Here is a 60,948-nt window from a genome sequence, read left to right on the forward strand (position 1 = left end):
CTAGAATGTTAAGACCATGTGCAGCTGCTTTTTATCTTAAGGTCTGCCAAGACCAGTCATCTAATATTTTCTTTGCTTGCATATTTAACCTGTTCATTAGGCACCTTATATGTAAGAGATTTGCCTTGTATCTAAAATAATTCATGTGTATTATCCCCAGTGTATTCCTTTTGAGAAATGGAATGCAAATGTCTTTCAATAACTGAAAGACATTGAAAGAGTAACACACAATTTTTTTAAGACCCACATTCCACTTTCGCTTTTTCTTCTTTTATCTTCATTTTAGTAATGAAAAGAACAGAAGTTTCTGAGAATTCTGCTAATTAAACAAGTTCAGAGCAATGGATCATTTAAGAAGAAATTATTAATTAAATGGCTGGTGGCTCAGACGGTAAAGCGTCTGCCTGGAATGCAGGAGACCTGGGTTCAATCCCTGGGTTGGGAAGATCCTCTGGAGAAGGAAATGGCAGCCCACTCCAGTATGCTTGCCTGGAAAATTCCATGGACTGAGGAGCCTGGTGGGCTACAGTCCATGGGGTTGCAAAGAGTTGGACAAAACTGAGCGACTTCACTTTCACTGCCCAGTTAAAATCATTCATAACTAAACTGTGAGGTGCTGGACTGACTTGTGAATTGCTTGAAGACAAAGTTCATGACCACATTTGTCTGAATTCCTGGTACCTGATGAAAAATTGGTGTTCAATAAATACCTGCTGAATCAAAACATGAATGGATAAGTGAATGAATGAATGCTGTGCTTCCTGCAGCTTTAGAGTTGAAAGTGGCATACTTGGCAGCAGAATAAACCAATAAGTGTCTTCTCCAATTGTTAGGCTAAAATTGAATTCAAAAATGAAAGGGCTGACGTCAATGAACTGCCCAATGACATTTAATGAAGTATTAGTTTTACACAGGGAGAAATTTTACTTGTGTGTTTCATCCATCCTTCACTCCCACTTATCCAACTTGTTTAAAGATTTTTGTTTATATTTGGTCATAATTTGACTTTTGGTCATTGATGATTCATATGGGCATTCTTAAGTGATTCAGAAATGTGCTGCACCCAGGTGACCTATCACTTTTGGAATACCTTTTCCAGTTCTGACACTGCACAATTTTATCTAGAATGCAAATCTCATTCAGTCACAGCTACTGGCTGTGATACAGCTACTGGCCAGCTGTGGCCAGCTGTGGCCAGCTGTGGCCAGATACAGCTACTGGCCAGCAGGAAGTTATTTACTGCACATGTAAAATGGATTTGTAAAATACTAACCCTTTATATGGGCAATCCAGTGAAAGTAAAAGTCACTCAGTGAGTGTCAGACTCGTTTTGACCCCTTGCACTATACACTCCATGGAATTCTCCAGGCCAGGAGTGGGTAGCCATTCCCTTCTCCAGGGGTTCTTCCCAAGCCAGGGATCGAATCCAGGTCTCCCGCATTGCAGGCTGATGTTTTACCAGCTAAAACACCAGGGGAATCCAGAATGGTTGTTAAAAAATACGAAGGTCAGGATATTCCCTGACAGTCCCATGGTTAGGACTTGGAGTTTCCGCTGCAGAGGGCACAGGTTCGATCCCTGGTCAGGGAACTAAGATCTCACAAGCTATGCAGTAAGGCCAATACACACACACACACACACACACGTATATATGTACTATATATATATATATATATATGAATACATGCACGTATATGAATAATGCATTCGTTCCTGCATTATAAAGAAGGGTTATAAAACTTGCCATATTTTTACTCTAAAACCATCACTCATCACCGTCACTCATCAGTGATCCTTATTGGCCATTCACTAGCTACATAGTCCAGTATTAGGAACTGAAAAAAAGAAATCCTACATTTGAGGGGATTGCCAACATCTGCTGGATCATCGAAAAAGCAAGAGAGGTCCAGAAAAACATCTATTTCTGCTTTATTGACTATGCCAAAGCCTTTGACTGCGTGGATCACAATAAACTGTGGAAAATTCTGAAAGAGACGGGAATACCAGACCACTTGACCTGCCTCTTGAGAAACCTGTATGCAGGTCAGGAAGCAACAGTTAGAACTGGACATGGAACAATAGACTGGTTCCAAATAGGAAAAGAAGTACGTCAAGGCTGTATATTGTCAGCCTGATTATTTAACTTATATGCAGAGTACATCATGAGAAACACTGGGCTGGAAGAAGCACAAGCTGGAATCAAGATTGCTGGGAGAAATATCAGTAACCTCAGATATGCAGATGATATCACCCTTATGGCAGAAAGCAAAGAACTAAAGAGCCTCTTGATGAAAGTGAAAGAGGAGAGTGAAAAAGTTGGCCTAAAACTCAACATTCAGAAAACTAAAATCATGGCATCTGGTGCCATCACTTCATGGGAAACAGATGGGGAAACAGTGGCAGACTTTATTTTTTTGGGCTCCAAAATCACTGCAGATGGTGATTGCAGCCATGAAATTAAAAGACGCTTATTCCTTGGAAGGAAAGTTATGACCAACTTAGACAGCATATTCAAAAGCGGAGATATTACTTTGCCAACAAAGTTCCGTCTAGTCAAGGCTATGGTTTTTCCAGTGGTCATGTATGGATGCGAGAGTTGGACTGTGAAGAAAGCTGAGGGCCAAAGAATTGATGCTTTTGAATTGTGGTGTTGGAGAAGACTCTTGAGAGTCTCTTGGACTGCAAGGAGATCCAACCAGTCCATCCTAAAGGAGACCAGTCCTGGGTGTTCATTGGAAGGACTGATGCTGAGGCTGAAACTCCAATACTTTGGCCACCTGATGCGGAGAGTTGACTCATTGGAAAAGACTCTGATGCTGGGAGGGATTGGGGGACAACAGAGGATAAAATGGTTGTATGGCATCAATGACTTGATGCACATGAGTTTGGGTGAACTCTGGGAATTGGTGATAGACAGAGAAGCCTGGCGTGCTGCGATTCATGGGGTCACAAAGAGTCAGACAGAACTGAACAACTGAACTGAACTGAACTGAACATTTGAGGGGATTAAAATCTAATCAGAAACACACAACACTATACAAAAAAGTGAAAACGACAAAGTATTTATCTTTAAGTTCTAAATGAACATGTCTAAAGACTTACCTGTGATAAGGCAAGTGAAATCTGAGATGTTACATTCTACTGGAATAAGTCTTTTATCAGTGCTGTGGGCATTTTGTTTGTTTGTTTGTTTTGTTTTGTTTTTCTGAGCTCTTAGTTCCTTGATTAGAGATGCAACCCTGAGCCTCCAGGAACAGAATCCTAACTACTGGCCCGCCGTGGAATTTGCTGTGGGTGTTTTCTATGAGCAGTCTTAATAGGCTTCCACAGTATTTATTTACTTATTTCTGCACCAAGTCTAGGAAAACTCCTGCCACCTTAAAATCTACCATTTGGATGCAAGCATAGTCATTAAATAGGAGCTACTCCAAAGTCCTAATGTTATATTTCCAAGTTTTCTTTGTTTTATAAAAAGTATTTATTCATTTGACTGTGCCGGATCTTAGTTTCAGGATCTTTGATCTTCATTGCAGCAGTTGGGACCTTTAGTTGTGGCATGTGGAATCTAGTTCCCTGACTAGGGATTGAACCTGGGCCCCTGCATTAGAAGCTCAGTCTTAGCCATTGGACCACCAGGGAGTGGTGGTCCCTATAGATTTTCTTAAGCCTACAGATTTATTCCTTTTTCCCTTCATGTCAATGGCAGAGTAACTACTTGACATTTAACTTCTGCCACTTGTACTTTAGATCCCAGTCTCCCTTGCAAGAGGCTCATTTCTCCTGCTTCCTTCTGTCAGTTCCTTCCTACCTCCTTTTAGGTATACTCAAGTCAATTTCTCACCTCATCAAAATAAGAAAATTCCTCTGAACTTCTTAGCCCCAATATCTACTGCCCCCTTTCCCTTTTAGGCTCCACTTCAAAGAATAGTTTTATCTTCTTTATAGTCTCATCATTTATAAACGCACTCCAATCTGGTGTACCCCCAAATTCTTTTGCAAAGGTCACCAATGAAAGGTCCTTCTCACTCAATCCAATTAACACTTTTAAAGTCGTACCTAACCTCATCAGAACATTTCATCATAACATAATTTTTGAATATTCTGGACTTCCCTGATGGTGTAGTGGATAAGACTCTGCCTGCCAATGCAGGGGACACAGTTTCGATCCCTGATCCCAGAAGATTCCACGTGCTTTGGAGCAACTAAGCCCGGGCACCACAACTCCTGAGCCTGGGCTCTAGAGCCTGTGCTCTGAAACAAGAGATGACATGACAATGAGAAGCCCACACACCACAACAAGGAGTAGTCCCTGACTGCGGCAACTAGAGAAAGTCCACAGCAATGCAGACCCAGGGCAGCCAAAATATAAAATTAAAAATTTTTGAATAGTCCCTTCTTTTTAAAGCACAGTCTTCCTTAGTTTTCCATAATGATAGTGTCTCCTCAACACCTACCTCTTCTTTTTCGACAGGACCTGAAGTCTTCCTCAAATATCTGCTGATGCTGTATTCCAGCAGTTATCCCATTTTCTACTACCAGTAGGTTGATTTAGGAGAGTACAGATGACTTAATTATAGCTCACAAGGTATACGAACTCTGGCAGAGGGCTATTGGTCAGCCCTCTCAGCCCTTGAAGGAGTTGAAGTGATGTCTAAAGCTGTGATTTAGTCATCTTAGGTAAAAAGGAGAGTCAGTATAACGTAGTAGTTGACAGCATGAACTCTGGAGTCTGCTGTTCAAATATCAGCTCCCCAAGATGCTATTTTATAACCTGGGTAAAATACTTAATCTCTCTGTGCTGATCTTTTCCCATCTGTAAATTGGGAATGGAACTGCCTAAGAGGACTAAGGTGAGGCTTCAGTAAGTTATTTTTTATGAAACAGTGGGACTGGTACTGAAACTGTATAACTCAGACTGGGACCTGAACTCAGCCTAAACACAGATTGGGACTTGACAGTCTTTTAACTGAGATCAGACATCTCATCTCAGGACTTAGTTAAGCTCAGCTTCTTGATGTCTCATCACAGAAAGAATTCAATGAGAGACAAGTTGATAGGTAAGAAGTGAATTTATTTAGAGAGAAACACGTTCCACAGAGAAACACACTCCACGGAGAAACACACTCCACAGAGTGTGGGCCATCTCAGAAGGCAAGAGGCCATAGGGTATGCAGGGTTGTCAGTTTTTATAGGGGTGGATAATTTCATAGGCTAATGAGTGAGAGGAGTATTCCAGCTATTTTGGGGAAGGGGTGGGGATTTCCAGAAACTGAACCACTACCCACTTTTTGACCATTTATGGTCAGTCTCGGACCAGTTGCGGCACCTGTGGGTGTGTCATTTAGCTAATGCATTACAATGAGCATATACTGAGGCCTGAGGTCTACTAGAAGTGGAATCTTCTGCCATATTGGATCTAGTTGGGCCTAACCTGTTTATGTCGTGTCCAATGGCTATGTCATTCTTTTGAAGGTTGTATCCTGCCTCCTTCCCTCCAGTTTCAGTATAGAGTATTTGTTTAAGGAAAAATAAAAAATACCTGAGGACAAAAGCCAATAGAGTGGAGAGTAGGCAGAGTGAGTGTGGATTCTGGAGGCCTCATGAGCCACTGAATTGCCGCCTTCCAGATAATAAGTTGTCTTGGTAAAAAATAAATCCATATCTTTAAAGCTATGTTTGGTAGGATATTCTGTATCCTAAATGACACCTCTCACTCTCCTAGTTTTCTTTTATTGTATATTTAATTTCTTCTCTTTGTTGTATTTGAAAGTACCTCAAGCACAGTCTATCCCTTGGCTTATAGTGGATTCATAACCATTCCATTGCTAGGCCTGCTCCCCAGTCATCTCAGCAGGTTTCATGGCCCCAGTTACTATATAGTAATGACCTCAAAATAGAAATGTATGACACAGATCTCTCTTCTGAGCTCAACTCTTATGCAAAATTATTATCGTATCTCCATAGGTGTCTCAGAGGCAACTCAAATTCAGCATTTTCAAAAAGGGCTCATTCTCTCTCTTCCCATCAACTCAAAAGCCAGCCTTCCATCCATGCTCCCTTCCTTACTGAATGCATCACTATATCCCTAGAGGCCTAACCCACAAATTCAAGTCTTATCCTTAATTCCTTCTCTCCTTCAACCATCCAATATCCAAATCAACCATTAGATCTAATCAAGAAATTCCATAGCTGCAGCAAAGTGAGCAAAAGGGAGAGCCTAGGTGGAAATAAATTCAGAGAGATAAAGACCCTATGGCAAAGGCCCCTTGATTAAATGGGAAACCACAGGAAGGGCAGGAACCACAGGAACAAAGGCATAAAATGGGATCTGCTTTCTTTTAAAATAATAGGCTGAAGGGGGCCAAGGGAAAAAGCAGGCAAATTAGAAGTTATTAAAATAATGCAGATGAGCAATGAAAGTAGCTTTGCCTAGGATTGCTGTTATGATGTTGGTAATAAATGATTCCATTGTATGTTTAAGGAAGAATCCATTTGATTTGTTAACAGATTTAAGTGAGGTTGAAAGAGAAAGGGATTAAAGATTACATTAAGGTTTTGGTCCTGAGTAACTTAAGTAACTTAACTTTTGACCTCTGGGTCAGAAAGATCCCCTGGAGAAGGAAATGACAACCTGCTCCACTATTCTTGCCTGGAAAATTCCATAGACAGAGGAGCCTGCCAGGCTACAGTCAATGGGGTAGCGCATACACACACACACACACACACACAAGTATAGTGTTACCATTAAGTGACACAGGGGAAGATTACATAAAAAACAGATTTGGGGAGTGCTAGTGAGATGTCTGGAATTCCATCACCTCCACTAGCTTTGTTCGTAGTGATGCTTTCTAAGGCCCACTTGACTTCACATTCCAGGATGTCTGGCTCTAGGTCAGTGATCACACCATCGTGATTATCTGGGTCGTGAAGATCTTTTTTGTACAGTTCTTCTGTGTATTCTTGCCATCTTTTCTGAATATCTTCTGCTTCTGTTAGGTCCATACCATTTCTGTCCTTTATTGAGCCCATCTTTGCATGAAATGTTCCTTTGGTATCTCTGATTTTCTTGAAGAGATCTCTAGTCTTTCCCATTCTGTTGTTTTCCTCTATTTCTTTGCATTGATCGCTGAGGAAGGCTTTCTTATCTCTTCTTGCTATTTTTTGGAACTCTGCATTCAGATGCTTATATCTTTCCTTTTCTCCTTTGCTTTTCGCTTCTCTTCTTTTCACAGCTATTTGTAAGGCCTCCCCAGATAGCCATTTTGCTTTTTTGCATTTCTTTTCCACGGGGATGGTCTTGATCCCTCTCTCCTGTACAATGTCACAAACCTCATTCCATAGCTCATCAGGCACTCTATCTATCAGATCTAGGCCCTTAAATCTATTTCTCACTTCCACTGTATAATCATAAGGGATTTGATTTAGGTCATACCTGAATGGTCTATTGGTTTTCCCTACTTTCTTCAATTTCAGTCTGAATTTGGCAATAAGGAGTTCATGGTCTGAGTCACAGTCAGCTCCTTGGTCTTGTTTTTGCTGAGTGTGTAGAGCTTCTCCATCTTTGGCTGCAAAGAATATAATCAATCTGATTTTGGTGTTGACCATCTGGTGATGTCCATGTATAGAGCCTTCTCTTGTGTTGTTAGAAGAGGGTGTTTGTTATGACCAGTGCATTTTCTTGGCAAAACTCTATTAGTCTTTGCCCTGCTTCATTCTGTGTTCCAAGGCCAAATTTGCCTGTTACTCCAGGTGTTTCTTGACTTCCTACTTTGGCTTTCAGTCCCCTATAATGAAAAGGACATCTTTTTTTGGGTGTTCATTCTAAAAGGTCTTGTAGGTCTTCATAGAACCATTCAACTTCAGCTTCTTCAGCATTACTGGTTGGGGCATAGACTTGGATTACTGTGATATTGAATGGTTTGCCTTGGAAACGAACAGAGATCATTCTGTCGTTTTTGAGATTGCATCCAAGTACTGCATTTTGGACTCTTTTGTTGACCATGATGGCCATTCCATTTCTTCTGAGGGATTCCTGCCCACAGTAGTAGATATAATGGTCATCTGAGTTAAATTCACCCATTCCAGTCCATTTCAGTTCGCTGATTCCTAGAAGGTCGACATTCACTCTTGCCATCTCTTGTTTGACCACTTCCAATTTGCCTTGATTCATGGACCTGACATTCCAGTTTCCTATGCAATATTACTCTTTACAGCATCGGACCTTGCTTCTATCACCAGTCACATCCACAGCTGGGTATTCTTTTTGCTTTGGCTCCATCCCTTCATTCTTTCTGGAGTTATTTCTCCACTGATCTCCAGTAGCATATTGGGCACCTACTGACCTGGGGAGTTCCTCTTTCAGTATCCTATCATTTTGCCTTTTCGTACTGTTCATGGGGTTCTCAAGGCAAGAATACTGAAGTGGTTTGCCCTTCCCTTCTCCAGTGGACCACATTCTGTCAGATCTCTCCACCATGACCCACCCATCTTGGGTTGCCCCACGGGCATGGCTTAGTTTCATTGAGTTAGGCAAGGCTGTGGTCCTAGTGTGATTAGATTGACTAGTTTTCTGTGAGTATGGTTTCAGTGTGTTTGCCCTCTGATGCCCTCTTGCAACACCTACTGTCTTACTTGGGTTTCTCTTACCTTGGGCTTGGGGTATCTCTTCACAGCTGTTCCAGCAAAGCGCAGCCATTGCTCCTTACCTTAGACAAGGGGTATCTCCTCACTGCCACCCTTCCTGACCTTCAACGTGGCATAGCTCCTCTGGGCCCTCCTGCGCCCGCACAGCCATGGCTCCTTGGATGTGGGGTTGAGCTATTTCAAATCTTGAAAGATGATGCTGTGAAAGTGCTGCACTCAATATGCCAGCACATTTAGAAAACTCAGCAGTGGCCACAGGACTGGAAAAAGTCAGTTTTCATTCCAATCCCAAAGAAAGGCAATGCCAAAGAATGCTCAAACTACCACACAATTGCACTCATCTCACACGCTAGTAAAGTAATGCTCAAAATTCTCCAAGCCAGGCTTCAGCAATATGTGAACCATGAACTTCCTGATGTTCAAGCTGGTTTTAGAAAAGGCAGAGGAACCAGAGATCAAATTGCCAACATCTGCTGGATCATAGAAAAAGCAAGACAGTTCCAGAAAAACATCTATTTCTGCTTTATTGACTATGCCAAAGCCTTTGACTGTGTGGATCACAATAAACTGTGGAAAATTCTGAACGAGATGGGAATACCAGACCACCTAATCTGCCTCTTGAGAAATTTGTATGCAGGTCAGGAAGCAACAGTTAGAACTGGACATGGAACAACAGACTGGTTCCAAATAGGAAAAGGAGTACGTCAAGGCTGTATATTGTCACCCTGTTTATTTAACTTATATGCAGAGTACATCATGAGAAACGCTGGGCTGGAAGAAGCACAAGCTGGAATCAAGATTGCCGGGAGAAATATCAATAACCTCAGCTATGCAGATGACACCACCTTTATGGCAGAAAGTGAAGAGGAACTCAAAAGCCTCTTGATGAAAGTGAAAGATGAGAGTGAAAAAGTTGGCTTAAAGCTCAATATTCAGAAAACAAAGATCATGGCATCCGGTCCCATCACTTCATGGGAAATAGATGGGGAAACAGTGGAAACAGTGTCAGACTTTATTTTTTTGGGCTCCAAAATCACTACAGATGGTGATTGCAGCCATGAAATTAAAAGACGCTTACTCCTTGGAAGGAAAGTTATGACCAACCTAGATAGCATATTCAAAAGCAGAGACATTACTTTGCCAACAAAGGTTCATCTAGTCCAGGCTATGGTTTTTCCTGTGGTCATGTATGGATGTGAGAGTTGGACTGTGAAGAAGGCTGAGCCCCGAAGAATTGATGCTTTTGAACTGTGGTGTTGGAGAAGACTCTTGCCAGTCCCTTGGACTGCAAGGAGATCCAACCAGTCCATTCTGAAGGAGATCAGCCCTGGGATTTCTTTGGAAGGAATGATGCTAAAGGTGAAACTCCAGTACTTTGGTCACCTCATGCAAAGAGTTGACTCATTGGAAAAGACTCTGATGCTGGGAGGGATTGGGGGCAAGAGGAGAATGGGATGACAGAGGATGAGATGGCTGGATGGCATCACCGACTCGATGGACGTGAGTCTGAGTGAACTCCGGGAGTTGGTGATGGACAGGGAGGTCTGGTGTGCTGCGATTCATGGGGTCGCAGAGTCGGACACGACTGAGCAACTGATCTGATCTTATCTGATCTGAGTGAGATGTCTGTTATTAATATGTTAAGTTCAGGATGTCCTTTTGTTATTGTCTAGTTGTTAAGTCCTGCCTGACTCTTTGCTACCCCAAGGACTGCAGCACGCCAGGCTCCCCTGTTCCTCCACTATCTCCCAGAGTTTGCTCAAATTCATCTCCATTGAGTCAGTGATGCTGTCTCATCATCTCATCCTCCACTGCCCCTTTCTTCTATTGCCTTCAATTTTTCCCAGTAACAGGGTCTTTTTCAATGAGTCATCTCTTCACATCAGGTGGCCAAAATATTGGAGCTTCAGCATCAGTCCTTCCAAAGAAGTATTCAGGGTTGATTTCCTTTAGGATTGCCTGCTTTGATTTCCTAGCTGTCCTAGGGACTCTCAAGAGTCTTCGTGTAGCATTTAAGTAGACTGTTCAGGATACAAGTCTGGATTCGGATGAAACTGGATATATAATCAAGAAATTTAGTGAAGAGATAAAAGTCTGAGGACTGAGCCTTGGAGCACCCGTATTCTTCAGAGCTTCTAAGGAACAAAGGAGATGACTCAGTAAGATAAGATAGCAGGAAAGCCAGGAGATCAGGATGTAAAAGTGAAGCGAAGAAAGGTTTACAAAGATAGGGAAACAAGGTTACTGATAGGCCAAGGAAGATTAAGAAGGAAAACTAGTTACCTTCAGGTTTAGCGGGATACCTGGGTTCGATCCCTGGGTTGGGAAGATCCCCTGGAGAAGGAAATGGCCACCCACTCCAGTATTCTTGCTTGGAGAATCCAATGGATGGAGGAGCCTGGTAGGCTACAGTCCATGGGGTCACAAAGAGTCAGACACGACTGAGCTACTTAACTTTCTTTCTTTTCAGGTTTAGCACCATGGAGGACAATGGCAGTCAGTTCAGTCTCTCAGTTGTGTCCCACTCTGCGACCCCATGGACTGCAGCATGCCATCCAACCATCTCGTCCTCTGTCGTCCCCTTCTCCTCCCACCTTCAATCTTTCCCAGCATCAGGGTCTTTTCAAATGAGTAAGTTCTTCACATCATGTGGCCAAAGTATTGGAGTTTCAGCTTCAGCAAAGTATCGGAGTTTCAGGACAATGGCGATCCTGCCTAAATTCTACTTACTTTAAGGTTTCATTTTAGACTTTACCTGGGGAAGTCTTCCATGACTCTGCAAAACTGGATTAAGGATCCCTAATGTATGCTATATCACACCTGTAATTTTACACTTAGTCTAAAGTTTTGAAGTTGCCCTTTTATTTATCAATCTTTGTCTCTAAACCATGTGTGCCTCAAAGGCAAAAACTTGTGATCACTGCTGTGCCTTGCACAATGACTGGCAAGGAGCAGGGACAATACTTGCCAAATGAATTTTTAAAGAAATGTTTATTTACTTATTTTTGGCTGCGCTGGTGTGTGTGGGCTTCCTCTAGTTGGGATAAGTGCAGATACAGTTGGTTGCAGTACTTGGGCTTCTCATTTTGGTGGCTTCTCTTATTGGGGAGCAGGGATCTAGGGCACTCCTGCTTCAGTAGGTGGAGTGCGTGGGCTTAGCTGCCCCGTGGCATGTGGAATCTTCCCAGCCTAGTGATTGAACTGATGTCTCCTGCATTGGCAGGTGTATTCTTTACCACTGTGCCACCTGGGAATCCCAGACCACCAGGGAAGTCCTGCCCAGTGAAATTTAATTGAATTGCCAGAAGGCCAGGTGAAGGGAAAAAAAAAGGGGGGGGTAGGATATAATAGGGAGTAGCCAGATATAGCAAGCACGAATGACACATCCCTGGATGACAAAGATCCTCATTTAGGTTACTTCCGATTCAGAGAAGCTTGTTAGGACAACCCAAAATGAGCTTCTAGTAGAATATTTAGGTGTGTCCGTTCCCTGAAGGCAGAAGAACAGCCCAAAGCCAGCTAAGCAAATTAGTGGGTAGCTGTCATTAGTCAGCCCTGCCCACTTCAACAATACCTTATCAATGGACAGCTTGTAATTCTCCTAAAGTTTTCATCAAGAAGAAAAGGAAGGCAATGAAAAGTGTACAGTTCAATTCTACACATCTACTAATTGAAAAGTTGGCCAGGCTTCACTGAAACCAAATGCTTTTTTGGAAATCAAGAAGTGTGAATTGGTTTCCTTACCGTTTTTAAAAATGTATACAATTTTTTCTCATATGTCCTTGTAGGGTGGTAATATTTCTAAAAATAAGCTGTAGGACTACAGTAATATTGATTAAATTAACAATTACATAGTGTGTGCACGTGTGTATGTGTGTGCGCACACTCAGTTACTCAGTTGTGTCCGACTCTTTGTGACCCCACTGACTGCAGCCCACCCATCTCCTGTGTCCATGGAATTTTCCAAGCAAGAATACTGGGGCAGGTTGCCATTTCCTAATCCAGGCAATCTTCCTGACCCAGGGATCAAATCCACATCTCTTGTGTCTCCTGCATTAGCAGGTGGGTTCTTTACCATTGCACCACTTGGGAAACCCAGTTACAAAGTAATATTATTCATAATTACAAGATTAAATGGTCATTATAGTAGGTCACTTCAATTTTAAGAGAATAAATGGTATATAGTAATAATGAAAATGATTCTAACCCTACATGTCTTGTTTATAGGATTTATGGGAAATTGGTTAAGTTCATTTCTACAGGCAAAAACAGACCTTTAATTTTGAAATTTTATATACGAAGTCAATTTTTAAAGGATTGCCTTTACTGAATTACCAAGTCACTCTCTTAAAAAGCATCTTCAACATATTAAAGTTTAATTATATATCTGTGCAACTACACCAATATCTCTCAGATTATATATCTATATATGTATATATGTCACATGTATTTGACAAGACTTAACCTATATAATTCTCCTTGGAGTAGAAATGGCAACCCAATCCTATATTGTTGCCTGAAAAATTCCATGGACAGACAAGCCTGGTGGGCTACAGTCCATGGGGTCACAAAGAGTTGGACAGGACTGAGGGACTGAGCATGTACATGCATACTTACCCCATATAATTCTAGGAACAGCACTGAGACAATTACAGCTGGAGCAGAGTAGAGAGATTGCATCAAAGGAGAGAGACTAGCTAGAGACTGTGTGTATATATAGAAATAGAAATTGAGTTAAAGATAATAAATTTATATATAATAAATTTATTATACATAATAACTTTTTATCTATATAAAATAAATGTATATATATAAATTAAAGTCATAAGTACTCTTTCTAGATTGAACAAAACCATTCAGTATGACATAAATAAAATATAAAAGCAAAGGTCTCAATTTTTTTTTTTTGGCCTCAGGATCTTAGTTCCCTGATCAGGGATTGAATACTGGTCTCAGCAGTGAAAGCACCAAAAGTCCTAACCACTGGGCAGTCAGGGAATTCCCCCAAATTTCCTAGCAGTGGTTATAGAAGAATATGAAGAGTGACTACAAAGTAAGATGACTCATTTTTAAATATCAGATTATCAGAAATCATTCATCTGAATGCATATCAGTCCCTTCAAAGAAGTAAATTTGGTGGTTATCAGCACTGAGCTCTGAATTGATTTATCCAATGCTTGTTCAAATTTTTCTGTCCTCTTTGGGAATTTTGAGTAGTACAGTATAATTTCAGTAAATGTTTTATATGCTGAGGGGATCAAAGTACCAGAAAATGTTCATTTGGGTGCATTGGTACTAGTGTTAAAAATCCTTTTACCCCTATACAGTTATGTAGACTTTATAGAGAAGGCAATGGCACCCCACTCCAGTACTCTTGCCATGAAAATCCCAGGGACGGGGGAGCCTGGTGGGCTGCCGTCTATGGGGTCGCACAGAGTCGGACACGACTGAAGCAACTTAGCAGCAGCAGCAGCAGACTTCTTTAAATATCTGTGTAGTGGTGTCCCGGTTTGAGAACATAATCTGATCATTTCATTTGAGAAACCTTGTAACAGAAGTCATTTTCGCATCCATTCTGCTTGCATTGCTTTTTCCTACTGCTCTCCCCTCTTTTCTAGAACTTGTGCCACAGCATAGTAAAGTGGAAGAGAAAAGACTGACCACATCTGAAAACTAAAACACCAGCACAAACAATACAGGCTGTGATCTTATTATCAGAATCTAAATCGCTCAACATAAAGTAGCCTCTCCCTGAACCGTCTCTGCTTTCTGATCTCTGGAGTTCTTTTTCAGACTTGTCTCCATCACATTAGCTCATTTGTTTGCTTGCTTGTTTATTGTCTGTCTCTGTGGTCCTCCTATTTTTCTTTTTCCCAAGCATTGTTGCTTCCTGAAAGCAACAAATTTTTATAGAGATGTGACTCCTTGTTCACTCCTGTATGCTCTGTGCCCAGAAGAATGCTTAATATACATTGAGTGTTCAGTAAATATGAATTGAATGAATAAGGATATGAATGAATACTCAAATATTAGATAAAATAAAATGCTGCATACATTATTGTTTCTTTCAAAATGCTATTGGCTTCTGAAATAATACTAGAGAGCAATAAAATTTTGTAGTTATGTAGTAATCTGAAGAATTTTTTCACTTTTCCCTATCTTCTTTCCCAAACGCATCTCCAATTCCATTTTAAACACACTCCCTAATAAAAGCATCTCCAGGATACTGAGGTTTGCATGACATAGCTGTAAATTAGGCCAATATTTCAATTTTCTTTCCCTCTTTCTCTTTCCTTTCTCCCTTCCTTCCATGTTTACCTCATTTTGAATCAATCCATCTCTCTTCAAAATCAGGTAGCAAGTAAATGTTTTATCAGAATAGAGGAAGACAATTCAAACTTCTTAATTAGAGACAAAGATTAGTAACTTAGTTTCTCTTGCCTGTGCTTGCTACAGGAAGATTAGACAAATATATCTGGATAAGTTTTTCAAAAAAGTGCTGAATCTACCCACCTCTACTTTTCTCCTTGGGTGTGAGCTGCACTTAGAGACTTACTTCCAAAGAATAGAATATGGGAATGGGGAAAAGTAACTTTAGAGTGGAAAAAATTCACAGACACTATCTTTTGTACCACACTGCTTGCATGGGTTCCCTGACAGGGTTCAAACCTGGATCTGGGTAGTGAAAGCACAGAATCCTAACCACTGGACCGCTAGGGAATTCCCTATGAACTTGTATTCTTAAAGGAATAGTTTTTGATGTTGATTTTTAAATTAATTAACTAATTAATTGACTGAGTCAAGTGTTAATTGCAGCACCCAGGATCTTCTACCTTCCTTATGGCACGTGAATCCTTAATTATGGCATGCAGGATCTTTAGCTGTGGCATGCGGGATCGAATTCCCTGACCAGGGATTGAACCTGAGCCCCCTACGTTGGAAGCGTGGAGTCTTAGCTACTGAACCACTAGGGAAGTCCAGGAATAATTTTAATTCAGAAAAATAATAAATAAATAATAAGAAATGATTATAGAAATATCAAGAACACCATCCTATTGATGGACATTTTACTATAGTCTATTTTTTAGGAAATCATATAAGGAATAAATATTGTAGGTAGAAAATAACCATTTATAAGTTGCATTTATAAAGCTCCATCTGTGAATTAATTGAAGAGCTTTATAGTGTCCTGGGATGGTACAAGCTAGAAAGATTTAGAACTTCAGTTTTGACCTTAAGTTAATAAGTAATATTTTTGCCATGTTCTTTTTTATTTAAATTTTTAAAAAATTTTTCCATTAGAAGGAGCTTTCAGAGTAACAATTATTTATGGTTTTGAAAATTGCTGGTTTGCAATCTGGATTCATTAACTACTAAACGCTCAGGGAGTATGCGCCTCAGGGAACTGGGGTAATTGTCCATGCTAACCAAGTACAGTGATAAAATGTTTAACAAATAAAATTTTCCACTTCTACTTCCCTTGTAGGAAGTTTATTAGCATTTACAAGCACTATGATATTAGGAACCAACACTTATTAAAAACTGCTTTGTGTAGAAATACTGCCAACTTCATGCTAACTCTTGAAGCTGAAGGGACCCATTGCACTAAGCATGAATGGACTTTGCTCTCAGCTGGAGTTACCCAGACTTTAATTCAGGAGTGACTATAGCAACTGGTAGTTCATGAGACAGCTAAAGGCAGCCAGTATCTTCTAAACATTTCAGGAATGTTTGAGAATCTTGGTGAAAGGTTTTTCTTGCTGCAAGGTATTTCAGAAAGAAAGTGAGACGTATTGACTATATAATAAAGTGGCCAGGCTTTGACCTGAAAGCAGATGGTATTGTGTTTCTTATAACAGAGAAATTAAAATATGGTGCCTTATCTGTTATAAAGCTGTTGTGTAATTATAAATATGAACAACTGCAGCTGAGTTTGAAGATGATGAAAATTTGGGAAAGTCATTGAAGCTTCCTAAGTCTCATTTGCTTACCTCTAATAAATGGGGAAAAATACAAATAAATGTTTATTAAAATGCCTTTTAAAATGTAAAGCACAAGTTGGGTCTTCTTCCTTATTACCTGATAGATACAGAAGGATGAAGAAATTGGCTTTTCATCTTCTTTTTTGACTATTGCCACCTAACCCATATGAGTACAATACCAAAAAGAAAGATTGTTGAATTGTATTAATTATGAATAAAACCATCCATGTTAATTTCTTTCAAGAAACCTGAAACAAATGACTCAGTAGAAATCTCTATATTTTCAATATTTGGTATTCAATTGCTTTGCTATTTAAAAACTGTAGGTTTGCAAAGACACAGGATTCTAAATATTAATCAGGAATTTGAATTAGTTTTTACATTCAAACACTTCTGTATATTTAGTGCCAAACTGGAATTTTTATTACACATTCACTTCTTCATTTGGATCTCAGAACATAAACCAAAACGTCTCTTTTAGATGTGTTTGTGCATGTCTGTGTTTGTCTGTGTGGGTTTGAGTGTTTTACAAATATTTGGTACTTAGCAGAATTTTTTCCAAGCAGATGTTCATCAACCCCTTCCAAGAATTTGTGCTTATCACGATTAAACTAACTTGAAGAACAACATTTATTAATGGAAAACAGGTATCTTTACTGTAAAAAGAAATGTCTCACTGAATTAGTCTTGAAAAGACAAAATTTCTTTGGTTTTGGTGAGAACTTACAGATACTGCATAAGTTTATGAAAGTCACCATTTCTAGTGACTTTATTTAACAAGAGTTTCAGGTAAGTAAACTTTTTGAATGCCGAAATTAACTCAGATTTTGCATCTGCATTATGCATTTCTAAATGTGTGACTTTTCCCCTTCAAGAGTCAGATACTATTCGTTCATCACAGATGGACCAAATCCCCATATTAATTTTATCTGCTTTTTGCCTCTCCAATACAGATGAGGCACATGCATTTTTGCTAGTTGAGAAACCACATATTTGTTATATGTTTATTTCTAAATTTAAAAATGGACAAAAGAAATTTCAAAACAGGAGAGTCCTACAAAATATAGAGCTGAAATATGTATATAAAATCCTGCACTGAAACAGTTCACAGCCATTAATAAATGTATATTCTTTAACTGCTAAGTTACCAAATTCATACCACTCAGCCACACAGTACTGCTGAGTAATAAAAAAAATCAGCATTTTTAATAAGCGTTATGGTATTCTCTGATTTGGTCATGAAAATAATCAGGTGTTCACATGCCCAAGGTGAGTGCTAGAAGGTGCCTCCCAAATTCTTACACCACCTCTACTTCCCCTGGGAAAATATGAGTTAAGAGTTAGAAATACCAAGGATAGCAATGTAACTTGAATTTTGAATCTCTTTGCCTTGCTCCTTCATAAACTGAAATCAGTCTATTGATCCTTGTTTGATAACTTGAATGAGTGCCTTTCAAGGAGCTGTCCATCAGTGTGGTGTCAGATTCGTTATAATTTAAATCAAAGCTGTTTATAAACTAGGGACAAGTTGTGAAAATTAACTGGTAAGTACAACACATTGAAAATATCAAGCAATGTATTGATTGCCTAAGATCTACTGAGTAGTATGTGGCAAGCTTGGCTTATGAAACATGATGCTGCTGCTACTGCTGCTAAGTCGCTTCAGTCGTGTCCGACTCTGTGCGACCCCATAGACGGCAGCCCACCAGGCTCCCCCGTCCCTGGGATTCTCCAGGCAAGAACACTGGAATGGGTTGCCATTTCCTTCTCCAATGCATGAAAGTGAAAAGTGAAAGGGAAGTCGCTCAGTCGTGTCTGACTCTTAGCAACCCCATGGACTGCAGCCTACCAGCCTCCTCTGCCCATGGGATTTTCCAGGCAAGAGTACTGGAGTGGGTTGCCTATTCCCACATAAAATCCCTGTATACCTGCCTTTTGTCACCAAGTATTAGAATTCAGGCTTAGCACCTTTCTTATATCTCCCAGGAAAGCAATGCTATACAAAGCGTGAGTGGAGTGAAAGTGAAAGTCTCTCAGTCGTGTCTGACTCTTTGCGACCCTCTGGACTGTACAGCCCATGGAATTCTCCAGCCCAAAATACTGGAGTGTGTAGTCTTTCCCTACTCCAGGGGATCTTCCCAACCCAGGGATCAAACCCAGGTTTCCCGCATTGCAGGCGGATTCTTTACCAGCTGAGCCACAAGGGAAGCCCATAAAGAGGAATAGAATACCATTAGATGGTATTAAGAAAATAATGAAGATGGAAATGTATTTTTCTCTTAAGAACCAGAATTTAAGAGATTGAAAGATATATGTGACAGAGTATCAGATAAAGTTTCCTGAGAAAGTTGGATTTTTAAAGAGGGTCCTAAAGAGTGAGTAAATCTTAGTCAGTGATTCTCAACCCTGGCTGTGCATTCAAATTGCCTAAGGATTTTTTAAAAACTCCCTGTGCCCCACCCTCAGAAATCCTGAGTTAATTGGCCTGGGGTGGGGCCCAGGATAGTTTGACAAAGCTCTCAGGTGATTTTAATGTGCAGGTAGGGTTGAGAACAGTTGTAGTAAGACAATGAAGAAGAATAATGGAAGAGAGAAAGTAACAGTTTAAGAGCATGTGCCAATTCATTCACCCATTTACTCATTCCATAAAAACCTTTATTGAGTGTCTACTGGATGCTAGTCATTGAACTAGCTGGTGGGTCAAATTAAAATGATTGAGAAATCATGCTTGGAGTTTTCCATCTAAAGAGACTCATGTGTAAACAAGCTATGACAAAGCAATGTGATACATACATACATGTATAGAGCACATCGCAGGACAATGATTATCATTTTCTGTTACTCAGAACACTGGTTCACAAACCTGTATGCAAACTGGAATCACTGAGAAGCATTATAAATTATAGCTTTCTGGGTCCCACACCCAGAGATTCCAATATGATTGGTTTGGGAGCCAGAATTTAAAACAAAACAAAACAAAACAAAACAAAATACCTCTGGAGGTTACTTCAGTTCACAGTGTCGGACTAATGAGAGTGTGGTCTGATGAAGTAAGAGGTAAATTTAGAAGTCAGGTTGAACTGTCGAGCAAAACAAGGCTCAGTGTAGCCATGAGTTCAAGGCAAAGGTTCTGAGATTGCAACATTGAAAGGTTCTCTGTCATCCAATGAAAGGGAAAATTTTAGATGTATTTTTGGCAATGAAATACTTTTAGAAGTATTTTTAGGAGTATGGGAGAGGATGCCTGAAGGGATTTATCACTAGACACAGTGCTTAGGGTCCCAGGAAAATGTTTCAATTTGCTCTAAAATCAGAAAATAAAAATGAACTTTTAGGAAACAATGTTTTAATGTGTAATATTAACATCTGGATCGTTTTACCAGCACTCTTGCATTATTATTTTTAGTACTTTTTTAATGGAGGAAGGAGTCCACAGAGGCAAGTGCTTAGGACCAACAGAAGTCATAATGCAGTCCTGGGTAAAAGGAGCACCCAGACTCAACTGATTTTAATTTCTACTGGATAAATGATGTGTAACATGCAAGCATTTATTTGCTTTTCTACTCCCTAGAGTTGTTTCCATCTTGGTCTTGCAGAACTGGAATTCGAGGGCGAAGTATTTTATCTTATCAGAATACCTAGTTCCGTACTGGGGAGAGCCCGTTGAGTGATTCAAGAAGTTTGATTCAAAACAATCCTCTGCTTTCGTAGGATGCATGGTTTCCCTCCATCTGAAATGTTCTTAGCCCGTTTATCCAACTGGAGAGCTCTGAGTTATCCTTCAAAACTTACCTAAAACAATTCAGTCTTATGTGCAACTTTCTCTAGCCTCCCCTGCCTCTGCCTAAAGTAATCACTGTGATATATCAATCCATTGTCTTCATCCCTTGACACTGCACACTCACCATACATTGCTGTCTGCAGTTATAAGTGTGGCTAGGTCTCTTCCAACATGACCTCTACATCCTGGATTATCCAATCCTGTGTTCTTAGGTTCTAGAATTATTCCTAATCATAATAGGTGCCACCAAAGATATGGCCATTAATGTACTAGATCAATATATTAATAAATTTAATCTTTCACAAATTTGGACTATGCTTTGGAAAAGAGTCTAGCAAAAGAGTTAAAGTTCAAGATAACAACACTGTTTTAATGAAATGAAGTTAAATTACTTCTCAAGGAATTCACACTGCGCCTGAGCGAAGACAAAAATAGGCGAAGACTGTTAATTAAAACCTTATAGTTCTTGATGGAACTCAAAGACTTTTTCTTAACAGCCATCACTGTGGGTTCCAAAATAGAAAGGCTTCAGCAAGAAACCATCATTTTTTTAACTTTTATTTTGAACAAATTTTGGATGTTACGGCACATGCTGCACTTATTTTTCTGCCAGAGTTAGAGTAACCAGGCATTGGCCACACATCTGAAGAAACTTGAAAAATGTAAACTAATCATTCTAAAGTCTTTGATAGCCTTCGTTCATGAATATTTTGTTAACAGAGCCATCTGTTCACGTTTAAATATGCTTCCTTTATCTCAAGTATGATCAGACTGAGGATATGTTCAATTGAATTTTCCAGGAAGCATCAAGTTCCAAAGCACTGTTTCAGCTGGGGCTCTTGTGTAAAGACTGACTCTAATAAAGAAAGAGATGTATTTGACTTATTTTAATCAATGAATTAGTTATTTTTAGTCTCATCCCTAAAGAGCAATTGCATTCATTGTAAATAACCCGCCACACTTGAATCTTATGGTCAATCATGCTGGTTTCACCTCCCCAGAAACTATGCTATTGGTTCCTACAATGTATGGATAGTTTGGGTCAAAGATGGTTGCCTCAAAAAAAATCAGTTGCTCCACCGAGACTGAGAAGGCAGGAAAATTTGTTTACCTGAGTGGAGAATCTTATAGGTTATAGTAGAAAGGTCTGGGGGAGGAAATAAGGGAAGAATGGAGCAGGTGGAAAGGCGTTAGAAAAGGAAGAGATAAAGTAAACAGGAAAAATTTGGATATTCCAAAATGACTACATTTGAACACTGACTAAGTATCACAGACATTTGTGTCATCATGGAATGAGTAGACCTTTAAATTACAGTGGAAATTTGGTATCATGTCAGCTCTAGCTCTGAGAATGGTAAGGTTTTTAGGAAGAGTTGAGGTAAGTGCCTGAGGACATTTCCACAGTGAGTTTTGGAGAAGATAAACAGCTCATGACCACAGAAATTCACAATCTAGGACTTGCCTGGTAGCACAGTGGTTAAGAATCTGCCTGCCAATGCAAGAGGACATGGGTTTGATTCCTGGTCTGAGAAGATTCCACATGCAGCAAGACAACTAAGCCTGTATGAAACCCTACTAAGCCTTCACTCTAGAAACCATGAGCTGCACCTACCAAAGCCAGCACCCTAGGGCCCATGCTCCACGACAAGAAGAGCCACCTCAGTGAGAAGCCTGCACACCACATCTGGAGTAGCTCCAGATCGCCACAACTAGACAAAGCCTGTGTGCAACAACGAAGACCCAGCACAGCCACAAGAATGAAAGAAGAAATAAAGAGAGAAACAAAGGGATTCACAGTCTAGTAGTAGTAAGTTCAAGTGCAAAATACCACAATGTAAAGGATGACCTCAACAGAAGGAGGGGAAGAGTAGAGGCCAAAACACTCATTGGCACAGGGTTGTGTGTTGGTGATGTGAGAAGTTAATGTTCATGTTAAAGAGAAATTATCAACCTTCTGTGCAGGGAATGAAACAGATTCAGAGGCACAGAAAATTCAACCTAAAAGAGACTTTGGAAGATCAGTACACCAACCATCGCCCTGTCCAGGAGAAAAAAAACAGCCTGGGGCAGTGGTTATGAATACAAACTCAAGTGTCAGATTCAGTTCAGTTCAGTCAGTTCAGTCGCTCAGTCATGTCCGACTCTTTGCGACCCCATGGACTGCAGCACACCAGGCCTCCCTGTCCATCACCAATTCCGGAGTCTACACAAACCCATGTCCATTGAGTCAGTGATGCCATCCAACCATCTCATCCTCTATTGTCCCCTTCTCCTCCTGCCCTCAATCTTTCCCAGCATCAGGGTCTTTTCAAATGGGTCAGCTCTTCGCATCAGGTGGCCAAAGTATTGGAGTTTCAGCTTCAACAGCAGTCCTTCCAATGAACACCTAGGACTGATCTCCTTTAGGATGAACTGGTTGGATCTCCTTCCAGTCAAGGGACTCTCAAGAGTCTTTTCCAACACCACAGTTCAAAAGCATCAATTATTCTGCACTCAGCTTTCTTCACAGTCCAACTCTCACATCCATACATGACCACTGGAAAAACCATAGCCTTGACTAGACGGACCTTTGTTGGCAAAGTAATGTCTCTGCTTTTTAATATGCTGTCTAGGTTGGTCATAACTTTCCCTCCAAGGAGTAAGTGTCTTTTAATTTCATTGCTGCAGTCACCATTGGGAAGTGTCTAAAAAATATTTTAAGTCTAGTTGGAATTTAGATGGTCTATGTCAAGTAATCTAATGCTGTGGTGGGAAATTAAACACTTGTTATTTAGTGATGCTCCACCTAAAACACAGTTACATAGAGCCATGTTAGATCATGCAAGAGCTAAAGCAAAGCCAGAAAAATGTCACCCTCTCATATTAAAGTCAGTGAGAGGAAAAATGAAAATGAAAGAGCTTACTGGAGGGATGATTTGCAAACATGTTGGGCATGTAGTTTCCGAATTCAGAGTGAAATACTGTATCTTCAGGAAAAAGTGTAATTTAAATTGTGCAAAAAAAAAAAAAAAGCCCCTTAATTGGATTGAAGTACTCTTATGGCAGAAAGTGAAGAGGAACTCAAAAGCCTTTTGATGAAAGTGAAAGTAGAGAGTGAAAAAGTTGGCTTCAAGCTCAACATTCAGAAAACGAAGATCATGGCATCTGGTCCCATCACTTCATGGGAAATAGATGGGGAAACAGTGGAAACAGTGTCAGACTTTATTTTTTTGGGCTCCAAAATCACTGCAGATGATGACTGCAGCCATGAAATTAAAAGGCTCCTTGGAAGGAAAGTTATGACCAACCTAGATAGCATATTCAAAAGCAGAGACATTACTTTGCCAACAAAGGTCCATCAAGGCTATGGTTTTTCCAGTGGTCATGTATGGATGTGAGAGTTGGACTATAAAGAAAGCTGAGCACCAAAGAATTGATGCTTTTGAACTGTGGTGTTGGAGAAGACTCTTGAGAGTCCCTTGGACTGCAAGGAGATCAAACCAGTCCATTCTGAAGGAGATCAGTCCTGGGTGTTCATTGGAAGGACTGCTGTTGAAGCTGAAACTCCAATACTTTGGCCACCTGATGCAAAGAACTGACTCATTGGATAAGACTCATGCTGGGAGGGATTGGGGGCAGGAGGAGAAGGGGACAAGAGAGGATGAGATGGCTGGATGGCATCACTGACTCGATGGACATGGGTTTGTGTAGACTCTGGGAGTTGGTGATGGACAGAGAGGCTGGGCATGCTGTGGTTCATGGGGTTGCAAAGAGTTGAACATGACTGAGCGACTGAACTGACTGTCTGATTAGTTTCAATATGTATTTGGACCAGGTATTCGGACTACTTACCATAAGCCAGCCACTATTCTATGCTCTTTGAGCAAGTTGATTTATTTTTCCAACAATTCTGAGTTTTTCCATTTCACCAAAGAAGAAACTGAGTCATAGTAATACAATGACTTGTACAACAGGCTGCTGCAAATTCACCTGGCAATTTGCAGAGTTGGATTTGAGTGTAGATTTATCAGATGCCAAGTCCCTTGATCTCACTGGAAACAGACACTGCTACTGGAAAGAGGGTGCTCTGGGATGATGGAAAGTCATATCTTCAATGAAACAAATAGTTTTACCTTCTGCTTTATATGTCTTGTGTGAGTCTTGATGGTTCGTGTAGTGTACCCTTTGTCTTTTTATGTATTATTTATTTGATTGCACTGAGTCTTATTGTGACATGCAGGGTGTTCAGCTGCAGCATGCAAACTCTTAGTTGTAGCATGTGGGATATAGTTCCCAGACCAGGGATCGAACCCTGGCCCTCCTCATTGGAAGCATGGACTCTTAGCTACTGGACCATCAGGGAAGTACCCCACCTTGTCTTTTCAGATGCAAAAAAGAAAAGAAAATTAGAAAAAAAATTATTATACATATATTGTTGGCATGATTTATATAGCTATTAATGGGGTGCTTAAATGAATTCCCATGAATTACTAGAAATCTCTTTTCATTTTGTATACTAAACATCCCACAAACGGTCTCAGTTTACTTTGTGCACTTCCTGAATCTGATGTTATGTCTCAGATCATACGCTGCCAGTATACTGTGTGCACCTCTCACCATTACGAATAATCACTGCCCTGGTCTTCAGTATCTTAAAGGAAAATATTTAATTCTACATATGTGTCCATTGAGAGATGACAGGATAGAAGATATGGTGTGTGTATATATACATATGTGCATATACATATACACATGTGCATATACACAGGTGCATGCTTACTCAGTCATGTCCGACTCTTTGTAACCCCATGGACTGTAGCCCACCAGGCTCCTCTGTCCATGTTCACTTCAGGAAAGAATACTGGAGTGCGTTGCCATTCCCTTCTCCAGGGGATCTTCCTAATCCAGGGATCAGACCTGGGTCTGCACTGCAGATAGATTCTTTACCATCTGAGAAAATAGGGAAGCTCCCCCCGCGCCCCCCCCAACACACACACACACAATGAAATATTGTGTGCATGCGTGCTGAGTTGCTTCAGTTGTGTCTGACTCTTTGCAACCCTATGGACTGTAGCCCACCAGGCTCCTCTGTCCAAGGAATTCTCCAGGCAAGAATACTGGTGTTGCCATGCACTCCTCCAGGATATCTTCCTAACCCAGGATCAAATCTGTGTTTCCTGCATTACAGGTGGATTCTTTACTGCTGAGCCACCAGAAAAGCTCCAATGGAATATTACTCAGCCATTAAAAATATGAAAATTTTGCCATTTACAACAACATGGCTGGGCCTAGATAATATTAAGCTAAGTGAAATAAACTCAGACAAATACTGCATGATTTAATGTATTTGTGGAATTTAAAAAGAAGAATGACTGAATAATCATAACAAAGCAGAATCAGACTTGTAGGTACAGCAAGCAAACGGGTTGGTAGCCAGAGGCAAGAGGAGTGGGTGGATGGGTGAAATACGGGAAGGGGATTAGGAGGTATAAGCCTCCATTTATAGAATAAATAAGTCAGAGGGATGTAATGTACAACATAAAGAATATAGTCACTAACAGTGTAATAACCTTGTATGGTGACAGTTGGTAATAGGACTTATTTTGGTGATCACAATGTAGATAATATATAAAATACAGAAGAATGTATGAAATATAGAATCACTGTGTTGTATGCTTGAAACTAAAATAATATTGCAAGCCAATTATACTGTAATCAAAAAATAATTGTGTCAGGACCACAAAACACTTGGATTCATGTAAATGAAATATGCAACATGTACTCGAATCTGTTCTTGCTCTGGTCTTAATCATCTCATTTTACTCAAATATGAAAATTCATATAACCCTAATAACAAGCCCTAATAACAAGCCCGGCTCACTTGGTGTTATTCTTGCTGGGTCGTGTATCATGTATCAAAATCAGTAGCCAATAATTCTACATAAACAGATTTCATTACTCCAACATTCTCAAATTTAATGAGCCATTAATTTTTAAAAATATGACTAATATTTATTCCTGTGCTGTTTTTACAGAACTCTTATGAGATCTTATTCCATTTGGACTTGACAATTTGATCAGCGTGATGTCTCCCTCTTGCCGTGAGATTAAAATATCTTGACCATTCTATGAATGTCTGAAAATAGACCCTATATACCAGAATTTACCTTTTGCCTTGAAACATTCTGTAAAACTTTATGATGTACCAAAAAATATAAGTGGAAGGGTGAAGATTGAGAAATCGGTTATTTTGTAAATCAATGTGCAGTAGAAAAACTGCCAAGGACCTACTGTATAGGACAGGGAACTATACTCAATATTTTGTAATAACCTATAAGGGAAAAGCACCTGAAAAAGAATGTATATATTATTCTTATATACATATATGTATATATATATCTAATTGAATCACTTTGCTGTACATCTGAAACTTACATAACATCATAGAACAATTATACTTAAAAAATAATAAATTTTAAGAAGATGCAAAGAGCATAATAAAAAAATAAAAATTGCTGTACAGTATTTTTCATTCATGTTTAATCATATTGAAAATCAATTTAGACTAGCTTGGATACCAAGGAAATTCATAGATTTGCTGTTCTATAGCAACCCAGTATTAGAGAAAATATTGAAACTGAGAAGCTTGGGCCCACGAATAACCTTGCTTCCTCCGTTGGGAATGCTACAAAATCCCAGAAACATGAGCTGATATTTTAGTAACTATAACAACATTATCAAATACAAACATACAAGGCGTTCTTTTCCAAAGTGAGTCTACAAACACTGGGGTTTCCTCCTAAGGCTGTTTTCATTGGAGAGGGCTTCAACAGGGTGAAAAGTTTAGACAGTAAGAAGCAGCACAGAGTAGAATTCTGAAGTCTTAGTATCACAGTCTCAATGTCACAAAGTTTTTCTTTTCTTACTTAACTTATTTATGTAGTAACTGACTTATTTTATGATGTAGTGACTCATTCGGCCTCTTCATGCCTCCGAAGGCAATACTTTTGTTGATTTTGAGTTCTATCTTTGTTTATTTTTGAGGTTCACTACCAGAGGCAAAGTACTAAAAAAAGCCACATTGAATAAGATATGAATTTGTTGTTGTTGTTCTATTTATGGGAAAACTTTGAGTAAGTGAGTGAGTGAGAGTTGCTCAGTCATGTCCAACTCTTTGTGACCCCATGGGCAGTAGCCTGCAAGGCTCCTCTGTCCATGGGATTCTCCAGGCAAGAATACTGGAATAGGTTGTCATTTCCTTCTCTAGGGAATCTTTCCAAACCAGGGATTGAACCCTGGTCTCCTGCATTTTATAAGAAACCTTTAGAAAAGCAAAACTGTGGAGACAGAAAGCACCTTAGTAACCCCTGGGGTTGGGGGTAGACCAAGAGTTACTGAAAAAGGGAAGCAGGGACCTTTCTTCAGGGATGGAAGCGTTCCCAGGAAGGTGATGAGTGTGCTGCACAGCTGCATAACTGCACTGAAGTCCACTGAACCCTATCCTAAGAATGCGATCTAAATTATGCCTTGATGAAGAAAGAATCAATCCTCTTGTGTTACCCCTCCCTCATTGTCAAGGCAAAATCTTCACCATGGTCCCCAAGTCCTGGCATGATCTGGTCCCCTTCCTGCCTCTCTGAGCTCTCTCCTCTTTCCTCACTCACCCACTCCCTATTCCACAGACCTCCTCACTGTTCCTTCATCATCCCAGGTACCTCCCTGCTCCAAGCCTTTGCACTGGTTGTTCCTTTCACCTGGAACACTCTTCCCTGTGTATCTGCTCCTTCTCTCACATCCTTCAGGTCTTTGTTAAGATGTCACCCCTTCAGAGAAGTCCTTCCAGACCATCCTACATTGTTACTTTACTTTTTAAAAAAATTATTTGGCCTTGCCATTCACATAGAGGGAGGCTTCCCTGGTGGCTCAAAGGTTAAGGAAACTACCTGCAATGTAGAAGACTTGGGTTTGATCCCTGGGTTGGGATCGATCCCCTGGAGAAGGGAATGGCAACCACTTCAGTATTCTTACCTGGGAAATCCCATGGACAGAGGAGCCTGGCGGGGTACATTCCATGGGGTTGCCAAGAGTCAGACACGACTGAGCGGCTAACGCTTTCACTTTCATTCACATATGGATTCTTAGTTCCCTGACCAGGGATGGAACCTGTGCCCCCTGCAGTAGAATCACAGAGCCCTAAGCATTGGACTGCCAGGGAATTCCCTAGACTACCCTATTTAAACTACAACCTCATACTCAATCTCCCTCATTTATTGTCCCCTTACTGAAAAGTATTTCTTTCCATGGCCTTATTGCTGTCTGACCTGCTATATATTTTTATTTACTTTGCTCACGATGTCTCTGCTTTCACTGGTGGCTCAGATGGTAAAGAATCTGCCTGCAATGCGAGAGACCTGGGTTCTATCCCTCGGTTGGGAAGATCCCCTGAAGAGAATGGATACCCACTCCAGTATTCTGGCCTGGAGAATCCCATGGACAGAGGAGCCTGGTGGGCTACAGTCCATGGGGTTGCAGAGTCGGACACGACTGTGTGACTAACACTTTCACACTTGCTCTTTGTTCACCGTGTGTGCTCGTCCCTCCTTCCCCTGCCTCACCCCTGCCTTCAACTAGAGCAGAACTCCAAAATTCTGTCATAGCTGTGTCCTCAGCATTAGCACAGAGCCTTGCCTGAGGCAGTGGCTCCAGACACATTAGCTGAAGGAATGAACGGCAGGCCTCTGGGCCCTGTATCTGGGCCTCTGGCTACAGGAGGAGAGGGTGGTGCTGACTGTGGACAGACTGGTGACGAAAACAGCGTTCTTGCTTTTGGATCTGTATGTCCAGTATCAAACAATCCCCAGGAACCTCTGCTCAGGGACCCACGAGGGCTAAGAAGCAGCTGAGAAACCGGAGGGCTAGGCAGGTGGCCAGAAGACGGCCTGACTTTCCAGCACGTCCTCACAGTGCCAGACAGAGGCCAGGAGGCAGGCAGACTTTCCAGCAGGTCCCAGCTGGCTTCCAGCATCCACCCTCAATTAGCATCAGGGAATTCCAGCTCAGCCCAGCCTCTTGCTTTCCACAAACACTGAGCTCTTGCTTTGCACACAACCCTGAGCTAGGCAGCGCTGGGGACACAGTGCTGACAAAGATGGCCTTCCTGGGGCACCCAGTCCAGTGGGAAGGCAAACTGGTGCCCGCCAGTGGTAATGCCAGGTGGGCTGGGCTGGGTCAGAGGAGCCGGGCAGGCTGTGGGAGCCCAGAGTTGGCACTTGACCCAGTCTGAAGGGCTCAGCTAGGGCTTCCAGGGGAGAGGACGTCTGACATCTGTAGTTATCAGCCAGGTAGAGGGGAGATGCTGGGAAAGACTGAAGGCAGGAGGAGAAGGGAATGACAGAAGACAGGATGGTTGGATGGCATCACTGACTCGATGGACATGAGTTTGAACAAGTTCTGGGAGATGGTGAAGGACAGGGAGGCCTAGCGTGCTGCAGTCCATGGGGTTGCAAAGAGTCAGACACAACTGAGTGACTGAACAAGAGGGGAGAAATGTGAAAGGGTATTATGAGGAAAGAGATATTAAACCACATTTCTGGAAATAAAAAAGGTCCAGAGTGGCTGATCCTCGTCTAGTCCAGTGGTTCTCAAACAGGAGTGATTTTGACCCACAGAGAACACTTGGCAATGTCTGGAGACATTTTCAGTTATCACAAGTGGGGAGAGGTTATGTGTGCTGCTGACGTCTAGTAAGCACAGGCCAATGATGCACCCCAGCATCCTGCAACTCACAGGACAGCCCCCCATTCCCTAAACAAAGAACCCAGGTCTCCCTCATTGCAGGTGGATTCTTTACCAGGTGAGCCACAAGGGAAGCCCAAACAAAGAACTATCCAACCCCAAATATCAATAGGACCAAGGTTAAGAAAGCCTAGCCTAATCTCAAGAGGAGTCCTATTGTGCAAGGCACGTGCTGTTGTTGTGCTGAAGAATTTGTACTTTATCCTGAAGGCAGATACGCTTGAGAGGTTTTAAGCAAAGATAGGGCAAGAAAAGATCTAGGTGTGTGTGGACACTCAGGGCCATCAGGGCAGCCTGAACCCTAGGCTCTCTGACCCTACCAGTCCCCACCCCCCGCCAAGCTCCTACAATAAACAACAGAAATTCAGAGAAAGAAAGACATTCTTTGCATGACCAGGAAGCTCCTGAAGACAGGGATAAGCACCAAGGCGATAAAACATTTCTTGGGTTGCTTTCAGGCCAGGCCCAGGGACCAGGTATGCTAGGCTCTTTCACTCCAGTCTCATCCCAGGTGATGTTGTTTTTCCTTCCTCTGGGCTTTCACAGGCTTTGGTCACCACCCTAGTCATCTAGGACTGTGAGTCTGTTTATACCTGTCTCTTCTACGGCACTGAAGGTAGGGACAAAGCCGGAGCCATCTTTGTGGCCCATCATAGGGCTGGACTTCCTGTCCAACCCCTCCACTTACCACTAGAGATGCGAATTCCCAAAGAGGGAAGACGTGCCCAGAGTCACATACAGTTGGCTTCCTCATCATCCCCTGGGCTGCCTCCCCTGTGGCAATGACATCCTAGAGAATGGTCCTGTTATTCCACTGATTCTAGGTGCCTGAAAGGTGGCTACCTGAACTGCCTCGTGTGCTCTGCAGCCTCAGTTTGGTTGGGGAGGTGCTGCTCAGAAGTCATCAACCCCTGAACTAACGTCCCCATAAGACTGCTGCTGCTGCTGCTAAGTTGCTTCAGTCATGACCAACTCTGTGTGACCCCATAGATGGCAGCCCACCAGGCTCCTCCATCCCTGGGATTCTCCAGGCAAGAACACTGAAGTGGGTTGCCATTTCCTTCTCTAATGCATGAAAGAGGAAAGTGAAAATGAAGCTGCTCAGTGGTGTCCGACTCTTAGTGACCCCATGGACCGCAGCCCATCAGGCTCCTCCATCTGTGGGATTTTCCAGGCACGAGTACTGGAGTGGGGTGCCATTTTCTTCTCCACCCCATAAGACTAGTTTATGCTAAAAGCATACACAGCCCTGAGCACCTTGGGTTGGGGATGTCTGGTAACTTGCACAAGGGATGGACCCCACACCTAACCTAGGTGGCTTTCTGTAAGCACCTCCTCTTGGTCTCACTGTTCCTTGGCTTCCTGTCTATAACATGGGGCTACTGGCCTTCACCACCCGTTTTCTTCCCCATGATAATTACCTGACGTCCCCAGAGCTAGAAAACTCCTGCTTAATCATTGCCCACACCTCTGGCACCACAAGCAAAATCCTGGATGCCAGACTGCTCAAAGAATGGTCTTGGAACTTGGAATCTCTGAGTCAAGACCCAGGATGCCTGGGTACAAATCTTGTCCCCTCTGCACCAGTCTCCTCACTCAATAAAGAGCTGAGTCACGGGCATGAGTGTGCAGGGGGCTCCAGAGCATGCAGGGCCCTGCTCCCTTCCCTGCCAGCCTTCTAGGCCCAGAGCCCTGCCTGGGTTTGGTATGCAAATTCCCTCCGAACAAGATGACCCACTGCCCTGGTATTCTGTGCAAAGGGGCAGGACACACCTGTGGGAGGCCCCAGGTAGGGAAGAATCCCTCAGGCCCACCTCTGCCTTTGAACTGCCTTAACTTGCCCAGTTAGACAACTTTCATATTGTGTTGTTGTTTAGTCACTAAGTTGTGTTTGACTCTTAGTGACTGCAGTACTCCAGGCTTCCCTGTCCTTCACCATCTCCCAGAGTTTGCTCAAATCCATGTACATTGAGCTGGAGATGCTATCCAAAAATTTCATCTTCTGCCACCACTCCCTTCTCTGTATTATGTACATTGAATTTTTAAAAAAATAATCTACATTGAGAATAAAGCTGTTGGATTGTTTGTTAGATTTCTGAGGTGCCATTCATTAAAAATAAGTCATCCTCTCTAAATTTTAAAATAAAGAGACTTTTCCTTGAGCAGCCGTTGATAACAGAAACTCTTCAGTCCTAGCCAGTAACCTATTCTAAATTTTAACTTTTTGTTATTTACTATTAATAAAGCACCTAAGAAATAATTCTCATTGGAACCTTACACGGTTCCACAGAATGTCAGGATGGACAATGTCATTTTTCTCATTTGAAAAACCAAGGATTTGAAGCTCATGAAATTTTGCAGGTTCAAACAACTCATAATGATGGAGTCATGACTACGGTCTAGATTCCTAACCTTTAAGTACTCATAAAATAACAAAGATCTTGAATTCTGCAGTCAGAGAAAATGAGTTAGAATACTGGCTGTGTTTTACTTGCTGGCAGACCCTGGACAAGTTATTTTACCTCTTCTCCAGTAATTTTTTTTTTTTTATCTTTAAAATAAGGATAATAGGGTCCACTTCATACCATGGACATAAGAATTAAATGAATGCTTACATAATGCTTGGCTTGTAACAAGTACTCAATAAATGCTTGTTAATGTAATAAGCCCTGTCCTACCCTATGGAGGCAGCTTCAGTAAAGTGGCCAAAGCTTGGCTTTGGAATGAACCAGATGATTTCTGTTTTATCACATGACCTTTATGTGAGTTCCTTCCCTGTAGACTCTTCTGGCCAGTTTTTTTTTTATATGTAAAACTGTAACGGATACTCTGAAAATTAAAGTCTTGGTCTGTAGAAGAGAAGGCTTAAAAATTTATTTTATTCCACCTTGAACCTCTGCCAAAAAGTTTACTTATCAAGTATTTATTCCTTTACTCTGCATTTTGCCCCTTGTTTATACTTGCTATTGTTGTTCAGTTGCTCAGTTGCATCTGACTCTTTGCAAGCTCATGAAATGCAGCACACCAGGCTTCCCTGTCCCTCACTATCTCCTGGAGTTTGCTCACACTCAGGTCCATTGAGTTGGTGATGCTATCCAACCATTTCAACTTCTTTCGCCCCCTTCTTCTGCCCTCAGTCTTTCCCAGCATCAGGGTCTTTTCCAATGAGTCAGCTCTTTACATCAGATGGCTGAAGTATTGGAGCTTCAGCTTCAGTATTGGTCCTTCCAATGAATATTCAGGGTTGATTTCCTTTAGGATTGACTGGTTTGAGCTCCTTGCAGTCCAAGGGACTCTCAAGAGTTTTCTCTAGCACCACAGTTGGAAAATGTTATTGTTTATATAAGCCGTATTATTCAACAAAATATTTCCAGAACCTAGTACAGTGCCTGCATCTTATTAGGCATCCAATAAATTCATGTTGAGCTATGTAGCTCATGCTGTAGGAAAGAGAATTCTCTGCAGCTCATGATGACCAGAGAAGACTTCAAGAAGGAGATGATAGGATTTAACTGCATGTTGAGTAATGTTTGGAAAAGATGGTCACCCCTGTGTGAATGGAGAATGAAATTCAGGAGACCTGCTCATGATGACAAGCAGCCCATAGAAACTAACCTTCAAATATGGGCGAAAATGATGAATCTTGCAGAAGATCTAGAGGCAGTATTCTTCAAATCTGACCCAAGAGATATTGAGAGGTCCAAGACAGAAGTGATACATGGGGCTTCCCTGGTGGTATGGTGGATAAGAATCCACCTGCCAATGCAGGGGACACGGGTTTGACCCTTAATTCATGAAGATTCCACATGCTGCAGAGCAACTAAGCCCTCATACACAACTTCTGAAGACCTAGAGCGTATGCTCTGCAACAAGAGAAGCCACCACAATGAGAAGCTCGACACACTGCAACTATAGCTCCTGCTCTCTGCAACTAGAGAAAGCCCGTGCATAACAACAAAGAGCCAGAGCAACCAAAGTACTAGTAATAACAGTCAAATACATTTTAAAAATAAAAGAAATGATCCAAATCCTGGAAGGAACACAGGGAAAAGGGAGTTTCTAGTGGCAGTTTTAGAAATGGGAAAAAGCAAAAGTTATCTTTTTCATGTTTTGAAGGTGGTGGAAGAATGGTTTATTAGATTGCATTCATAATTCTGATTTCTGATATAATAAAATTTGATCAAAGCCAGTTTTTCTTCCATATGTTTTCCTTACTTTGATGTTAACTTTTCTGTGTGCATTAGAATCATTCCACCGATGTCAACATTATTCCATACATGTGTAGAAAGAAGACTTGGAAACATTGCTCTCTTATAACTATAGGCAGCAGCACCTCCAGGAGACAGCCTTTTTAACAACAGGAAAAAGCACAAAGGTGTTGGTATTCTCCTAGATGGTTATGTTGTCACTGGAGGTGTCAACAGGTGGGGATCTTAGTTGGGGTGATAGACAAACAGCTTCAGATATTTCACTGAGCTTTCAACTCTGCTGGACTCCTTGTCTACAGGTACAGTTACCTTATTGCTAAGCGAAGGCTACGTTTGGCAGGAGTAAAGTGCTAAAGACATGGAAACTGTGGATGCTGCCAGAGGTTTCTCAAGGGTGTGGGTCCGTGGGTCCTGATTTTGAAATATCCTTCTGAGGCTCCCTCCTACAGTGTGAGAGGACAATGATTGCTTTCTCTGTTTGTGCTCATGCTTGAACTAGAAAGGGATGAGATTGATCTGAGAGTTTCAGGTGCCATTTTGACTACTTGCTTAAAAGGACTCTCTCTATTCATACACTCTCTTCTTTATTTCTTTTGTAAAAGCAACTCATTTCCAATGATCACCCTCTAGACCTTGTCACCATGAAGAACTTGAAATCTTCAGCCCAGTCATCCTACTCTCTGGCGACAATGTCTTTGTCATTTAAACTTCCATTTTCCATTCTGGGATCTTCAGAGAACTTGGGATTCCAGGACACTTTTCCTTTATCTTCACCTATCAGTTTTTCTCCCAGTAATTCAACCTTCCCCTCCATCTGATTACATGTTTCACATTCTAACGTTTCTTTTACTAATAATCTACATCCCAATCTACTGTTACCCCTGCCTGTGAAATTCCAAGCATGGATGAATATCACGTTTCCAGCACTGCACCAGCAAAGTAAACTTCTACTCAATGCCTCCCGAACTTCCTCCTTATACTTAGAACATTTTAATGCCTAATTCTGAAGGAAATATATGCCATCAAATAAGAGACCTCTTAACATCGTGTTTAAGTCTAAAGATTCATCTGCATCCATACTCACTTTTCTCTTTTTCCTCTCTTTTAAAGAAATGGTGTTCCTCTTTTTAAAATTCATCTTTGTACCTGAGAGGCCTGTGCTTCTTCACCTGTTAATGAGCCACCTCTCTCCTATCACATTTTCATTCTGTCCTTCCTATCAGTTTTAATATTGCTTCAAGCTCTCCTGTTTTAAGATCAACAAAATCTTCTACTCTTATCTTTCTTTCCTATTAAGTACATCTCTTTGAATGAGTGATCTATTCTCACCACTTTCAACAACCCCTTAGTCTTCATACTTTTCTATATGGCTTCTGCCTTTACAAGTCTATTATAAAAAATTCATTCTAAGAATTAGTGATTTCTTATAGTTAAATTCAATGGATAATTTCTATTCTATATAATTTTCAGTAGCATTGAACATTGCTCCTTGTTCCTTTCTCTTGGAATCTTTCTTTCCTAGATACTGTGATATTACATTCTCCTGTTTTCTCTTTTTTTCTCTATTATTTTCCTTGCTGATTCTTCTTAAGCAGTCTGTTTTGCCAGCTTGCCATCTGTTGCCTATTTCTTAAATGTTGGTGTCTCCATGGGCTTTATCCTTAGTTTTCTTTATTACAGATACTCTTGCCAGTCAATCTCACTAAGGTCCATGGTTCGATTTTCCATCCGTATGCTGATGACTCCCAAATCCACAGGTCTATTCCAGCAGCTCTTCTGAGTAACAGATTCATGCACACAGCTCCCCTTGTATTTCCACAGGGACATATTTGCCTTAGTCTGCTCAGGCTATCATAGCAAAATACCATTGAATAGCTGCTTTTAAACAATAGACATTTATTTTCTTATAGTAGCAGAGGCTAGAAGTCTGTGCCTACATGATTGGGTTCCAGTGGGCTCATCTGCTGACGTCTTTTCACTATGTCCTGGGTGGTCTGTGATGGTCTGGGGAATCTTTTTCTTCCTTTTCTTATAAAGCCACAGTCTTTCAGATTAGGATCCTACCCTTATATCCTCATTTAATCTTAAACATCTCCACAAAGGAAAGGCCCTATCTCCAGATACAGCCACTCTGGAGGTTGAGCTTTAACATATGAATCTGGGTGTGGGGGAGAGGGGGATAATCCAGTCCAAAACAATGTCCAAGACTGAACTCATCAGTTTCATAATAAAATCTGATCCATTTCCTATGTTCTCAATTTTAGTGAATTGCACCAGAGATGGTATAATGTAGAAACAAAGAAGTGCTAGATAATAATAGTAGTGGAAACAAAGGTGCTAGAGTCAGTCTTCTTGGGCTCAAATCCAGGTTCTTATCTTTTACTAACAAAATTGCCTTTGGGCCTCATTTTTTTTCATCCATAAATGGGATTATTTTATAGTATCTGTCTTATAGGAGTATGATGAGCATTAAGTGAGTTATAATTGCTCACTTGTAGCATTAAGTGAGTTGATATAATCCTTGAAACAGTGCCAGGCACCTGGATATAATTACAAAATAGCACCCAGGGCTTCCCAGGTCGCTCAGTGGTGAAGAATCTGCCAGCCAATGCAGGAGATATGGGTTCAATCCCTGGTGTGGGAGGATTCCACATGCTGCAGAGCAATTAAGCCCATGTGCCACAACTGTTGAGCCTGTCCTCTGGAGCCTGGGAGCTCCAACTGCTGAACTCATGTGCCACAACTACTGAAGTCTGCATGCCCTGGAACCCTGCCCTGCAACTACACAAGCCACCACAATGAGAAAGAAGCCAGTGCCCCGCAACTAGAGAGCAGCCATGCTCTCTGCAGCTAGAGAAACAGCTCATGCAGCAACGAAGACCCAGCACAACCAAAAATGAATAAATAAAATTTAAAAGTGCTTGGTAAACATCCACTACTATTATTATCATCTACCTAATGGATTAAACCTTTACCCCTCCTTTCTCTCTGCTGTTCAGTGGCTAAGTCGTGTCTAGCTCTTGGCAACCCCATGGACTGCAGCACACCAGGCTTCCTTGTCCTTCACTATCTCCTGGACTTTGCTCAAACTCATGTCCATTGAGTCGATGATGCTATCCAACTTTCTCATTCTCTGTCGCCCCTTCCCCTCCTGCCCTCAATCTTTCCCTTCTCTAGTATTTATTTTCTCTCTAGCATTTCCTTAATTTCTGGGTTCTATAGTTTCTATCTCCTTGACATCCTGGAACTAATTCACATTCTTCATCAACTTACCTTTTTCCCTGTCTGGGAACCACTACTTTTTCCTGAGTTGCTATGATAGCATATTGACTAATCTTCCTTGGCTGAACTTCCAGTCTAGCCTCTCACAGCATACAGAGTGTTTTTGCAAAAAATGCAAATCTCTTCATGTTAGTTCTTTGCCTACGTCTATTAAATGATTCCCCCCAAATCTTTCTCATGATTTACAGACCTTTCATGTTTCTGTGCTTTACCATTGGTGTTCTCATTTCTCTCTGCTCATTAATTTTTACTCCACATGCTAGCTACAACTTAAACTATTTATTTTAAGGCAATACTTCCCAAGAAATTTTATAATACGCAGATAATGATATTGTATGTATGGCACATTGTGTGAACCGACACGCTTACTTGTGTCTTAGGACAACTGGGCTGAGATCTCATCTAGAACCCTCAAGGGCAAGGGAATCAGGATTTAAACGTATCTGTAACTCTTTCACAATGTAGCAACATAACTAGGGTACATTAGCTTGAAAGCCGGGTCTAATTACAGATTGCCACACCAGGGCCATGAATTCCACTGTCCCTTCCTAGAATCCAGTGTGTGTGTGTGTGTGTGTGTGTGTGTGTGCACGCATGTGTGTGTGCTTAGTTGCTCAGTCATATTTCACTCTTCATGACCCCATGGACTGTAGCCCTCCAGGCTCCTCTGTCCGTGGAATTTTCCAGGCAAGAATACTGGAGTGGGCTGCCATTTCCTCCTCCAGGGGATCTTCCTGACCCAAGGAATGAACCCTTGTCTACTGGATTGGCAGGTGGATTCTTTACTGCTGAGCCATCAGGGAAGCCCCTCCTAGAGCCTAGAGCCACTACCCAAACTCCTCTTAAGTGCAAACTAGTCTTCCCATCCCTCTTTAGAGGGCCCTTCCTCTTGGAGCCCTCACTTGCCCTTCCTGTTGGTTTTTGTTTTTTTTGTTTTTCTTCCTGCTCCAAATAGCAGCTATGTATTCTCTTCCATACGGCTGCTGCTGTTGTTCAGTCATTAAGCTGTGTCCGACTCTTTTGTAGCCCCATGGAGCCCACCAGGCTTCTCTGTCCATGGAATTTCCCAGGCAAGAATACTGAATTGAGTTGCCCTTTCTTCCTCCAAGGGATCTTCCCAACCTAAGGATCAAACCTGCATCTCTTATGTCCCCTGAATTGGCAAGAGGATTGTTTATTACTGAGCCACCTGGGAAGCCCATCCCCTTTTGTAGCTTGTACAAAAACATGTTCTTGAGGAACTTCCAACATATAGTAATAATTCAATAACAGATAAATGTGTAGGATCCAGTGGGAACATAGAAAAAACTGCAGAGAGTTTGTAAGAATCTGATAGTAGCATAAAATTAATTCTCAACAGTGCCTAAAAATTCTTACCAATGCTGTTACTTCTTGTACTTAATTAGGTAGATTCTTCACTGACATGATAAAACAAACACTTTTTACATAATAAAATAATTCCCATTTTAGCCAATGCAATTGCCTACCGTAGGTACCAGCATAAACAAGCAAGATAATTGATTTCCTGAAATAAGGCAGATGTAGCTCTGGCTAAGCCTGGTTTTTGGCAGCAGCACCAAAGTGAATCTAACTAAAAGGTAGATATTTACACTGTAGGTTCATTTTGGGGGAAAAATCTAAATGATTCAAAGCATCAGAATCTCTATATACAAATATAAACTCCACGATTATCTTCCAGAAATAAAGATGTCTTAAATGCATGATTCTTTTATTGTTTTAGGTTCTTGACTCAAGCCTATGTCAAACTCTGTGAATAACTGAGAATTAACTTGACATTTTAACATGTCTGTTCTTGGAAATAACAATGGTTCCACTAGTTCCAAAATGCTTTTTAGAGATAACTCAGTTTCTTTAAATTTCATATCTTGTTGCATCTTTGGGACTAATAATATAAATATGCAAATGTAAATGAATCGCTGTTCTTCCTTTAAGCTAATTTACCTGATATTTGATTTACAACCTATTTTAAAATAAAACTTGAACTTAAGAGGAACATCTGTGGTAGGAGAAAAGTGGTTATGGGAACTTAAGATTAGAAAGATAAATTCTTCAAAATGAGATAGTTTGGGCTTTCTACTAATATATATCAAAATAATTTCTTTAATGGACACAAATTACACAAGTAACAGCACAGGAAAATTTAAGAAAACTTATTAGGTAGAAAATTAAAGCCAACTAACTAGTTAACAAAGTAGATTTGAAGCCTTCATTTCCCTTATTGGCTGCACCGCACAGCTTGTGGGAATCTCAGTTCCCCAGGGAACTGAACCTGGGACTTGAACCTGGGCCATGACAGTGAAAGTTGAATCCTAACCACTAGGCCACCAGGGAATTCCCCGAACCTATTATTGCTTTAAGAGTGATTTGGGAGTTTCCTGGTGGTCCAATGGTTGGGACTTGGAGCTGTCATTGCCATGGACCCTGTTTTGATCCCTGATCTGGGAACTAAGAGCAGGTAAGCCGTGTGGAACAGCAAAAACAAACAAACAAACAAACAAAAAAATGGTACTTCCCTAGTAGCTCAGTCAGTAAAGAATCTGCTTGCAATGCAGGAGACCTGAATTTGATCCCTGGGTTGGGAAAATCCCCTGAGGAAGGAAATGGCAACCCACTCCAGTATTCCTGCCTGGAAAATCCCATGGATGGAGGAACCTGGCTGGCTACAGTCCATGAGGTCACAAAGAGTTGGACACAAATGATGGACTAACACTGATCCTTGAAAAACAATATTGACCAGATGACATTTTGAGTCTCTCCTAGAGTTGTTCTCTTGGTGTCCATCTCCCTTTAGGAAACTTTTCTCTTCACTTATCCTTCTTGACACCATATTTGCCTGTTTTCTGACTTTCCCCTTAGCTGCTAACATATGCAAGTGACCTAATCATCAAATAACAACAAAGAAACATTCCTGGTCCCTACTTTCTGTTCTGGTCACCAACCTATTTCCCTTTTCTCCTGAGCCCCACTTACTAAAATGGCAACATTTCTCAGTCTTCTTTATCTCCTCAAATTTTCTTTAATTTTCCACATGCAACAGTCTGCCTTTCACCTATTTTTTCTGCTGAAACTGTGGTCAGTAATTTAAATGGATATCTTTTATTGCTACTTAGTTCAGTTCAGTTCACTTGCTCAGTCGTGTCCAACTCTTTGCAACCCCATGGAGTGCAGCACGCCAGGCCTCCCTGTCCATCACCAACTCCCGGAGTTCACTCAAACTCATGTCCATTGAGTTGGTGATGCCATCCAACCATCTCATCCTCTGTCGTCCCCTTCGCCTCCTGCCTTCAATCTTTCCCAGCATCAGGGTCTTTTCCAGTGAGTCAGGAAATTTATCTGAATCCTCTTCTGCCCTCCTCAGCCCTTGATACTGTGAATAACATTCCTACTTCTTGATTTTGGCCCTTAAAGGGTTAAAAGGCAATGCATCTGGATTCAGGCCTGTTAGAAATGGTAGGACAAACAGTTGCTGATAAAATACCACACTCAACTGGATGGAGGACTGCAGTGCCATCTGTTCTGGGGCATCCAAGCCATCCCTCTCATTCTCCAATTGATTGCAAGTTCCTAAAGGAGAGAACATGGGAAAGAGAAAAGAGACCCTGGCAGAGGGAAAGGAATCAAGAAACTGTCTGTGTGTGTGATTTGTGAGATCATTTTCTGTTCTATTTATTTATGGGTTTCCCTGATGGCTCAGATGGTAAAGAATCCACCTGCAATGCAGGAGACCTGGTTTCAATCCCTGGGTTGGGAAGACACTCTGGAGAAGGGAATAGCTATCCACTCTGGCATTCTTGCCTGGAGAATTCCATGGACAGCAAAGTCTGGTGGGCTATGGTCCATGGAGTCACAAAGACTGGGACATGACTGAGCGATTAACACTTTCACTTTCCACTTTGTATTCTATCTATTAGACTAGACTGAGCCAAGGGCGCACTCAGGTGCCGGTAGAATGCCCCAGGGCCACAACAGATGCTTCTATGGCCCCCATTGCAAAATCATGGAAACTACATAAAATACTACCTATGACCAAAGACATTGGATTAATCTTCTTTAGTAAATTTACTGCCACTGCTGAAGACCTCCTTCTGTCCAAGAATCTCATATGATTTATTCAAGCCTGCATCATTTTTGACACCTCACTTAAATATTTCTTGTAAATTGAAGGGCTTGACTTTACATTTGAAACTGACAATGATTGCAACCTATTTCTCCCAGTACTTTCACATACTCCTTTTTTTTTTTTTAATTGGAGGAAAATTGCTTTAAGATGTGCTTATTTCTGCTGTACAACAACATGAATCAGTCATTATTATATATATATATATAAAAATATATATATAGCCTCCCTCCTGAGCCTCCCTGTCCTTCCCTTCCCTCATCCTACCACTATTCTTTCTAGATCAGATCAGATCAGTTGCTCAGTCGTGTCCGACTCTTTGGGACCCCATAAATTGCAGCACGCCAGGCCTCCCTGTCCATCACCAACTCCCGGAGTTCACTCAGACTCACGTCCATCGAGTCAGTGATGCCATCCAGCCATCTCATCCTCTGTCATCCCCTTCTCCTCCTGCCCCCAATCCCTCCCAGCATCAGAGTCTTTTCCAATGAGTCAACTCTTCGCATGAGGTGGCCAAAGTATTGGAGTTTGAGCTTTACCATCATTCCTTCCAAAGAAATCCCAGGGCTGATCTCCTTCAGAATGGACTGGTTGGATCTCCTTGCAGTCCAAGGGACCCTCAAGAGTCTTCTTCAGTACTACAGTTCAAAAGCATCAATTTTTCAGCGCTCAGCCTTCTTCACAGTCCAACTCTCACATCCATACATGACCACAGGAAAAACCATAGCCTTGACTAGACGAACCTTTATTGGCAAAGTAATGTCTCTGATTTTGAATATGCTATCTAGGTTGGTCATAACTTTCCTTCCAAGGAGTAAGCGTCTTTTAATAACCTCAGATATGCAGATGACACCACCCTTATGGCAGAAAGTGAAGAGGAACTCAAAAGCCTCTTGATGAAAGTGAAAGTGGAGAGTGAAAAAGTTGGCTTAAAGCTCAACATTCAGAAAACGAAGATCATGACATCCAGTCCCACCACTTCATGGGAAATAGATGGGGAAACAGTGGAAACAGTGTCAGACTTTATTTTTCTGGGCTCCAAAATCACTACAGATGGTGACTGCAGCCATGAAATTAAAAGACGCTTGCTATTCTTTTTAACTTTTCCTTAAAGTGTTAGTTGCTCACTCATATCTGACTCTGCAACCCCATGAACTATAGCCCAGCAGGCTCCTCTGTCCACGGAATTCTCCAGGCAAGAATGCTGGAGTGGGCAGTATTTCTCCAAGGGATCTCACAAATCACACACAGACAGTTTCTCAATTCCTTTCCCTCTGCCATGGTCTCTTTTCTCTTTCCCATGTAACTGGGCAGTATTTCTCCAACGGATCTTCCTGACCCTGAGGTTGAGCCTGGGTCTCCTGCATTGCAGGTGGATTTTTATCATCTGAGCCATCTGAGGGGAGCCCAACTTTTCCTTAATCATCCTTTATTTTTCTACTCATTAAATATTAGTGTTTTTCTCAAAGTTCCTATTATTTTCATCTTTTCCTTTTCTTTCTTTGTATCATCAATCCAGGTAAACTCATTGTTTTTATTCTGATTTTATGGATCCATCCCAGATCTGTCTTTCAAACTTCAGGCCCATATAGCCCACTAAATATTAAACATATCCACTGTATGTCCAATGGAGCCCTCAAGTAAACATAGCCAAAAGAGACATCCTGTGTTTTTGTCTCTGATTACACAGCAGACTGAGTTAGTAGGAAACCCTCTTAATTAAAAAAAAAAAGTATGGTATAGAATATAAAAAATACATCAACATACTCTATACGTGACTGCTCAAAACAAATAAAAAGAAAATTCAAGAAATAAAAAGAGCATTCACCATCAGTAATAACAAGCTCATGCCTTTTCCACTATGTCCTTAGAAGATCTTGAATCTGAATATTTGCTTAATGTCTAACTAGCTGTGATTTTAATGTCTATGAAGAAAGCAGGGAATTCCCTGGCAGTCCAGTGGTTAGAACTCTGTGCTTCCACTGCAGGGGGCCTAGGATTGACCCCTGGTCTGGGCACTAAGATCCTGCATGCCCAGTGGTATAGCCAAAAGAAAAAAGAAAGGAGGAAAGAAATAAAGAAAGCCTTGAACCTGCATGAGGCAAGCAAACAGTTGAAAATGAGATGTCTGCCTATAAGCAGGACACTGGAAAGAGCACCGCCTTGATGAGAGAGGGAACAGAGCAGGAAAAACACAGACACACATGGGAATTGTAAACTCGCCATGTGGAACACAGATGGTGCAGTAGTACCTCAGCTGAGAAATAGTAAAAACTGGTTCCAGAACAGTAAAATAAGGAAAATATTGCAACATTTCAAAAACTAGGGGTACCTTGGATTCCTTAGAAAACAATTCCTACTAAAGACAATTTCACTATAAAAGTAACAAACCACAAACTGGTGACTCAGGGATTCAAGATTCATCTATCTGGAAACACTACCATCCTAAGAGTCTTTGAACTGGATGGACAAAAACTGGAGTGGAGAAAGTATTTGTTGCGGTTTTTTAGTTGCTAAGTCATGTCCACTTCTTTTGCAACCCCAGGGACTACAGCCTGCCAGGCTCCTCTTCCCATGAGAATTTCCCAGGCAAGAATACTGGAGTGGGTTGCCGTTTCCTTCTCCAGGGGATCTTCCCAACCCAGAGATCAAACCCACAACTCCTGCATTGGCGTGCGGATTTTTTACCTCTGAACCACCATTAATAACTCTTAATTACCTTGGACTAGACTGACACATAACTTTTACTTATATTCCACCATAAAAATTCATCATTACTACACCACTTGATACTTGTACCAATGCTTAGCAGTGTGCCCAGAAGAACGTAATGGTTTGGTAAACATATAGCAATGATCTCAGCAGTGGCCACAGGACTGGAAAAGGTCAGTTTTCATTACAATTCCAAAGAAAGGCAATGACAAAGAATGCTCTAACTACCGCACAATTGCAGTCATCTCACACGCTAGTAAAGGGCTTCCCTGGTGGCTCAGAGGTTAAAGCGTCTGCCCGCAATGCGGGAAACCTGGGTTCGATCCCTGGGTCGGGAAGATCCCCTGGAGAAGGAAACGGCAACCCACTCCAGTATTCTTGCCCAGAGAATCCCATGGACGGAGGAGCCTTGTGGGCTACAGTCCATGGGGTGGCAAAGAGTCGGACACAGCTGAGCGACTTCACTTCAGTTCTTCACTTCACACGCTAGTAAAGTAATGCTAAAAATTCTCCAAGCCAGGCTTCAGCAGAGAAGGCAATGGCACCCCACTCCAGTACTCTTGCCTGGAAAATCCCATGGATGGAGAAGTCTGGTGGGCTGCAGTCCATGGGGTCACTAAGAGTCGGACACGACTGAGCGACTTCTTTTTCACTTTTCACTTTCATGCATTGGAGAAGGAAATGGCAACCCACTCCAGTGTTCTTGCCTGGAGAATCCCAGGGACCGTGGAACCTGGTGGGCTGCCGTCTCTGGGGTTGCACAGAGTCGGACACGACTGAGCGACTTAGCAGCAGCAGCAGCAGGCTTCAGCAATATGTGAACCGTGAACTTCCAGATGTTCAAGCTGGTTTTACTTTTTATTTTTTTTAATGTGTGTTTTTTTAAATATAAATTTATTTACTTTAATTGGAGGTTAATTACTTTGCAATATTGTATTGGTTTTGACGGCAGAGGAACCCGAGATCAAATTGCCAACATCCACCGGATCATCAAAAAACCAAGAGAGTTCCATAAAAACATCTATTTCTGCTTTATTGACTATATATAAATATATATATAAATATATATATATATTTATATATATTGACTATATATATATATTGACTATATTTATTGCCAAAGCCTTTGACTGTGTGGATCACAATCAACTGTGGAAAATTCTGAAAGAGATGGGAATATCAGACCACCTGATCTGCCTCTTGAGAAATCTGTATGCAGGTCAGGAAGCAACAGTTAGAACTGGACATGGGACAACAGACTGGTTCCAAATAGGAAAGGGAGTACGTCAAGACTGTATATTGTCACCCTGCTTATTTAACTTATATGCAGAGTACATCATGAGAAACGCTGGGCTGGAAGAAGCACAAGCTGGAATCAAGATTGCCGGCAGAAATATCAATCACCTCAGATATGAAGACACCACCACCCTAATGGCAGAAAGTGAAGAGGAACTAAAAAGCCTCTTGATGAAAGTGAAAGAGGAAAGTGAAAAAGTTGGCTTAAAGCTCAACATTCAGAAAACAAAGATCATGGCATCCGGTCCCATCACTTCATGGGAAATAGATGGGGAAACAGTGTCAGACTTTATTTTTGGGGCTCCAAAAGTCACTGCAGATGGTGATTGCAGCCATGAAATTAAAAGACGCTTACTCCTTGGAAGGAAAGTTATGGCCAACCTAGATAGTATATTGAAAGGCAGAGATATTGCTTTGTCAACAAAGGTCCGTCTAGTCAAGGCTATGGTTTTTCCAGTGGTCATGTATGGATGTGAGAGTTGGAGTCTGAAGAAAGCTGAGCACCGAAGAATTGATGCTTTTGAACTGTGGTGCTGGAGAAGACTCTTGTGAGTCCCTTGGACTGCAAGGAGATCCAACCAGTCCATCCTAAAGGAGACCAGTCCTGGGTGTTCACTGGAAGGACTGATGCTGAGGCTGAAACTCCAATACTTTGGCCACCTCATGCGAAGAGTTGACTCATTGGAAAAGACTCTGATGCTGGGAGGGATTGGGGGCAGGAGGAGAAGGGGATGACAGAGGATGAGATGGCTGGATGGCATCACCGACTCAATGGGTAATGAGTTTGAGTGAACTCTGGGAGTTGGTGATGGACAGGGAGGCCTGGCATGCTGTGGTTCAGGGGGTCGCAAAGCGTCAGACACGACTGAGCTACTGAACTGAACTGAACTGAGCAATTATCTTTGCCACATTGTCCTATCAAATAGATCAGTAAGAGTTATTGATTCTGCCTTGGATATCAGTAACTGATCCATCTTCTTTTCCTTCTCAGTGTTTTCAAGCTTGTTTAGGCTGTCATCCCCTTTCACTTGGAATACTGCAATAACCTGACTTGTCCTAAGACCTGTTTCTCCCTATCACTGTTAGAATACTGTGGCTGTAAATAATACGAGCTCTAGGTAACTTTGGAAAAATTGGGAACTTATTATACAGGCTCTTTATTATCTTATGGACCCTGAAGCAATAATAAAGCTAGGTCCAGGAAAGTTCTGGGAAAAGAAATTGAAAGGGTGTCAGTATTGCAACCAATAGTCAGGCATTCCCTGTCGACCTCTATTTTATTTGGCTTCTCTTTAAGAGAACATTTTTCTCCCAATTCACAGTGGGGTTTCCTATCTTTTTTGGGGGCCACACCACGAGGCATGTGGGATCCCTGTTTCCTGACCAGGGGTCAAACCCATACCCTCTGAGTTGGAAACACAGACCCTTAACCACTGGACTAGCAGGGAAGTCTGTCTTAACATGGCAAAAAAATATTCAGTGTCTTTTCCATCCTCCTTTATGGCTCAGCTGGTAAAGAATCTGCCTGCAATGCGGGAGACCTGGGTTCCATCCCTGGGTTGGGGAGATCTCCTGGAGAAGGGAAAGGCTCCCCACTCCAGTATTCTGGCCTGGAGAATTCCGTGGACTGTGTAGTCCATGGGGTCACAAAGAGTCGGACATGATGGAGCGACTTTCACTTTCACTTTTCCTTCAATATGCTACCATTCATAGACAGCTTTGGGATGAAAGTATTTTTTTACGTCTATCTTCTGTCTACAAGGGCTAGGACCAATCAAAGTCATCTACTTCTTTTTATCGCCCATGGATCTGACCCTCATGTTTTATACAATCCAGGCAGAGTGATTGTTCAATAAATATTCAACAAATCAGTGAATGACCAACAACATTATTCTATTTTATTCCACTCAACATATTGTTAGCCACCTGTAATCTAAGAATTCTTGTTCTGATTCAGTCAAATTTTTCATCCTTCAATAAAAATTTGTCATGATGACTAAGCCTCAAAAGAAGGACAATTGCTCCTTTATTTTCTTGATTTTATGATTCAGGACTTGTCTTATCTGGCTGTGGCATCATAAATCGTCTCCATCTCGTCCTGTGTTCAACTTCACAGACAGGTTCTGTGTATTTGTCTTTCTTGTAGATCTTTATTAACTTGGAGCTTACTAAATACTTTCGCTCCACATGCACATTTTAATTATTTTGATTTTCAAAATTTTCTTGTAAAAAAAGGTACAATATAAATAAAATTCAGCTTATAGATGATTGTATAGTGTCTTAGGAACTATTTTATTTGCATTAATACCATGCATTTGTTCTCTGTTTGTTTTGGTTTTACAAAACAGCCCCATAAATAACTAAGGATGGAACTTTTCCCCAAAGCGTTTTCTCATTAGTGTTATCTCAAAGCTCAAATCTGATTTTGTTACCAAATCCCACATGATTTGGTTATCAGATCCCACAGGAGATGATTGTCTCACGTAGCATTCAGTGAAACAGTTCTCTTGGAAGCAAAAACAAACGTCAAGAAGCAAATGGACTGCAGGCAAACCCCTGGCCATTGAAAACTGGCAACTGCTGCGGAGCCGAGGCCATTTCAAAGGACACCCTGGGAAAAAGAAAAGTATCGCGGCATTTAAGGGCGAGGATTTGAGCTGAACTTTTCAATGCCCTTGCTGATAAAGGGGAACCCTGACCATCATTGTCTCATGAAAACCTTCTCATTAATGAGTCAATTCGGGAGTATTTGGAATTCAATATGAGTATATGAGTCTGTCCCTCAGGAGATTCTGGTCAACCTGTGGTTCAATTGGACAGTTTCTCATCTGTCAACTAAGTGATTTTTGAAGAATCAAAGGATAATACAATACCGCTTTTATATCGAATTTTAGCTCATTTCTTGCATGAAACTAAGGATAATATCTGAAATACACTTCTAAAAGGGTCTTCAGTTGCCAAATGCAAATCTTGGCAGACAATTTAGTGGAAGAAAGCAAATGGTCCCCCCACTAGGGACTGAACCCAAACCCTCACAGTGGAGGTGCAAAGCCTGACCAGTGGACTGCCAGGGAATTCCCAGAATGAATGTAAATCTTGACTGTTGTAATAAACTTTTAAGAAACATAAACAACAACAACAAAATAAAAATGGATTGTAAATAAATCGTATGCCAGTTTTTATAAAAAGAAAAAAAATGGAGCATGGTTTACAGGCAACATCAGCTGGTGGTAACAGTTCTGAGGCTAAAACCAGACTGGTAAATTTATCTATAAAAATGGATATAATAATAGTACCTACTTCAGAGTTTCACAGTTTGTTAAAAGGATTAAAATAAGTAATGGATGAACAGTATTTGGCAAAGTGTTTAAGTTCACAGTACTCTCTTATGCCCACTGGAAAGGCTGAATGGGGATTGGTATAGAGCCCAACTCTGGACCCATGCCACCAGGGTTCAAGTCCCAGCTCTACCTTTTACTGTCTATGCACCTTGGGCAACTTCCTTAAATTCTCTGTGCTTTAGTTTTCTCATCTATTAAAATTGGGACCACACTAGTATCTACCTTATACAAGTGTTGTATAGAATAAATGAATTAATGCCTGTAAAATGCTCGGTAAATTTATTATAACTGAAAATTGCTTCTTGTTTGGGGAGACGCTCAAGATATTTTCTGGGGTTGAGTACACATACAGTTAAGCCTGACCAGTTTTATTGCTGTTTTCTTTGCAGTTGGCAAGTTGCTATGTGTGTATTTAAATAAACTCCAATGTTTTCAAATAAATTTATCATTTTTATTGTTGACATTTATTAAACTCCAATTAAAGTTATTGACCTTACTCTAAGCAAAAAGAAGCCAACAAAAGGAATCATCAATGACTAAAGTAGCATTGCATATAGAGCTACTCACCTACTCAGTAGGAGTGGCTTTTGTTACTAGAAACCAACATTTTCCTATTCTTGAAACTAATACTTTGAGCTGGGGTATCAGACAGGTGCAGGTTGCTGCATCCCAGATTCACTCAAACCACTCCAGATCTGATGCTTCTGTCCTTATATCATCTGCAGTGTGCTAGGTAGGTGGACAGATGTTTGTTGCCCTGGGGGATTAAATATAAATAGATAGGTGATAGCTAGATGGATTTTCAGCTCTGCTATTTTATTTTAAATTTTTGGGTGTGCTGGTCCTTCACTGCTGTGTGCAGTCTTTAGTTGTGGTGAGTGGGGCCTACTCCCTTGTTGAGCTGCTGCTTTGGGGGAAGTAATCCTTCCAGAGATTAAGGGTAATGTAAATTAAGTTTGCAGTTATGTAAATCATTTTTGAGATAAGGTCTTTCCTTCTATTGTTCTTCCTCTCTTTTCCCCTTTCTCTTTCCCTCTTTCCTTCCTTCAATCTCCACTCAAGTCACACTAACCTCTTTCCTCTTCCTGGAGCACACTAGACATGCCCACTTAGTTATCTATTTGGTTAACTCCCTCACAACTAAGACCTGGCACATCCAAAGAAATAAACTAAATAAATGTTTTTTCAAAATGTATTATTTTCTTTTCTATCTTTGCATAATCAAAAATAAGGCAGAGACTAGGCAATAAAATTCCTGGTAATGAAAAAGGCGTCCTTGCTAACAAATGCAGTTCCTGACTTGGAAAGGTAGTGGGAAGTTGGTTGTTTCTTGCTGCTTATGTAAGACTCAAAACTCAGCATTCAAAAAACTGAGATGTGGGGTGTCTGGTCTTATCACTTCATGGCAAATAGATGGGGAAAAACTGGAAGCAGTGATAGATTTTATTTTCTTGGGCTCCAAAATCACTGTGGAATGTGACTACAGCCATGAAATTAAAAGACACTTGTTTCTTAGAAGGAAAGCTATGACAAAGCTAGACAGCATATTAAAAAGCAGAGGCATCGCTTTGCTGACCAAGATCTGTATGGTTAAAGCTATGGTTTTTCCAGTTGTCATGTATGGATGTGAGGGTTGGACCATAAAAAAGGCTAAACACTGAAAAATTGATACTTTTGAACTGTGGTGCTGGATAAAAGCCTCTTGAGAGTCCCTTGGACTGCAAGGAGATCAAACCAGTCAATCCCAAAGGAAATCGGTCTTGAATATTCATTGGAAGGACTGAAGCTGAAGCTGAAGCTGAAGTTCCAATACTGTGGCCACCTGATGTGAAGAGCTGACTCACTGGAAAAGCCCCCAGTGCTGGGAATAATTCAAGGCAGGAAGAAGAGTTGGACGTGACTCAGCAACTGAACAACAACAAAAGGCTTATTGCAGCCAGACTCTGACCTGAAGGACTGTATCTTTTCCTGTCTTGCTCTCTGGGCTCTACTGTAGGCAAGCCATCTATCCTGAGGGATCTTAAGAACCACATACAATGACGAAAAACAGTCCGGACTTTCAGCACAGAGCAAGTACTGTGAGATCTTGCACTCTGAAGCTTGAAAGGAATCTTAGAGTAATTTAGTAAAAGTCTCCATTTTTCAGATAAGGAAACTGAGATCCAGAGAAGGTAATGAGTTGCCCTCGGCCACATGGAAAGTATGTGGGCTGACATGAGCCTAGAGGCCAGTTTTGTTCTCTGGAAGTTAGTCTTCTCCTCGTTTGCCATTTTCGGTTTACTCATCTTCTGTAAGGATCTATTGGCTGGTTTCATAATTGTGGAAGACTGAGCTCTGAGATCAGCAATCATTCTTTTATCTGTTGGAAATTCAGATCTTTAGCCAGGCTGGCATAGTGGAAACTATGGATTCTAGAGTGAAATTCTAGTGCTGCTGCTTGCTAGCTGTGTGAGTTAGGGTAAATAACTTTATCTCTTTAGATTCAGTTTCATCATATATAAAATATAAGCATCTGAGTTATTGTTTCCACCAATCCTGAATATTCAGTGTGATTTGGTTCCTTCCTTTGCTTTGTTTCCCTCCATGAAGTTCCAAGTCTTTTGTCACAACTTCTTGAAACAAAACAAGTTAATGTTATGAATATACTACTTTAAATGGTTGCCCTTGGGTGTAAATCTAAGGGGAACTATACTTATAAATAATCATTTAATAATTAATGCACATTTTCCTTTTAGACAAGGCGGAAAGAAAACTATTTTTTGCTTGAGTTTGTAGTATTAGTGACCCCAAGTCTAGTTATAAAAGGCAACTGGAATGGTTTAATTATTCAGGTATAAATGCAAGACATTGTCTGCTGCTGCTGCTGCTAAGTCGCTTCAGTCATGTCCGACTCTGTGCGACCCCATAGACGGCAGCCCACCAGGCTCCCCCGTCCCTGGGATTCTCCAGGCAAGAACACTGGAATGGGTTGCCATTTCCTTCTCCAATGCATGAGAATGAAAAGTGAAAGTGAAGTTGCTCAGTCGTGTCCCATTCTTAGAAACCCCATGGACTGTAGCCCCACCAGGCTCCTCTGTCCATGGGATTTGCCAGGCAAGAGTACTGGAGTGGGGTGCCATTGCTTTCTCCAAGACATAGTCTAGATTTTTCTAATTCCTTTAATAGGCTCCTATGTTTTAGGAAATTGTGTTATTTTTCTCAGAAAAAATGCCAACATTAAGCAAGTTGAAACTTTAGGCATACGTTGTTTTATTACACTTCCCTTTATTGTATTTTTTTTTTTTTAAATAAATCATAGGTTTCTAGCAACCCAGAGTTCAGGATGTCTATCAGTACAATTTTTCCCACAGCATTTATTCATTTCATGTCTCTGTCATATTTTGGTAATTTTCAAACTATTTCAAACTTTTAAATTATTGCTATATTTGTTATGGTGATCTGCGGTTAGTGATATTTGATGTTAATGTCATCAAAGGGACATCACATACTACACCCAATTAGTATTGGGTACTACACCCAATTAGTATTGGGTCCTCCACCCAATTAACTATTCCCGCATCTCTCTCCCTCTCCTCAGGCCTCCCTATTCTCTGAGACACAACAATATTGAAATTAGGCCAGTTAATAACCCTATGATAGCATCTAGGTGTTTAAGTGAAGGCAGGAGTCATATGTCTTCCACTTTAAATCAAAAGCTAGAAATACAATTAAGCTTAGTGAAGAAGCTGTATCAAAAGCCTAGCTGGCTGAAAGCCAGGCCTCTTGGGCCAAACAGGCAGCCAAGTTTTAAATGCAAAGGAAAAGTTCTTTAAAGGAAATTGAAAGTGCTACTCTAGTGAACTCATGGATGATAAGAAAATGAAGTCATCTTACTGCTGATATGGAGAAAGTTTCAGTGGTCTGGATGGAAGATCAAACCAGTCACAACATTCCCTTAAGACAAAGCTTAATTCCAAGCAAGGCCCTAAATTTCTTCAATTCTGCAAAGACAGAGAGAGGTGAGAAAGCTGCAGAAGGAGTTTGAAGGTGGCAGACTGGTTTATGAGGTTTCAAGGAAGAAGCCAATTCCATGACATAAAAGTTCGAGGTGAAGTAGCAACCTATTGCAGAAGCTGCAACAAGTTATCCAGAAGATCTGACATCCTTAATGAAGAGGGTACACTGAACAGATTTTTCAATGTAGGTAGAACAGGTTTTCTTGGAAGAACATGTTGTCTAGGACTTTCATAGCCAGAGAGGAGAAGTCAGTGCTTGGCTTCAAAAAATTTCAAAAACTAGGCTGACTCTTGTTTGGGGTGAATGTACCTGATGACTTGAAGTTGAAGCCAATCCTCATTTACCTTTCTGAAAATCCTAGGGCCCTTAAGAATTATGCTAAATCTACCCTGCCTGTGCTCTATAAATGTAACAACAAAGCCTGGATGGCAGCACCCATGCTTACAACATGACTTACTATTTTAAGCCAACTGTTGAGACCTACTACTCAGAAAAAAAGAGGTTCTTATCAAAATACTTCTCATTGACAAGGCACCTGATCACCCAAGAACTCTGACAGAGATGTACAATGAGATTAACATTGTTTTCATGTCTGCTGACACAAAGTCCATTCTGTAACCCAAGACCAAGGAGTTATTTCAATATTCAGGTCTTTTAATTAAAGAAATACACTTTATTAGGCTATCGCTGCCATAGGTGGTGATTTCTCTGATAGATCTGGGCAAGTTCAGTGGAAAACCTTCTGGAAAGGAGCCACCTCTTTAGATGCCATGAAGGTCATTTGTGATTCATGGGAAAAGGTCACCATATCAACATTGACAGACGTTTATAAGAAGCTGATTCCAACCCTCTTGGATTGGGTTCAAGATTTGAAGGGTTTAAGATTTCGGTGGAGGAAGTAACTGTAAATGTGGTAGAAATAACAGGAGACTTAGAGGTACAGCCTGAAGATGTGACTGAATTGCTGCAATCTCATAATAAAATTTGAATGGATGAGAAGCTGCTCCTTATGGATGAGCAGAGAAAGCAGTTTCTTGAAGTAGAATTTACTGCTGGCGGAGGTGCTATGAAGATTTTTGAAATGACAATGAAAGATTTAGAATATTACATACACTTAAAGCAGAAGCAGTAGTTTGAGAGGCTTGACTCCTATTTTGAAAGAAGTTCTACTGTGGGTAAAATGATCTCAGACAGCATTGCGTGCTATAGAGGAATTGCTCATGAAAGAAAGAGTCAATCAGTGTGGCAAACTTCATTGTTGTCTGATTATAAGGAACTGTAACGGCCACCCCAACCTTTAGCAAACACCACCTTGATCAGTCAGCAGCTGTCAACATTAAGGCAACACCTTCCACCAGGCAAAAGATTATGACTTGCTCAAAGCTCAGATGATGGTTAGCTTTTTTTTTTATAACAGAATATTTTTTAATTAGGTATGTACATTGTTTTTTAGATGTAATGCTATTGCATACTTAATAGACTACAATGCAGTTAAACATAAACTTTTACGTGCACGGGGAAGCCGAAGAGTTCCTGTGATTCACTTCACTGCAATAACCATTTCAGGGCGGTGGTCTGACACTGACCCCACAATATCCCCAAGGAATGCCTGAAGGTCTTGCGTGCCTCTTTGATTGTAAACATTGGGTGCTGATTTATTGTTTCTTGATTTGAAAGGAATGTACAGAATGCAATCCTTACGTGTTTCCACTCAGTTTCTGTTTCTTAAAAGATACTGTCACTTATGTCTTAAGGCTTTCCTGTCTGGCTCCATCAGCTGGCCTTTATGTTTTCATCTTCTTTCTTCCCCTTTGCCAAGGAACAGGTTAACTTTTCTTTTAATCGAAGCGAAAATAAAATTAAGCCTTCTCTTTTCTTTCACACACCATTCATACATCATCTTTTTCATGTCCTTCCCTTGTTTTTCCTACTCTGAAGTCCATTAATACTCTAATCTCAGCCTCAAACCCTCCACTAAACTCTGCTTGTTAGGTATTGAAGACGTTGCTATTGTCAACGAGTCTCTCCAGTCCAGTTACAGGTTGGTTTCTCCTTGTGCGTTTGACGCTCTTCCCTTTCTCTTAATTTTTTTTTTTTTAGAAAGTTTTTCTTTAAAACAAAACCCCAAATCTCATTTTAGAAAATATAAAGAGGCAAAAAGAAACAAAGATCACCAACATTCCATTACCTAGGACAAACTAGCCAAAGCAGTTCACTATGAGCATACACGCACAGACACAGCACACCTCCCCCTCGTACGTTCTCCTCCTCCTCCCATGAGAACATGCTATTTATTATATTTGGTATTGTTTTTTTCATTAATGTATTGCAAACTTTGTTCCATGTCAAAAGACCTAATTATAATGTTATCAAAGTTTTAGAAGTTATTTTAAACTTTTGTTTATTTGTTTAGTTTTGGCTGTGCTGAGTCTTCGCTGCTGCTGGAAGGCTTTCTCTAGCTGTGGCAATCAGGGGCCGCTTTGTAGACGTGGTGCTCAGACTTTTAGTGAACTTGTTGTAAATACTTCATGTAGTTGTGGTATGTGGGCTCGGTTATTACAGCTCTGGGCTATGGAGCACAGGCTCAGTAGTTGTGACGCACACACGGCTTAGTTGCTCTGTGGTATGTGGGATCTTCCCAGATTTGTGATTGAATCCACGTCTCCTGCATTGGCAGGTGGATTCTTTACCGCTTAACCATCAGGGAAGCCCCTAGAAGTTATTTTAAAATGAACCAAATAAATCTAATGAGTAGTTTCTTACACATTTTTTAGCTGATTGCATACAATGATATGCAAACAACAACACAATAAAACACATATAGCTACATTAATATTACATCAGATAAAATTCTATGATAAAATACTACTAGAGATTAAAGTTCATTTTATAATGATTAGAATTAATTTCTTGATTTAATCCCTCAGAAAAATGTATTAATATTTAATTTTCGTGCTGAGCAAACTGTAACCTCAGCAATAGAAAAAGCAAAGTCAAAACTCCAAGGAGACAGAAAAATCCACAACCACAGGAAGACATTTCTCATAGTATTTTGTAAAACAGGCACATACAAAAAATCAGTATGGAAATATAAGATTTGAACAATAAAAGTTAAAAATTACCTACTGAACAAATATGGAACACTGCACACAAGTGCAGAATAATGTATGTTTTGTAAGTACACATAAAGTATTTACAAAAAGTTCACTATATTCTAGGTCATAAAAGAATCTCAAAATTTCAAATAATAAAATATATCCTCTGACCTCATATTAAGCTATTGATATAGTTAATAATAACTATTTTGTAATCCCCACATGTTTGGAAATTAACTTATAAATCAAGCATGAGTCAAAGGCAACTGCAAAATAATCACAATAAGCCTAGCTACCGTTTATCACCAGACTTCCCAGGTGGCGCTAGTGGTAATGCAGGAGCCCAAGAGATAGGGGTTCCATCCCTGGGTCAGGAAGATCCCCTGGAGGAGGGCATGGCAACAGGCTCCAGTATTCTTGCCTGGACAGAGAAACCTGGTGGGCTACAGTCCGTAGGATCGGGTCACAAAGAGTCAGAGAATTGAAGAAACTTGGCATGCGCATAACACTCATCATAAAGTGAGAGTGACTGCTAGTCACTCAGTTGTGTCTGACTCTTTGCGACCCTGTGGATTGTAGCCCTCCAGGTTCCTCTGTCCATGGGATTCTCCAGGCAAGGATATGGTTACAATTTTTCTTTTCTCTTGTGATAAAGACTTTTAAGATTTATTCTCCTGGCAACTTTCAAATATGCTGAACAGTATTATTAACTCTGGTCACCATCCCCCTCACCGTAAAAATGGGAAGAGGAAGAGGAGGAGGGAGGGGAGTAGGGGGAGGGAGGAGGTAGGGGAAGAAGGAGCGGGGGAGGAGAAAAGGGGAACTGACAAGCTGATTTGATTTCCCAGAGTTTCCCAGGCTGGCTCTCCTGTTGGACTTCTCAGCTCTATAACTCAATAAATCCCCTTTTAAACTGATGCCAGTTGAGCCAGATTTCTGTCACTTGCAAACAAAAAGAGCCTTGACCCACACAAGGGTTAAAGGCACGAAGCAGGAAGTGAATAAGAACTCTGTGCTTTCCAGCCTCACGTCTTATGTCTCTCTTCTGTTTCCTGCATTGGCAGGTGGATTCTTTACCACTAGAGCCACCTGGGAAGCTGTATTATTTTTATAGTGATTATTGCAAAAAATAAACAAAGCTTGGTATACATAGATATGGAAGTGTACTGCCACAAAAGATCCAGTGTCTCAAAGCAACAAAAAGAGCATAGATTCTCTCTTGTCTTTGCAGTCTGATAGAGGGAGGGAAAATGATTTATTTTATAATCACATGATAACTTAATCTTCTTGAAGAACTTATCAATCTTTTGAAAAAAATTCCTGTTAATACCTTTTACCCATAGTTTTATTGAGTGCTTGTCTTTGTTATTAAATGAATTCTTTATGTATTCAGTATTAAAGATAACCATCTTTTATATTGCATGTTGTAAATATTTTAATTGTCATTGCTACTTTTGATGTACAATTTTTTTGATGTGTAATGTTAATTACTCATTTGTGTGTGTGGATTTCTGCAGTGTTGTGACCATGCAGCATTTTAGAAGTAGATTAAGAATATTAAGCAAATATGCCAAAGCATAGATTGAGATTGGATATGAAAAGGTAGAATATGTAATAGATAAAGTGCTCTGCCAGTTGAGTGCTTTAGGCATTCCATCGATGATTCTAAATAGGGAGATGCTGCATGTGTAAGAGCATTGAATTTAGAGTCAGAACTGAGTCTTAGGTCTGCAATATGCTTGCTGTGTAACTTGGCTTGATCAGTGCCTCTGCCCAGTGGCTTGAAAATTGCTACTTACATACAGTTAGGGGCCTCCCTGGGCCTCCAGTGGTTAAGACTTTGCCTTCCATCCTTGGTGGGGGAACTAACATCCCACATGCCTCCTGGCCTAAAACAGACAAAAAAATCAGAAGCAATATTGTTACAAATTGAATAAAAGACTTTAGAAATGGTCTACTTTAAAAAAAAACCTTAAAAAAATATAACTAAAGTCTCTAGTTTATGTGGTCTTTTACCTCTTTAGAAAATAATTTCACTTGAGATTCAATCTGTAGAAAACTCAGAGATGTCAATATTACCAGTTGCAATGCAATCTTAATTTCTCACCTGTGTAAACAATAACTGTCTGGAGCATTCCTTTCACTAGATGGAAAATTCTTTCTGTATAACTTAGCTTTCCCTCAGTATCTACACAACTTACTTTTCAGGAAGAAGATAGGAGAGCTAAAACAATGGCTATTATACCAGCAGAAGTAAGCCATTTCAAAAATTATGGTCTTACACAATCTATTAATATCTGTCTGCATGTATGTGTGTGTTCTGGTGCACACACACATGCATTGTTGCTTTTATTTTTTTAATAAAATTAACTTTGTTTCTTTCTTTACTTTTGGCAGCTAGACAGGAACTTGAACCCTGGGACCTCAAATTAAAAGTCTGGTGCACTGCCTGCTAGAGCTAGCCAGGCTATGATGCTCATTTTAGATGTGTGGAAGGATTTAGAATTTCACCTAAATGTGAAACACAGACACACACACACATCTGTCAAATAATAGAGGTTTAAAGAGTTTAAAGAGTCTTTTTAAAAAATGTATACATGCAAGACACGTTTCCTCGTACAACTCAAAGACCTAACTGCCATAAACCAGAGCTAGAGCTAGAATTCTTAGGTGCAAAGTTAGAGGGTTTTTGTAAAGTACTAACTAAAAACAGGAAAGGAAAAAAATACAGAAAAAATAAGAAAAATATTACTAATATCACATGAATTCTTTCAGATAATAAAAGATAATAGAGGTAGTATTTCCTAGCTAATTTTGTGAACTCTGTGTAATTCTGATACCAAAAGTGTTGAAGACATTACAAGAAAAGAAAAATTATATATTAACATTTCTTATAAATATACAAACAATTCTTAACAGAATGTAAGCAAATCAAATAGAGTGACAGAGAAAAGGCATAATACATTGTTGGTTTAACATAAAAGTTCAACAATGTGATTATAAATGTTAATTAAGAAGAAAAGTTATATAATTCAACAGATGAAGAAAAAGCATTTGTCAAATTTCAGCTCTAAATTATGATAAAAACTCTCTTCAAAATAAGAATAGATGAAAAAATTCTCAGAAAGGCATATATAAAAGTTTCTAATATCATTCTTACTGATGAAATACTGGATGCTCTTCCTCAAACATAGGGAAAAGGCATGGGTGGCCACCTTTTTTATTTTTTTTTAATAAGGTAGTTTTGCTGCTGCGTCGCTTCAGTCGCGTCCGACTCTGTGCCACCCCATAAACGGCAGCCCACCAGGCTCCTCCATCTCCGGGATTCTCAAGGCAAGAACACTGGACTGGGTTGCCATTTCCTTCTCCAATGCATGAAAGCGAAAAGTGAAAGTGAAGTCGCCCAGTCGTGCCCGACCCTCAGCGACCCCATGGACTGCAGCCTTCCAGGCTCCTCCGTCCATGGGATTTTCCAGGCAAGAGTACTGGAGTGGGGTGCCACTGCCCTCTCCGAAGGTAGTTTTAGGCTTACAGAAAAATTGAGGAAGCTACAGAGACTCATATACCCCTGGTGCTGACTATGCACAGCCTCCCCTATTATCAATACCTCCCTCCAGAAAGGTTTATCTGTTACAATCCATAGACCTACAATGACACATCATATCACCCAAAGCCCATGCTTTACATTCTATAGATTTCGATGGAAGTATAATCACATGTATCCATCACTGTAGCCTTGTACAGAATAGTTTCTTTGCTAAATATTCTCTGTACTCTGCCTATTCATCCTTCCTCCTTTCCTAAACTCCTGGCAACCACAGGTCCTTTCAATGTGTTGATGGTCTTCCTCTCTCCAGAATGTAACATAGTCTGAAGCATATACTATGCAGCCCTTTCAGATTGTCTTCTTTTGTTTACCAATATGCATTTTAGATTCCTCTATGTCTTTTCATGGCTTGAGCATATTTCTTTTTTGCACTGAATAATATTCAATTGCACAATAATATTCAACATTCAATATATCACAGTTTATTTATACACTCATCTACTGAAGGACAAGGGCATCTTGGTTTCTTCCAAGTTTTGGCAATTATGAATAAAACTGCTATAAACATTCTTGTGCAGGTTTTCATGTGGACATAATTCTCAACTCACTTTGGTGAATGCCTCGGAGTGCAATTACTGGATCATATTAGTTTTGTAAGAAACTGCCAAACTATCTTCCAAAGTGACTGTACCACGTTGTATTCCCACCAGCAGTGAATGTGCGTTCCCATGGCTGCGCATCCTCAGCAGCATTTGGATTGTCAGTGTTTGGGGTTCTAGTAGGTATAATAGGTTATAATAGCTATAATATGCCTATAGGTATAATTGTTTTAATTTGTAATTCCTTAATGCCATTTGATGTTAAGTTTCTTTTCATATGCATATTTTCCATCCGTATATCTTCTTTGGTGAGGTGTCAGTTGAGGTTTTTTGTTTATTTTTAAAGTGAGGTTTTCATTTCCTTATTGTTGAGTTTCATGATTTCTTTGTATACTCTGAATAATAGTCCTTTATCACATACATCTTTTTCAAATTTTTCTCCCAGTCTGTAATCTGCCTTCTTAGTCTCTTGCAGGATGTCCACTTTTATAACTTTTATTTAAAGTTGTAATAGAGGTCCTATCTAGCACAAGAAAAAGAGATAAAAGATATAC

General features: G+C 40.7%; 1 pseudogene; it reads left to right on the forward strand.

The window, feature by feature from the left end:
• Positions 1-33,813: 33,813 nt before the first annotated feature.
• On the forward strand, positions 33,814-48,745 carry LOC129654320 (centrosomal protein 20-like; annotated as a pseudogene).
• The last annotated feature ends 12,203 nt before the right edge of the window (positions 48,746-60,948 follow it).

Source organism: Bubalus kerabau, chromosome 5, assembly GCF_029407905.1.
Source record: "Bubalus kerabau isolate K-KA32 ecotype Philippines breed swamp buffalo chromosome 5, PCC_UOA_SB_1v2, whole genome shotgun sequence".
NCBI lineage: Eukaryota > Metazoa > Chordata > Mammalia > Artiodactyla > Bovidae > Bubalus > Bubalus kerabau.